This window comes from Ascaphus truei, chromosome 10 (genome assembly GCF_040206685.1).
Source record: "Ascaphus truei isolate aAscTru1 chromosome 10, aAscTru1.hap1, whole genome shotgun sequence".
In the NCBI taxonomy this organism is placed as follows: Eukaryota; Metazoa; Chordata; class Amphibia; order Anura; family Ascaphidae; genus Ascaphus; species Ascaphus truei.
In genome coordinates, this window is record NC_134492.1 from 26,165,962 (window position 1) to 26,238,050 (window position 72,089).

The 72,089-nt window shown below is 41.9% G+C and overlaps 1 protein-coding gene across 2 annotated transcripts; it reads left to right on the plus strand.

Annotated features, from left to right (window-relative positions):
- Positions 1 to 9,790: 9,790 nt before the first annotated feature.
- SLC5A9 (solute carrier family 5 member 9) lies at positions 9,791 to 58,937 on the plus strand. Of its 2 annotated transcripts, XM_075616278.1 has the most exons (16): positions 9,791 to 9,928; positions 24,787 to 24,923; positions 26,298 to 26,369; positions 31,345 to 31,449; positions 34,088 to 34,252; positions 35,164 to 35,269; positions 38,584 to 38,664; positions 41,674 to 41,879; positions 42,920 to 43,055; positions 45,507 to 45,614; positions 47,102 to 47,252; positions 47,910 to 48,078; positions 48,623 to 48,838; positions 55,746 to 55,872; positions 56,962 to 57,033; positions 57,760 to 58,937. In XM_075616278.1, the coding sequence occupies exons 2-16, from the start codon at positions 24,813 to 24,815 to the stop codon at positions 57,966 to 57,968; spliced, it is 2,034 nt and encodes a 677-aa protein (XP_075472393.1). In that variant the 5' UTR covers positions 9,791 to 9,928; positions 24,787 to 24,812; the 3' UTR covers positions 57,969 to 58,937. The 2 variants fall into 2 exon arrangements, with proteins under 2 accessions (XP_075472393.1, XP_075472392.1); XM_075616277.1 differs by lacking the exon at positions 9,791 to 9,928 and having other exon boundaries at positions 24,754 to 24,923.
- The last annotated feature ends 13,152 nt before the right edge of the window (positions 58,938 to 72,089 follow it).

The window sequence follows — 72,089 nt, forward strand, 5'->3', positions numbered from 1 at the left end:
TTTTACAGTCTCTATAACCCTCAGGCCTTTGTGGTCATCCTTCCATTGACACACCTCTATGTTGAGACTCCTGATCTCCTACCGTGGGACTTCTAGCTCTATGTTGAGAGTGTAAAGCTCTTTCTGAGAGACTTCAATATCAGTACTGAGACTGAAAAACTCTTTTTGAGAGACTTCCAGATCTGTACCGAGACTCAGAATCTCTCTCTCTGAGAGACTCCCAGTTCTGCACTGAGACTGTGAAATTCCCTTTTAGAGATTTCTAGTTCTATGCCGAGACCACTGACCTCCAGCTCTACGCAGAGAGTTTGAACCTCGTTCAAGAGATCTCCAGGTCTGTACCGAGGCGGTGAAACACTTTCTGGAAGACTTCTAGCTCTGCATTGAGACTGCAAATCTCTTTTTGAGAGGTTGCAAGCGCTATGCTGAGATTGAGGGCCTTCTTTTGAGCCTCCTCATAGTTTTGCTTCAAGTCGGCAATGACTCCCTCAGAGCGGCTCTTTTTCTCGTTCATGGTTGTAATAATAGCATTCGCGTTTCCAGCTCAGTCGTCAGGTCCTCCAACTCACTACGCAATCAATGCTCTGTGTTCATCACGGTCCCACATTCAAAGGCGAGTGTGAGCAGACCACTTTGTAGCTCAGCTTTATCTTCCATCTCCTTTTCCAATCATTGACGGAGCATATCACAGTCATGCTTGTCAGTTAGCAGTACATCCTCAGTGCTGGTCAAGGGATCGTGTATGGGTATGGGGGAGATGGGTGCTCCAACGCAGGGGAACTTGTCATTCAATAAATCTTGAGGGACTCCATATGAAACTATATAACGGAGTGGGTATACTTCCAAATGACCTGTGAGTCAACACTATAAACCAAGATCACTAATTATAGAGGGAACATAATAACGCATAAATCACCTCACAGTAGCCTCATAGGGATAATCAAGGTAATGGTACTCATCCATGGTTGGTCATAATAAATAATACAGATAATCTTACCCACTCCTGTAGTCTCTGGGGGTTCAAGATGGTGTGCCAGCCGCACAGGTAGAAATCCAAAGCAGAAGAACAGAAGAAATACAGCGCATTGCCAGAGAGTCAGGTGGGGAAAAATATAAAATCCTATTTATTCAGCACAAAGCCAGTAAAAACATCACCCCAGGAGGGGAACAAAATCCTCCTACGCGTTTCGGACAGCGAAATCAAAGAGACAACATCATCATTATTAAAAGGCTGGAAGGGACAATGGACTTTAGATCCATAGCTGCATTCAATCTGAACCAATTCAGTGTATATCTGTGTCACCCCAAAGGCAGACGCCTGATGGGGTTCCCCAAGAGCTGCTCCCCTCTGCACAGAACCAGCCTGCTAAGGGTTACCTTCTGCTTTTGCTTGCACTAACACACAAAAAAGCGTCACACTACACACCAATTATGCTGCCACCACCAGGACTAATTTGAAGGATACCCCTCAGGCGTCCACTGGCTCCTTTATGCTAACAAAATATGTAATTAAAACAAAATTCAGTTTAGCAAAACGTGTCCAAAATAGCAGTCAATCTCATCAAAAAGTTTCTAGGTTCAACTAGAGCTCAACGACAGGAATGACAAATGCTAGATTTAATATAACGGGGAGTGTACTGTACAGGAACACTAATCTGCACCTAGCCCGGTACACTGGGGTGTCATACTTAAGGTTCTGGAGAACACACTGTGTACTACTTCTGTTGGAGGGTCTTTCACATAACCCTTAGACATCATACTCTGAGGCATCAGGTATATACTTTTCGGCTATAAACCTGTGTCCGCTTTTTTACCCCACCAGGGTGGTATCTACTCGTTCTAACAGGTGGCCATGACAACAGAGTAGCTGCAGGTATGCTGTGCGTATCAAAATAGATCTATCAGTGGGTTTACTTTTTTTACCCATTACCTTCATACTTGGGTCAATCACACAGCCTTATTTTGACAGGTTCTAATGTACTGATTTTGAATATTTGTAACTCAAATCATGTTTTTGCTTGTCTCATCTAACTCTGCTGAATGAAAAAAAGGATGGTGTGTTTTAGCGCTAAAAAATATAAATAAAAATAAAAGTGTGTACAATTGCAATACAAATAATCACAGTGCGAATAATAACAACAACGTGGTAGAGAATAATTAAAGTGAACAATGTGAACAGGCTGCCAGGAAAAACTAACCCAAACACAGTTAGTGAAAACAAGGAAAACAATACAGACCGGCGCCTTAAAGTCCAAATGGGAGATATAAAGTTCAATTGATGATTGGAATGATCAATGGATGTAGATCTGGTCAAGTGGACAGCTGGTTCCTCGGTATCAGAGGTGTTAGGACATGCAGGGGAGACAAGAAGATATGATCATAGTGCAACACTGTATAAAAATGACATGCAACACATACACTTAAACAAACAGACACACACAACACTGAACAACACTAAACAATAGGCTGACTAATATAACGATAGTTTAATGATCACAATAAAATAGCAGATGACTGGTGACGAGCAGGTCAGGGATCCAGTGTGTAAAAACTGGAATCCTACTTACAGCAGGTCCCTAGGGCAGACAGCCAGCATAACCCTAGCTGGATCCAGAATATTCCCAAGGGTCAGCTCACCCGCCTCAAGCGAAACTGTTCAAACCCAGAGGAGTTTGCGCTTTAGGCGAGTGAGCTTAAGGATAAATTCCGTGATAGAAGTTACCCAGAACATCTACTTGAGGCAGCTTCCCTTCAGGTGGAGACAATTGAGAGAGACACATTGTTAGAATATAAAGATAAAAATAATAAAAATGCATTGAACCAAAATAATGGAGTCTCTTTCATAACACAATATAACGAGATGGCGCCAAAAATTCGTCAAATTTTTAACAAACATTGGCCCATGCTCTTGTGCGATACTACTCTATCTAAATGTCTCCCGGAGAAACCAAAAATAATCTTTACCAAAGCACCAAACATCAAGATGCGTCTAGCACCTAGTTGTCCATTAGACAATTCTAATTCCAAAATTAATAGCAATAGAAAGGGTTTTTTTAAATGCACCAAATGTATGGCTTGTTCATTCAGTAGTACCACTGACACCTTCCAATCTAATGTTACAGATAAAATTTATAACATCAAAACATCAATTAACTGTGATTCCTCATTTGTAATCTATCTATTGCAGTGCCCGTGTGGACTGCAATATGTGGGTAGAACTGGAAGATGTTATAAAAGAAGAGTGTATGAACATATTTATAACATAAAAAGAGGTCTCAATACACACAGTGTGTCACATCATTTTAATATCCATCATAATAGGAATCCAATGGGTCTAAAATGTCAAGCCATAGAAATTGTGCAAAATAATTGGAGAGGTGGCAATCTATTGAAGCAGATCAGTAGGCGTGAAGCCTACTGGATCTACGAATTAAAGACACTATCACCTAACGGTCTCAACATTGATTTCGATCTAGGCGTCTTTTTAAAGTGATTTTAAGATGATTATTTTAAAATCATTTTTAATATAAACATTTTTATATAAGATGTTTAAATTTTAAGTTATATTTAATAAATTGTAATATATATGTATAATATTTTTTTTTATATTTTTATATAATATAATTCTATTTTTAATATACTCTTATAATAATGGGTTCTCCAGCAATATTAGCTGCTGCAATCTTAAAAGCCAATAGCGTGCAAATGAGTTCACATCACTATGAAAATATGCATTATAAATGTCACTAAGTGTATATAATATTGGCTAGATTCTGATTAATAAGCTGTAATAGACATGATCAGTAATAATTTTAAGTGTTTTTATGGTGTATATGTTTGTTATTTTTTACATGTTGTCTAGTTGTATGTTTAGGCTGACTTATACACAGGACATGATTGACAGGCAGTATATCCAATCACAGCTTGTCTGAATGAATTGTGAGGGACGCTTCTTTTAACCAATGAGGAGCGCTCTGTCTGTATTTAAAGTCATCATGGACTGTGCTCATTTATCCCCTGAAGAAGTGCGCATGCGCACGAAACGCGTTGGGCCATTGAGAAATCATTTATTAGCAGCACTGGTAGAGGAGCAGACCATTCTATCAGTCCCTGGAGCCGCAGTGTTCAGGAGTTACCGGCAAGTGGTACCTGGTGTCCCGTCCCGCCCGCAGTGTTCAGGAGCTGGTATCGGCAAGTGTTACCTGGTGTCCCGTCCCGCCCGCTGTGACGTACTTCCGGGCGCAAACGAAGGACGCCACGAGGAGGAGAAGGAAACGGCGCCATCTTTGGCAGCCAGCCAAGGCAGCCCCTGAGGCACTTGCACGTGGCACGCGACCACCAACATCGTTGTCGGACACTCAGACTATCCTTACCTGCGCAAATCCTAGGGACCTGCTGTAAGTAGGATTCCAGTTTTTACACACTGGATCCCTGACCTGCTCGTCACCAGTCATCTGCTATTTTATTGTGATCATTAAACTATCGTTATATTAGTCAGCCTATTGTTTAGTGTTGTTCAGTGTTGTGTGTGTCTGTTTGTTTAAGTGTATGTGTTGCATGTCATTTTTATACAGTGTTGCACTATGATCATATCTTCTTGTCTCCCCTGCATGTCCTAACACCTCTGATACCGAGGAACCAGCTGTCCACTTGACCAGATCTACATCCATTGATCATTCCAATCATCAATTGAACTTTATATCTCCCATTTGGACTTTAAGGCGCCGGTCTGTATTGTTTTCCTAACTCTGCTGAATGCTTTTCCTGGGTATGGGTTGACATGGCAACAGAGTCAACACGTGATGCTGAACTCTGGTGCAGACGCCGACGCGTGGTTGCTCTGGAAACAAGGAGTTTCTCGCTGCGTAGCAGAGAGTACTGGGCACCTCCCATTGGGGCTACGTCGATGTTAGACGCCGTGATAGCCCAGCCCTCTAATGAATACGTACCTGCTAAGAAGACTCCGCCCACTTATGACGCGAGGCAGTGATCTTCCCTACAAAAAGTAATACCAGCTGATGTGTGATACAGGCGGCACCAGATACAGAATGTCAACGTGGACCCAGTGACCCGTATTGTTTCTAAGGAACATTTATATATGTAGAACTGCTTTCCTACAGTCTCTTGTAGCTTTGACTGCCCTTAGTACTGGGACTCTGCCTCGCAGAGTGGAATTTGGCAGACTCAATTGTCTATTCAAACATTGCTATTTACTTAATAGCAACCCTGGGATTGGTATATGATTTCAAAGAAAAAACTCATTTTAATTTCCTGAACTAACCCCTCATTAAAAACATTATTCAGATTATTCAACGAGGTAGTGTTTCTCAACCTGCATGGGAAGGTAACCCTGGTGTGTCACCGCCGTCAGGGAAAAATCTCTGCCCACTGCTCAGCTGATCCGCCTCTCCTCTCTCAGCCCGGTAGGGAGGGGTAATGGCTTTGTGTTCGGAAGGGGTGTGTGTGTATCTATGTGTATGCGTGTGCGCAGAAAGTTTGGTGGTCTGTATGTGTGAGGTGAGAAAAAAAGGTGAGTGGGGTATGAGTGTATGGAGTATTAGGGAAGTGGGACTTTTGTGTTTTGTCACTGAAATTGTATTTTGATTTTTATGTTTTTGACTAAATTAAAAACTTTTGAGTATAATTTTTTTTATTTTATTTTTCTGCAGAATAGTCCATAGTATCAGTTGGAATACATGATACAATTGACTTATGATAACTAAAGTAAGTAATATTTTGGATTGTAAAGTATCTAAATGCCGTTGAAAGACTGCTTCAATGGTCGAAGCTGATCTTGTTGTTGGAATGGCTGGATTGGTGTTGAGTTAAATTGAATGTTTCTTGCATGAATTTAATGGTACTGTGGCAGGTTTACTTATAAATGTACTGGTACCGTGGCAGGTTTGCTTATAAAAGTACTGGTACTGTGGCAGGTTTGGATATAAAAGTACTGGTACTGAGGCAGGTTTGGATATAAAAGTACTGGTACTGTGGCAGGTTTGGATATAAAAGTACTGGTACTGTGGCAGGTTTGGATATAAAAGTACTGGTACTGTGGCAGGTTTGGATATAAAAGTACTGGTACTGTGGCAGGTTTGGATATAAAAGTACTCGTCCTGTGGCAGGTTTGGATATAAAAGTACTGGTACTGTGGCAGGTTTAGATAAAAAAAAGTACTGGTACTGTGGCAGGTTTAGATAAAAAAAAGTACTGGTACTGTGGCAGGTTTAGATAAAAAAAGTACTGGTACTGTGGCGGGTTTGCTTATAAAAGTACTGGTACTGTGGCGGGTTTGCTAATAAAAGTACTGGTACTGTGGCGAGTTTGGTTATAAAATTACTGGTACTGTGGCAGGTTTCTTGCCTGATCACATTTTTGTCTGCGTGAACGACTGAGTGCTGTGTGAATTTGGAGCTAGCGGGGGCGCGCGTGCATGCTTGTGAACGCACCTGATCGCTTTTTCGTGTCCATCAAGGACTTTTAGTGCTGTGCTAATTTTGAGCCAGCGAGGGCGCGCGTGATCATGCACGCGCCTGATTGTGACGCATTTTTGTCTCCGTGAAGGAGTTTTAATCCTATGAGAATTTATTCAGTTGCCAGCAAAGAAGTTTCACAACAAAAGGGTGTTTAAAAAGGGGGTGAGTGTGGTGGGTTTGTCCGTGTGAGAAGGGTGAGTGTGATGTGTGTGAGTGATAAGGGGTGAGGTCTGATAACCAGGGGTGTCAGAGATTTTACAAATTCTCCAGGGGTGCCTGTGCTCAAAAAATAATTGATAATCACAAGTGATGTTTTTCCAGTTTGATGTATTAAAGATTCCCTGACATTTTGTAGATCAGATTTTGTGCCCTACATCAGAAGAGTTTTAGTTGCATGTGAAAGGATTTTAATTAACCACACCCCACCCAGAGGTACACAAGGAGCAGCCAATTTACATTTTCTTTCAACATTGTCCCTCACTCCTTCTAGATTGTTAGTTCACAGGAGGATCCTAATTTCCTTCTGTATCTGTTTGCACTTGTTTTTATGTACACCTCCTTGCCCGGCTTAAAAATCAGCGGTTGCACAGGTGTATGTGGAAGTGCAGGTGTTGTGCACTGGACTCTATTTACCTGGATCTCAGGGGCTGGATATTTAAGCTTGGAGGTAGATATTCAAGTTGATAAAGGGCGCCAGAGACTTTTATTATACAAACAAATAGACATTCTTTATTCTCTCAAACAGAACAGGTTTTCAGGTATCTGTTTCCCTGGACTCTATACAATTTGTCCAGGGAGGCCCACGTGGCTTCTAGTCCTCTTTGAAGGTACCTCCAGAGTGGTGGAGACATATCTGACTTATCAGCTACAAGGAGAGTACACCTTATTGATAGCCCCATAACCTGCCATCCTATGCATTATTTCCCATCCGACTCTATGTATTGAGTAGCCTGCGGTGCTTTCTGGACGTACAGTATAAGCACAGCCAATGTGACTCTGCACACACTGTTCCCTTATAACTGAATGTGGATCAGTCTGTCCTTTACTATAGTGGGCCTAATTCACTAAGGGGCAATTCCCTGGCATAGTAAAATAATAAAAGAGGACTACACTCATATTAAACACGTTACACACTGAACATTGAGACCCCTACCTCTTCCTCCAAGATGTTCATCAGGCTCCTCCTGGGGTCTAAGGCCTTAAACCCCCACCCCCCATATTTATAGTCAATGGTGACATCACACGCTCACCATGGTTACATGGGAGGTGTACAGGACCCTTTAACCTGTGCCCACTCTGGAAGACAGAGTAGGCACCACCTAGAAGGTGGGCGGAGCCAGACTAGCAGTTGCACTATTTGCAACATTTACTTAAAGGTCATTGCTTAGTGCAACAACCTACTCAAATTGCCTCTTATATAACGACAAGAATAGTAATCCCGTCAGGGAGGGTTACATGTACAGTAGGGCCCGCTTTACAGCGCTCCGCTTTGCGGCGTTCCGCTCATACAGCGTTTCCCAATGTATACCCATATTCATTAGGTTCGGCACTTGTTCCATTTTCCGGTGATTTTCAGCATGATGTGCACAGCATCTGAGTATACGGCTGCCACTAAGCAACAGTTTTAGCGCGTGCGCGACTCCTTGTCAGATGCCATTTGTCAGCGAAACAGTCGGTTTAGAGCTCTGTATCTCTGTTTTGAAAGGTACAATACAGTACAGTAGGGCCCCGCTTTACAGCGGCGGCCTGGAACGGAACCCACCATATGAGCGGGGCCCTACTGTATGTCATTCAGTTCGTCATTGATGTCACTGTGCCCCCATTGTACCACACTGCGGAATATGTTGGCGCTTTACAAATAAACAATAAAAATAATAATAATAAAATAGCAGTGTGTTTTATGGTAGTTTGGAAATTCTCTAACTCAACAGTTAAGTGCAATTTATTTTTAATATGGGGCAGGTAACAGGTTGCCTGTTTAAACAGTAGTTTGTATGCTTCTTGCAGGCAAGTTTTAATTAGTCTTCAAAGTAGAACAAACTTCTCAAAGAGTTTAGAGTGGGTGACTGGCATTTTGTTTGTTTTAAATTTAGTTTGTAAACACGGTGAGATGAGACCTGGGACACTTGATTGACAAAGGCCCCAAAGAAAAAGAAAAACAATCATGCTTATTTCCCCCCAAAAAAACTAAAGTAAAAACTTAGCATGGTTACATCTGTCCCACAAAACAACAATTCCGTGTGTCAGGAATTGCACTTTTTTTCAGTAAAAACACAAACAAGTGGCCAAGAGAGGACACTAAAAGTCCCTCATTCCATGGTATGATTTATTTCATAAAGTACCAGTTTAATAACTAGTACCAATAGTATGAGAGTATATACACAGACCAACTGGGAAATGTCCAAACAATCTAAACTATAGCATGACAAACAAATACATCAATTTTAATACATAATAAAATCTGACAAAATGCATAAAATTACAACTAAATTACAAAAACTAAAAAGATCCCCTAGTGGGCGAGACTGGAACAGTAAGGTGAATATAGGGGTTAATATGAACCTATACTGATACCCCCATAGAGTATGTATATGGAGATAAGGTCCAAAATATATTAACACGGCTATATAGCCTCACCATCTGGTGTACATTGAATTTTCTATATACCCTATTCACTGTACCAACTATGATAACAGCATTAACTATTTAAGCTGTGACATAGTAATGTCTTCCTCTGGTATGCTTAGTCTCTAATAGTGTGGGATTTCCCCTTGTTTTGTAGCTGCTACTTTGCATGATGGTATGGTGAGGCTATATAGCTGTGTTAATATATTTTGGACCTTATCTCCATATACATACTCTATGGGGGTATCAGTATAGGTTCATATTAACCCCTATATACACCTTACTGTTCCAGTCTCGCCCATAGGGGATCTTTTTAGTTTTTGTAATTTAGTTGTAATTTTATGTATTTCGGCAGATCTTATTATATATTAAAATTGATGTATTTGTTTGTCATGCTATAGTTTAGATTGTGTGGACATTTCCCAGTTGGTCTGTGTATATACTCTCATACTATTGGTACTAGTTATTAAACTGGTACTTTATGAAATACATCATACCATGGAATGAGTGCAATTTGTAGGGACTTTTAGTGACCTCTCTTGGCCACTTGTTTGTGTTTATGCATATTATTTTCCCTTTGCACCGTCTGAATTAACCTCTTCTGTATGGTGAGCAAGGTGTTTGTGTGTTTTTCACCTTTTCTCAGTAAACTGTTATTTACCTGCAGAACCTGTATTATTGCCCAAGGGACTGAATCTGTCAAGAATAATTATCTGGAAATATTCAATAGGGAGGAGCTAGTTGAAAGTGGCCTTTACGGGCATTGTATTACCTCTTACAACCAGTCATCCTGGTTACACTAGAAGAAGCAGCTACAGGATTGGAAGGTAGGTTACCCTCAGTAATTCTACTACTGCAAATACAAGGAGATTATATTGCAGACAGTGTTACCTTTTACTGGCCCATTGTGATAGCCATTAATACGTGTGATGAGTACTCTCAGAGCCGTCTTATGTATTTTTGGGGTCCTGGGCTAAGTGTAAATTGGTGACCCCAACCACATAGGTGACATTTAAATACAAATGCAATATGTTTTTGTTGAACTACATTCAAAGCTTGTATTGAAATTCTGCACATTTTACTACAAAAAATGTATTTATCTACTTTTTGATTTACAAAGTCACAAATAACACCATCAAATTCAGTTTTATGCAATATTTCTGATTTGATTGCCATCAAGGGAAGAGCGTTCAATCTCGGTTGGAGATCGTTCTTAATACGTTTCAACTGAGAGAAAGTTATTTTGCCTTTGCAGTTTGTGACCATCATTGATAGGGAATATAATGCAATGTCCTTACACAAGATCCCTCTAGAAATTGCACTCAAAAGTGTAGCAGAAAATATATACTATTACTTAGTAAGTCATGGAATCTCAATATTCCTGATGGGTTATGCTTCAAAGGGAATGACAGATATAGAGAGTAACTTATTATAACACGAAAAATAATAAAAAAAAATATTAGTATTGTAATTAACCACAATGCAAGTGAACATATATACAGCGATCAAATTATATTAAAATCCCCAGGTAAGGCGACTCAGAATAGCCTAAACATTGGGTAACCATCAGTTTGATAAATAAATCCCAATCTAGGTACAGTATATGTATGTCGTTTCAGTTAGTACAACATACAGTGCACAATATGAAGGCAAGATGTATTGTGCCGAGTGTGACTGGATAATATGCACAACCTATATAGCTTTGGATATAGAGGATAAAATCTATTAGTAGACCTGTTACTGTTTATAGAAGAAGCAGTGCAATGTCTGTACAAACAGGACTAATCTGTGATAGGCAAAGTGACTAATTAATCTGAAACGGGGCAAAATTGCAACAGGGGGAAAATTAGTATAGAACCACTAATGATACTGTCCCTTGAGGGATGTTCGTATATAACGTCCACCTCTTACACGCAGAGTCAGAAAGGGGAGATAAATACTATGCAGAATTCACAGTTGGAACTGACAAGCTCCCTAGAACATACAAACTTGAGTATGCTTAGTAACTCATGCTTAGCCACATGTATGTATTATGTATCAATCACAATGTGAGCTGCAATCCATCGATATATCCTTGTACAGATTTGAAACAAATTAACCTCCAAATGGAAACACTGTCAGGTATCCCATAAAAACAAATAAATACGCAGTAATGGTAACACTTGTGTCCGTGTGGTTTGATAACAAATCACTGCCATACAACTGTGTCTTGTGGGATCTGGCAGTCTGCTTCCTGATGCAAGCCGCCCCCTACCCCCACCGTCGTGGCGTCACGTTAAAACCCTACGCACGTTTCATGAGCTACACACACACTTCTTCATGGGCGGAGGAGTCGAAGTACGTAGCCGCACCGTCATGTGAAGTACTCTTTCTTGTGGGGGTGTCAGTATCCCTTGTACCAATCCCAAACAAGGTTGGGAGGGTGCGCGTTCACGCTGCGTTGTTGGCTATTTAATCATCGATTTAAGGTAGTTAACCCAGAACAGTTTGAGATATCTCATAACCAGAGAAGTAAATTGCTAAGTATGAAAATTCTACTTGATAGACCACATTAGTTTTCATTTCTCACACTATTGGTCAGCATGCTCTATGCATTTTAAGTTTTATGGTTTTAAGTATCATATGGAGGAGATATAACGTGTATCCATCCATTAATTTAAACCTACTTAAAGTTGTTATAATGGATGCAATGATCCAATTCTTTCCTACAGAGGGGGTCGTGTGATTAGAGCTCTCATTAGTATGGGTAACATTAACCCTATTATATTCGTCCCTTGATGCATGAATATTCCATATTAGTGATACTACTTCCCATGTTTAATAGTGAACAAATGAGTGAATAAGTGATATTATAATTTTATGATTTGAACTAGTGTAGGTATATCCATATGCAGATATGCATATACACAAATACCTCTATATAACCACACCGATGCATATATTCAGTGTTCGACAAATCACAAAAAAATCTACTCGCCCCCTACTACCACACGTGTGCTGCTTGGGCCAATAGGAGCTCGCCACAATGTTAAATCCACTCGCCCGGGGCGTGCAAATGTATAGGTTTGTAGAACACTGCATATATTTATATATACATATATGGGACAAATGTTAAGCCCCTATAAATGTAGGGTTATATTAAGTGTATAAACATCTACTTAGTGATGTAGGAGTGACCTACCTTTTCTTGGACCGCCTAAAATAGTCAAAACTGTCTGTTACCCCTTATAAGTTTTTCAACTGTATACTGGGATCCTCATTTAAAAAAAATCAATTAAGTGCTAAAGTTACAAGAACAAGCTATCCTAAAGATTGTATGTGAATACTAATACATAAAATGTATTAAATCCTTCGTAAGGGTGAATTACATGGGAAATCTCAGATTTAAAGTTGCTTCGGTTTAGTCTAATTCTGGACTATATATGTAGATATATTCATCATGATGTCTCAAATGGGTAAGCTAACACAATAAACTACAACTGGTAATTGCATGACCTTCTGGATTTATAAAAATGATTAGTATATAAATCCTTCATTCATGCCCTCTGGTGCCATTGTCCCTAAAGTGTAGATCCAGCGACACTCTTTCTGAAGGAGTCACCTGTCCCGGTCTCCTTTGCGTACCCCCCACGGGATATGTTTTATGCCAATGCATTTTAGTACATTACTTTCCCCCAGGTGCATTTGTATCACATGCCTCGCAACCGGGGTGTCCAACTGATTCCGAACTGATCCAATATGTTCAAGAATTCTTATGCTCTGTGGGTTTTTCCCACGTATTGTTTCCCACATGAGCATATTATTAGATAGATCACCCCGGTTGTGAGGCAATTAATGAATTCCCTGATTTGGAAAGTTTTAGATTGGGTTGAGTTGGGGAATTCTTTGGTCGCATGATGGCACTAAATGCTGTGCACCTTCCACATGGCTACTTCCCAGTTTGTTTTGGTCCTAACCATGTTTTTAATGATGTTGCTTGGAAGTAGCTATGTACGAGCCTGTCTTTCAAATTTCATGCGCATCTGCATGTCATGCTAGGAGTAGGTTTCAGGATCTCTTTTAGGTCAGTATCTTCCATTAGTATATGCCTGTGTCTGGTCATAATGTCTCTAATACTCCCCCATTAACTGCTGTATGTACCAATATATGTCATTGTTTCATTCTTTAGATCTTTCACTTTCCTCTTGTTAGTCAGGAGTTTGGGCGACGATACGCTCTTTCAATGACCTTTTTTATTTTTTTGAACACATTTTTTGACAAATCCTTGAAACCACCTATTCCATAAAAAAAATTTGCAGAAACGTTATCTGTGAATAACATTATATATATATATATTATTTTTTTTTTTTAAAAGCTGTGCTATATAAAATAAAAAGCAATATACTGCTGTAATTATAGATGGGCAATTTTTTTCTTTGAATTTGGCGTGGATCGGACAGTTTCAAAGTCAAATCCATTGTTTTTTTGTTTTTTTTCTATCACTGAAAATCTGGCTGTTGGATTAGTAATCTGAACCGGAAAACTGAATCTGAATTTAAAAAAAGCTGAATTTTAATAGGGCCCCCGTGTTTGGGGGGTGGGGGGGAGTCTTGGGGACTGGAGTTGAGAACTCCTGCATTAACCCATTCACTGACACAGGGGCCAGCATTGCTGGAAGCAAAGGAGAGGTGCAATCCCTTTCTGCGTCGTCACCCTGCATCACATGATGGGGAGTGGAGTAACCCGAGTGATCCCACACACCTAACCCATTAAGGTGGTTAACCCCTTATACTAACTAGTAGTCCTCGAAGGCGGGGCTACACGAAAATTGTGTGAGATTGGTTTCCAATGAGACTCGTTTAAAAAAATCAGCGACCCTTCCACGTGTGATGTCTTCCCAATGGTCTGTAAATCTGTGTTACCCCCTTCATGGTCCTTGTTACACCTCTCCCTATTCTCCCGCTGGCCAAGCTTTGTTACATTCCCACCCAGGTTATATAATAATACCTCATGTCTTGAATAATTTAGAGTACCACACCCCCCATCATGTCTTCCACCCGGGGCGATTCAACTGCACATATTTGCAATTCTTAGCAAGCCGAGTCTGTCTCTGGACACAGCAGCGGTCATGTGGTTAAGTCTTAAACTAGGTTCTCATACTTCAGATGTCAGTCCCTTAACTGCTTGGCTGCTAGAGCAGTGTATTGAGTCCTGTGGCAAGATGTTAACCCATTCAGATTCCAAGACATTCTACTACAGATAAGCATCTGTCGTCTAAATTTAGCGTAGGATGAACTTGATGGACATGCAGTATGTCTTTTTTTCAACCTCATCTACTATGTAACTTTTATTCAGTGAGGCAAAGCTCTGTGGGCCCCATTTTAGATATAAATAATTATGCTAAAATAATCTAATTAAAATAAAAATGTACTTTATCAAGAAAATGGAATTGCAAGTTAAAAAATGGTAGAACTACTTTGAGTCTGTAAATAAAGTAATGGCACACTTTACCTATTAGTATCATCTCACTTCAACTAATTGTCCAATCTGTCATTCTCAACTGTAAAAAGAATGCGTAACTACCTGAAATTAGTAGCCATCCATCAACTGAGACAAATTTGAGGACAAATACAGTATACCCAGCATTGTTTGGGAACACAGAAATCAGTTATAGTTAGACATGTACACTTGACCCCGTGTTGGGTTTCTAAATATCTTTTGTGTGTTAGTAAAACAAGATTGGTTTTGGATTATACTCTAGAAATATGCAAATTTATTGGAAAAAAAGTCAAAAGTTGTGTATTCTGGATCTGTTTTTTTCTGGGGGGGGGGGGCGGAAGATAGGAGTGGGAGAACATGGGAGATAGGAGTGGGAGGAGTGATGAAGGAGTGAGGGCTCAGCACTGAGCCCATAAAGCAGTATTTTTCAACCAGGGTTCCCTGGGCATCCCTAAACGGTTCCCAGCAATTTTCTGGTAATTTGAAAATTGTATCTAATACAGAAGAATTTACAATGCATCTGAACTCAGACGCGCTATTAGAGAGGGTTGGGGTTCATTACAATGCACCTGATCTCAGACGAGCTATTAGAGAGGTTGGGGTTCCTTACAATGCATCTGATCTCAGAAGCGCTATTAGAGTGGGTTGGGGTTCCTCACAATGCATCTGATCTCAGACGCGCTATTGGAGAGGGTTGGGGTTCCTTATAATGCATCTGATCTCAGACACGTTATTAGAGATGGTTGGGGTTCCTCAGACTTTCACTTGGGGTTCCTTAACCAAAAAAATGTTGGTGAAAAAAACTATAATAAAGCCCAACAAATAATGTGATATAATCAAGCTGCAGCCTAAACACCCACGGTTTTCCCCAAAACCGCAAATTAAGATAACCTAAACAAAACAGTGTTCGTGGCGCAAAGTGATAAGACAGTTAATATGTGCAAATGATCCCAGTGTTAATAAGCACTGAAAAACACATAATACTGTAACTCCAATAGAGGATTCTCCAGGTCAGCAGACTCTTTGTAGATCCTCATATGAAGAAAAGAACACAAATGCAGAGAGTATAGTACATTATCATTTACTTAAGATGACAGACAACACAGAGGGGAATGGTAACACACTCACACGTTCCCCGCTGGTAAGTAAACAAGAAGTGACTTTGGACGCACTTCAACCCTTCTCCTTAGATGACAGCTCCCAATGCGACCGCTCCACTTCTCGGTCAGGAACAAACCGCGATTGCCGCTGCCAGCGTCTCTCACCCGCAGTGGTGGCACTCCGCCGCGTCACGGTCGTCTAAGCAGTCTCCTTCCAATCAGGGCTTCTCAGGAGATTTGGTACGGTGGCCTCAAAGCACCAAAAAAGCCCAACCGGTTTCATCCCACTGGACTTCATCTGGGGTCATGGGGTGACCCACTGCGGTGAGAGAAGCTGGCGGAGGCAATCGCGGTTTGTTCCTGACTGAGAAGTGGAGCGGTCGCATTGGGAGCTGTCATCTAAGGAGAAGGGTTGAAGTGCGTCCAAAGTCACTTCTTGTTTACTTACCACCGGGGAACGTGTGAGTGTGTTACCATTCCCCTCTGTGTTGTCTGTCATCTTAAGTAAATGATAATGTACTATACTCTCTGCATTTGTGTTCTTTTCTTCATATGAGGATCTACAAAGAGTCTGCTGACCTGGAGAATCCTCTACTTGGAGTTACAGTATTATGTGTTTTTCAGTGCTAATCAACACTGGGATCATTTGCACATATTAACTGTTTTATCACTTTGCGCCACGAACACTGTTTTGTTTAGGTTATCAAAAAAATGTTGGAAACCACTGCCATAGAGAGACACCAGAAGCCAGTGCATGGCCAGCCCGTACTAAGTGTACCAAGTGCACAAAGTATATTTTGGGAAGGCAGAGAGATCTGAAGGGCAAAAAAGGATTTCCCTGAGCAGGAAGAGAGCAGGCTATTGCTAGGGGGCTGGACAGCTTCCTCCATCTTGATTTGTGCATTACCCAGCAGCATCCAATCAGGAGGAGGTGTCAGGAGTCCTGGGGGAGAGGCCATGGAGAGGAGGAAACAGCATGGATCGATCAGAGGTTTGTGTGTCTTGAGTGCGTCGCACCTTTCACCATTGTGTCCAGTATTTTTGATGAAGCCACCAGGTAACCATTCCTAAGAATGATACCTGGGGGGGAGGGGGGAAGAAGGAGTAGAACTACTCCGCTGTGATGGAAGCTGCTCAGCCATGTGCGGGAAGGGGAAACAGGCAGGGCAGGGGAGGAATTATTTGCATGCAGTGATGGCCACGCCCCCTCAGCATGCTGGGAAAAACCTGCAGTAGAGGAAACAAGTGCCGGTACTGAGTACTGAACAGTACAATCACAAAAGAAATCTAGCAATTTTGTGATTGTACTGTCCAGTACTCAGTACCGGCATAATACAGAATTACTAGGATGTACTGATGTCCCTTGGCAGATTTCTCCAAGGGACCAACTATATCCACAGCAAGCCGCTGAAACACAACCTCAATATGGGCATAGGAATTAACGGGGCCCACAAGTGTGGTCGTGAGGCTGTCAACTGACACTCGGGATAGGAAGCACAGAACCTTTTTACTGCATTATGTATCCCTGCTAAGGCACTGTACAGTAGAGCCGGTGAGCAGGGAGGCGCGGAGACCGGAGGTGCGGAGACCGGAGGCGCGGTCCTGACAGTATTACAGGAATATTACTAGTATCCCAAAAAATTATGTTAGGTTTCCAGATGTATGAAGTGAATAGATCAACTCTTATAAAGGAACATCCATTCTCCATATAGCTGCACAATAATTCGGTACAGATATAACAGGTAGTCACTAGGGTTCAATGCCCTTGAGTGACTTCATGTGTCCTATGTATTTGAGTGGATGTCAAAGCAAGGATGTTTTGTAGAATCCACATTACCAGGTTGGCTTAAATTAATCATCTGCTTAAGAAAGCTCCATTGATAAGGTATTCTGTTATTAGGTTAGGTAAAGTGCAGTAAATCAATGCCCTATATAAGGGTAATTGATCTCTATGTAAACAGGATATGGTGGTAGGTACCTATATCTATGCATAGCTATATAGTTGGATCAGCCATAGTAAACAGCATATAGGGTAATATATATTGATGGACTTAATAGCGTAAGATAGCGTACAAGATAAGTATCCCTGCAATATAAGTCCCCTGTAAGTTTATAAAATAATCATTCTAAAGTTTGTAACATGTTGCAACATTGAAAACATCAAGTGTAGTAACTGTGTTGCTAAGTATACTGGATGCATAGCACAAGCCGGTGTTTTAAAACACCTCCACTGCTCAGCATGCCTGCAGGCTATTTGGTGCTGAGTCTTCCGATAAACAGGGATCCACTGGCGGGTAAGTATCGCCTCAATCTGGCTTCTCCAAGAAGCCCTGCTTCTGCATATAGATATGCCGGCCTACTCTTGAGTTTCGCGTGATCACACGCTTTCTCAAGGCTCAGGGGGGGGGGGGGGGGGAGGAGTTCCCAGATGTTCAGGTAGGAACTTTAAAGCCACGTCAATTAGCGTTGTGTGACCATTAACCCCATGAGTGCCTGAAAGTTCTAACTGTTGTTAATATCCCCTAGAGGTTTCTCTTATTAATCATAGGGCTGAGTAAGTATTTTGTAGAACAGTGTTTCCCAACTCCAGTCCTCAGGGAACCCCAACAGGTCAGGTCTTAAGGATATCCCTGCTCCAGCACAGGTGGGTCAATCAGCGGCTCAGTCATTTTCATTGAGCCACCTGTGCTGGAGCAGGGATATCCTTAAGACCTGACCTGTTGGGGTTCCCTGAGCACTGGAGTTGGGAAACACTGTTGTAGAAGAATCAGGTACTTATTCTCCCTCATTTTGTGTGAGTTGTATTCATTATATGTATTTAGAGACATATTAATACGTTCCAATAAATTGGCTCACCATATTTTGAGGAGCCAGGATGGGAGAATAGTCTTCGTAATCCCCATACTTCCATTATGGGGATATACGTGGGTTGGTTTGTTAAGTATTTAATTATGTTTAATAACTTTATGTTGAAAAGTCACATATGTCCACTTAGTGTTTATGACCTAAAAGGTCATCATGGTTTATTTATAAAAAAAAAGTTGTTTTTGCGGTAGGATTAATATTAAAATCTAAAAAGTTAAAAAAAACCTCAATCATCTATTGGTAACAGGTATAGTGTATACCTGGTTACCCAGATAAAAACAAAGCCTCCAGTTGAGACGTACTGGGAGGTCTGGAGCTAAAATATGTAGACTATGTGAGAGTATAATGCCTAACAGCCAGTTTTTAGATGAAGGGAGTAAAAACAAAACCCATGTTTGACCCTTTAGGTGAGAGTGTGCTGAGCATATATATCCACCGGGATTCTTTTTTGAGTAGCTCTTTGTCCCAGTCTCCTCTATGGGCACCTGGGGAGAACTGTTCTATGCCTTTGAAGCCATTGAAGGCATACAAAAGAGCAAAATCCAACCCCTGCTTTCAACTGCTTAAAGACAAAAAAACAGATGCGAATACAAAATTGATAAGGTTTATTGGCACGTATAATAAGCAATGGGCCTTGGCACAAGGGGTACTCCAGAGGCATTGGCATATCCTCCAGGCAGACGAGGATTTAAAAGAAGTAATACAGCAACATCCTTCAATTACTAGTAGAAGATCCAGAAATCTCAGTGATCTCCTAGTACATAGCCATCTAAGCCAACATCAGGGATCATACAGTTGCCAACGCTGTAAGGCATGCCAATATGTAAATGTAACAAAACAATTCCAACGTTTTGATATCCGAAAGTTTATCAATTGGTTATCTACAGGGGTGATATATATGGCCGTATGCTCGTGCGGTTAAAAAAATATGTAGGGAAGACCAGAAGACCCTTTAAAAACGTATTCTAGACCATATAGGGTCGGTGAGAAACCACTTAGAAACACCAATTGCAAAACATGTGAATCAGAGCCATAATGGGGACAGTAACAACCTAAGCTTCAATGGCGTGAGCAGGGGGTCTCCTGAGCTGAACAAAGTTGATTTCTGCCCCGGGGACCCCCTGCTTCCCGAGGTGCAGGCCATGGTATGTGGTGCCGGTATCCCCACAATGTTAAAGGCCTCTGGCTTTTTACAACAGACACTATTGGTTGCGAGAGAAATCAAGGTAATATACAGAATTGCCTAACAGACAGCAAGAAAAAACTTATTAGTTGTATTCCAACAGTATTACCCATTAATGGGGTTTTTAAACACCAAAAACTCAAAACTGTAGCGTTATTAAAGTATAAGAATCAATAGTGATCTATTGTGGGTTGTATTATCATTATATCTGCTGTGTTCCAATAACACGGAATAACAAACAGGGGTGACAGTATGCTTATTAACCCTTAAAAGTACTCATGAAATAGGGGTTAATTTGACGATGCACTAGGTTCTTTCATTTGAACAAGTCGTCAACAGCCTATACTGGTGAATTGCGCAATATAGCATTGTGTTTTATTAGATAAAATCATGAATTGTGTTAATGTTTTGAATACATGCTACATGATTCGATATTATTTTAACAATAACCCCAACCAATTGGGAAGTGGTATGCACCATCGTAAGCTATTAAAGCAATTCAGAATTATAATATAGACTAGGGGTTAAGTAGAAATCATTGGATACATCATTGTCTATACAAGTTATACTCTGAGTTGGGTGCATCAAACTAGCATCAACATTTTTGCCTAATATAGGAGCTCCTACCACAAGCCCATATATTTAAACATGATATAGCCTATTACATACTAGGCATTGTTTATACTCAGAGCCTACTAAGGAGCATCGATATTCTATTATTAAGTGCCCTCTATATGTATGTAGATACTGTAAGCACTTAATAGTGCTGAGAATGATCGATTCTCTACGTCACTATATACAGACTTATATAGACAGAGAATTATCTGACTCTGTCTAGGTATAGACACCATACACCATACACATACATTAGGGTGAGATCATATTACTTTATATCGTGGATCTGGTAAACTCCTATTACCTATTATTATTATTAGTGTCGTTTTATGTGTCACTTTATTTTATTATTCCCAATAAAGGTTACATTTTAATTCATTCATATATACATTGAGAAGAGTGCTAGATAAGGGGGGGGGGGAGCTTTTTCTGTCCTTGTTTCGTTAAGACCAGTGATCTTTTGTAATAAATCAATCCACTCTGACCTATGTATAAATGTATAAATACCACGTCACACTAAGAAACTTAGGGCCTCATGCAGAGAGCAGCGCTATTTAAAATTGGAGAGGGGATTAAAAGTAGCTTTAATGGAGAGTTTTTTTCTCCATATGCAGAAAGGTCCGAAAACTGCATTTAGAATCCTGTCTGCATATGGATAATTTCAACCAGCGATATGAGCGCTGTTGAAACTTGTGGAAAAAAAATCGCGTTTTTTTTTTTCTCCCCCCACCGGCCGCCGAGCTCCAGCTTCTTGCCAAATTTTTTTGGAGAAGCAAAATGTTGAAAATCGCGCCTTTTTTTGGCGCGAACAGCCACTAGATGGCGATCGCGCCTCTCTGAATACGGCAGTTTTCAACACTGGAGAGATTTAGGTTCTCTCCAGCCGCGCGGCGAAATTTGCAAATAAAAAAAAAAAATGGCGCTTTTTTTTAAAACTCACCAGTACCTGCCTTTCTACAGGAATTTTTTTCTCCAAAAAATGCCGCTATTCCCCTTACCGCTGCTCTCTGCATAGGCCCCTTAATCTGCCATTTGGCCCAAAAAACCTAGCTGGTGCCAAGAAAACAGTATATCAATATATCTATAGCACAAGAGAATCCCAATAAATGTCCAGACTATAAGGAAGGCACTGCAGCTCCCATAGAAGACAAGTAAGAAGCAGCATCCAAAGTATAGCCCATTCAGGTAAGCAGTGTCGCAGACAGATTTCCCGGGGGCCCAGGACTAGAATAACGACTGGCCCTCCCTCCCCCACCCCCGTGTTGGCGGTCTTGCAAGCCTCCCATTTCACATCTCGCGAGCCCCCTCTATTTCCCTCCCTCTTCCCATGTTTTTTTCTTCCCATGACGTCACCGCTGTCAAGCATGAGCGCTAGATTTCCCCCTGTATTTCATTGTGGAGTGAGTATAGCTGATTTGGTGATAGTGTGTTGTGTCTGCTGGCTCCGGCTGGAATAAACACCAGTTTATTTGATCTGTGTCCTGTCTGATCCTTGATCTTATGAATGAATCCTGGTCTCCCGTGACACTGACTTGTTGGTAGCTCTTGAGGACTGGAGTTGGCTACCCTTACACAATGTATCTGTTTTTTGCATTACACATAACAGTTGTGTTTGCATAAATAGGGAATATAAGGTTTCATGAATGGCAGGTGTATTACATATGACATTTGCAGTGCATTACATATGTTTGACAAATTACAAATGCACTTAAATAGTAACTCTAAATGACGGATTTTTTTTTCCATTTAATATAAACAAATAGGAATGATCCATATTCATAGATTTATTCATTTAAAGCCAAGAATAGGGCTATGACAACATTTATGATGGGTAATCTCACCCCTTTTATAAAGCATTTATAATATGGCACAGATGTTACTACTGTAGACAGTATTATAGTACTGTAATAGAGTTTAATTACAAGATGCATTACCTTATTAAGGAGAGAACTAACTTGTGGATATGAAAAGGCTTCAGCAACATATTTGTCACATCAGTTTGCCAGTAAACAGGCTGCACATGCATCTTAAAATCCTAGCAGCTACTGCTGTATCTCTCACTGCATACAGGTATATGCTGGGGCAGCCTGCAGCACACACCCCTGTATCTCAGTAATTAGTGAGCTAACATGCACCTGAGGCAGTCCACCTTTCAAACAACTTCACTAAGAGAGACAATGTTTCAAGCATTTGTGATTTTACATTCATTCAACATAACAGATGTACACCGAGCGATCAAGAGCACGTTATTTTGAAGGTAAGAATATGAAAAAATGTCATTTGTTGTTGTTGCCAAAAGTGCATTATATTTGTCATGTAGATAATTAAGCATCTACATGACAAGGTTATAGAGGTTATAAGTTGCAAGCATTTCCCAATGTAGAATTAGGAACAATTTGGGACTTGGGAGTTAGTCCAGAATAGATTTCGCTTGTAAAATGTCCATCAGTCTCTATTAATCCAGTATAATAGTACTCCGCATTCTGGTTTTAGCACATAAAAAGAAACGTTTATTTTGAAGATATTGTAAATACTCACATAAAAAAATCGTACAAAATGGCGGTGACATCAAATAAGCTATAGTATGAAGGAAAGCATCCTTGCAAATCAGACAATAGCCAACTGCAGGGGTGTGAGGCCGTTAAAAAGGCCCCACGCGTCCCCGAAGGCATTTAAAATAAATGAATGGGATCGCGCGAGGCCTCTGTAACTTTACTTACAGCGACGCGTCTCCATGGTAACCTGGCATCAAATGACGCCGCGGGGTAACATAATTTCATGCCGGAGCCGTGGAGGGGTGAAAGGGGGACGCATGGAGGAACCTTTGTGCACCCCTGGCCTATTGTATGCTTGGCATTTTGATTCAATCCTAATATCAATGAACTGGAATTCTTACGCCGCTACAAGTGCTCTAAAGCTGCGATTATAGTGCGTACGACAGCAACAAAATACAGATGCTCTATCGGGCCGGCCATAGTGTGTGCTACTACTGTATGAGCGATCGCGCTGCAGAATCTTAAGCCGACAAAATTTTTTGATTTTTCGCGTCACGTGAGTGATTCAGTCAATGAGGGCAAACCGGCATCGTCACGGCCACGACTCCCCATCACAGGGATCGCTCGAGCGCCATGCGCTCTGTCGCGCGTGCCTCTACTACTGCACCGACACACTTTATTCGAGCAAATACCCGGTATGTACCTGGCAGATACCTGGAATGCGCCGCTCCTCACCTCTGACAAGCCCCGTTGCGTTTGCCTTCCCAGCCTGGGTTCATGCCTGGCTGACGGGCGGCTGATCTGTTAAATGATAATGATTAGGATTTAATAGGCTGCAATGCTTCGCGTGTCTACCAGATGGCATAAATTCATGAATTGTAATGCAGTATATATATATATACTGTGCAGTATTGCAGCCAGCGGGAATAAAATGCTTCAATCCCTGCTTGGAAAATACCTCAATGCACTCGGGCAGAAAACAGTCACAAACCTCAATACACCCGGGTATACCCGAATTCGTGGGACTAGCCGAGCTCGAATAAAGTGTGTCGCCAGTGTATAAACTACTATGCTTACGGCAGGGGTGCTCAGCTCCAGTCTCCCAGCCTCCCGCAACAGGGCAGGTTTTCAGAATAGCCCAACTTCAGCACATGTAGCTCAATCTGAGGCTCATTTGAGGACTGTGCCACTTGTGCTGAAGCTGGGATATCCTGAAAACCTGACCTGTTGGGTGGGCTTGAGGACTGGAGTTGAGAACCCCTGCTCTAAACACACTCGCACTCCTAGCTAGCCCAGCCCCTGGAAAGACGATCTTTAATCTCCCTTAGCAGTAAATTAGGCAAGATATCCAAAGTTCTCCTTCCAAAAGGAATGTATGCTGTGTGTAATCAATAAAGATTGTAAATCAGAACCGTTCCTGGCATTAAATGTTTTTTGCTGCTACCGACCTAAACCTGCCCAACTCGTATCCCCAAATTCTAACATTTCCAACACTGTAAAGAATGCAATCTACATTTTCAGTTCAGTTTGCCTTGTTTTCGGTTTAGGATTAGTACACGGATCCAAGCCTTGGGCTAAAATTAGTTTGGATTTGGGGATTTTTAGGGGGGCTGGATTTTTTGTGTTCTCTCTATAGACTAAAACCAATTGTTTTGGTAAAACAAAAACTCAACATTTTTTACACCCAAAAGTGAAGTGGGGGGTTAAGTCCACATCTCTAATTTACGCTCCTTTTTTGATCTATTAGACTTCTTTCAGTTGAACAACCAGTATCCATCACGGAGGCATTAGGATGTTTCACTATTAACCAACACCTGATAATTTGCTGATACACAAAACCTGTGAAATAATCAATGATTGCTGGATATTTTTCTGCTCTGTGATAACCCTTGTTAGTTATTAACAGCGAGTTAGGATGTAACAGGGCAGACATGTCTCTTCTGTAACAGGTGCATCTGTCACTCCGGTGGAAGCTATGAATGCTACAGAAGCCCCACAAGACCTTCCCCAAAATGTTAAATTTGGGGTGCCTGATATCATTGTGGTGGTTGTTTATTTTGTCTTCGTTCTTGGAGTTGGGATATGGGTAAGTCTTTCATTTAATTCAGTTTGTCCTAAATCTGTAACTAGAAAGTTATGTTTTCGTTCACAGATAAAGACCATATCAGGTCATTTTGATAAAATGGTCTCTCGCTTTCATTTACTTGAGGAATGTTGGGAGAAAGGGTGAACCCCTTGGGTAATGATCAGAGAGTGATGGATAGTTAAACCTTTTTGATGCATTGATGTTGAAAGGAGTTAAAATATGGGCAACTCTAATATCTGGATTGGCAAAATATGTGCAGAAGTTCGCAAAAAATGTAAAAAGTTTACAGGCTACATGACCAACCCATTATATTCTGCCAGTTGTGCAAAACTCTGGAGATAATTGGTGAAAATGTAGCAATTTTTTTTAAAGACATTTGCATGTGTCTCTCCCACCTGAAGCATTGCTCTAATAACAGGTGCAAATTGGGCATTTTGGACTCTGTGTTAATGACTGTTTCCTCAAATGTAGTTTGGTTCATCAGTTTTATTCTGAGAAGCGGTTACAGGAGGAGATAGGGGAGGAGACAGTCAGCGCACAGTCAGCGCAATGTTATAATGTATGGCTATAATTGATGCAGTTTCACGTTTCTTTGTCAGTTACATGTGCCAGAGTTGGGTGAAGGGTAGCCAATTCCAATCCTCAAGGGTAACCAACCTGTCCGGTTTTCAGGATATCCCTGCTTCAGCACAGGCTGCTCAGTCTTCAACTGTGCTGAAGCAGGAATATCCTGAAAACTTCACCGGTTGTTGGACCTTGAGGACTTGAATTGGCCACCTCCTGAGTTAGGTGGTGTTAGTAAGAAGGCAAGAAACGAGGTTCAAACACCTGGGCTACATCAAAATGTTTGCTCTTTGTTTTCGAGCAAATTGCTCCATGTTGACAAATATCCCCAAGGATTCAGATTAAACAGACGGAAGCTGGGAGACCTAAAGCACACACGCGGGAGGGCAAAACCCTCAGGCAGTGATGAGGAGGAGAAAAGGAATGTGAGGTACAGGATACGGCGGGGAAGTCAAATGGCAGAGGATGGTTATGTAAATCAAGATAAGTCAGACCTGATCTCAAAAAAACAATTCAATACACCACTGTCTAAACACCTTTTTTAAAATAGAAAATCAAACTGGCAGCCTTGTAATCACCGCGTCCTAATTTGTGATCGCGTGAAACCGGTGTAAAGATTGGCAATATTTTTAAATCACATGAGCCATGATCTTGCTTTGGTAATCCATTGCACTGCACCATTAAGATCTTACCATTTCCTAAAGAAATGACTACATATATAGTTGACTACGCAATAGGGCGTTCCTGTGTTCTACAGGGTGAACATTGAGGAGAAGCGGTATGATAACAGTAACATTGTATCTGTTCCAGTCTTCTATCCGTGCCAGTCGTGGGACAGTGGGAGGATACTTCCTGGCCGGCAGATCCATGACATGGTGGCCTGTAAGTATCTTTGTGTATTTAACATGCAGTGATCATTACTGTAGCATGTTCGATGAAAAGGAGACCTCGTGTTTCAAGCCACGGGGAATTGAGCTTTGCAGATGTTACCCACGTTAATGACCACATCTTCAATGTAGAAAACCAGAAACACGAGATGAGCTATATGAAATCAGGACGTCTTGCTTGCGTTCAGAAAGAAATTAAAAACCTTCCTTTATAAACAAGACTTGCAAACTGACCCTAATACTCTGGCAGCCAGCTTTCCTGCTCCCATTCGTGTTTCCCACCCTTTGTTGGTCTTCCTCGTCGTTCCCCTATATGTTTTTCTTTTGGTAGGTCCCGGTGGTAGGTCTGGGATGGACATCCTCCCTAAGTTCCTATGAGCGCTATAGTACTGAGTTTCTTGGTGAGTAGCACGTTAGACATACATTCTAAATAAATATGAGCTAGGAAGGGTTTTATATTGTGACATAATGCTAAGAAACATTGGGATGATACTGCTTCTGTTCTGAAAGAATATTGCTGCAATTTTAAGGTTCAATCAGAAGCGGTCACTCCCATGTAGTGGATTCAAACATTTATTTTTTTTAAACGACATATAAGTGTTATTTATTGGTTTCCTGAGAGATTCAATCACACACAAAATTGCCCGTGGGAAGTTATTATTTTGCATTTCTCTGGGAAATCGTATGAAATATTTGGTACATAACTAGTAACAAGCCCACATTTGGGGATGCAATGAAACACTGTGGGATTGAATGCTGAAAATATCCTCACCATATAATATTCTTAAATCCATTCAGCACAGAAGAAGTTAAACAAGCTTGTCAGATGCCAATATATAATATATTAACAGTTGTAGCAATTATTACATGATAATGGGGTCAAACTCCGCAAGAGAGTTTTCAGAACACAGTAAATTATAACCTCTATACTGGAACAGTCAGATTGCATTAATTAACCAATGGACTTTCACCTTCACAATGGAGTCTAATTTATCTGACAATATTGTAGCCAGGTCCCCCTCTGGGCTCCCCTCGGCTTTCCCCTTACCTCCGCTGCAGCTAGGAAGAGCGCAGCTAGGCAGGGTGGTTGCCCTGGGCAACTGTGTCGCCTGGAGATTCACTGCACACCCGACAGCGGGGGCTGCCATGCTGAATTGGCCACGCATGCGCAGAAGCATATGCGCAGAGGATATTCCGAGTTGCGGTGGCCATCTTGCTCCACTACGCGCATGCGCAGGAGCTAGTACAGTGGTGGCCATTACACCCAAAGCTCCGCAGGGGAACGACAAGCCCCAGCAGCCCCTGGGGCGAAGACCACATGGTGCGCAACAGCCAATAGAGCTGCCAGGATATCGGCACCCTAGAAGGATACATTTGGCGCGCTTTAGGGACCACGCCAGTCGGAGCCACGACACAGAGAAAATTCCTCCTAGGGGGGAAGGATGCTTATGTCTTTGGGTTGGACACTTGGTGTGTGCTGCCATGGAGTATTACTCACTCAATATTTACGATCAGATTGTGAAATAATGTTCTATTTTCCTGAGCATTTCCATGGTCGTGAGTACAAATGAGCAATGCCCAAACAGTTTTAGCTGGGCTGGGTAACAAATAAATCATACAATCAATGAATAATGCATACATCTTTTAAAATCCTTAAAATGCAAAACCCCTTGCAGTACTTTACGCCCAAAGCATGCGTCTGCGGTGGCCTGGGCGTCAAAATGATACAACTTAATGAACGTGTTTATGGAAGTCCCTAATGCTATTCTGCTAAGTTCTAGAGGATAAGCTTGAGCCTTTGTAGCCCATGAAGTAGCCATAGATCTGGTGGAATGTGCTTTTAGTTCTTTTGGAGGTTGCCTGCCTTGCACCATGTAAGACTTTTTGATGGCTGTCGTGATCCATCGACTGAGGGTAGCCTTTGAAGCTTGTCCTTTTCTTTTCCCTGCAGGAAGAATGAACAGACTGTCCGATTTTCTGAATGGTTCTATTCTGTCCAGAAATATCTTTAGACATCTGGCAACATCCAATGAATGTAAAAGTTGCTCTTCAACATTTGCTGGTTTCGAACAAAATGAAGGAAGGATAATTTCTTGTTTTTTAAATGAAAAAATTATACTGAAGTACTGGTTTGAGTACTACTTTATCCTGATGGAATACCAAGAATGGTTTCTTTTATGATGGAGCTTATAGTTCACTTATTCTACGAGCTGAAGTTACTTCTACCAACAAAATCATTTTCCATGTTAAGTTTGTGAGACCTGCTTGAGAGGTTCAAACCATGCTTTTGGGAGTTCCTGTAGAACCAGAGGCAAATCCCACAGAGGGAGTTGCACTTTAACAAGGTTTTATTCATCGAATTGCCTAGAAAACCTGATCTTAAGTCCAGTGTAACCAACTGTTTGCCCAGTAACGCTAGTAAAGCTGACACTTTCAAGGAACGGATGCTAAGACCTAGGACTAGGTCAAGTCTCTTCTGCAAGAATTCCAATATCGATTAAATTGATGGCTTTAAGTAGTCGATATGTTCAATACTGCACCACTGATAAAAACGCTGCCATATTCTATGGTAGGTTTTGGAGATGGAGGCCTTTCTTGCCTACATAAAGGTTTTTACAACTTTTTTGATACACAGGAAGGGTATAACAGTCTCCACTCAATCTCCATGCTGTTAAAAGAGGCTCTGTGGATTGGGATGATAAATTGGTCCCGGTGATAGGAGATCCGGGTAATTATCATGGTTGGTCTTTTATTGTGCTTACGACCATGGGGAACCATGCCCTGCGTGGTCAATACATAATGATCGCCACTATCGCTGCCGTTTCTTTCGTTCTCTTCCTGTGCACAACTGGTATTAGGGGTACTGGAGAGAAGATGTATGCTTGTTGGAACTTCCAGTTTGCCAAGTCTTATATTTTCTTCCTGTTTTCACCATGTCAGTGAATTTTTTTTACCCAAGTTGATAGTCAAATTCTTTTGATGTGGATCTCTTCTTACTTTGTCTCTGAGACAAAGGAAATTTGGATTGGAATACCTGCATGTGCCATCTGGGCCACTTGACTTCTCTTATAGTCGGATAGGATGCCGATTATCTTAACGCAGTGTAGCGCTTCTATGTGATCGCTGTTTCTGATGGATTGGATGTCTTATGAAACTGTCTTTTTGTCGCAGGGAAACACAACAGCCCCTTTAGCAGTGCAGAATTGAATGAGATGACATTTGGTTTCGTTTATCATCCATCCATGTGCTTTTAGAAAATCCATCACCCTTGCAAGATGTGAAAACCTCTGTCCTGTGCCTTTATGAATATATCATCCAGATAATAAAAAAATTGTATTGCCTCTTTTCTTAACTCTGCAACTAAGGTCAATAGCACCTTTGTGAAAATGATTGGTGAGGTTATGAGTCAGAAAGTACCTGGATGACCATCATCCAAACGTCATGGTGGTGTTCATGCCCCCCAACACCACCTCACTGATACAGCCGATGGACCAGGGTGTTATCGCTTCCTTCAAGGCCTACTATCTTAGGCGAACATTTGCCCAGGCCATCAGAGCAACCGATGTGGAAGGTGGTCCAACCCTAAAAGAATTTTGGAAGGGTTACAACATTCTTCATGCAGTGAGAAACATCGGAGAGGCATGGAATGAGGTGAAACAATCCAATCTAAACGGAGTTTGGCGTAATTTGTGCCCGGATTTTGTGTCTGATGTCCAAGGCCTTACAGAGACTGTTGCAGAAGTTACAGAAACTGTTGTGCAAATGGCCAGAGATCTCAACTTGGAGGTGGAAACCGAGGATATTGAGGAGTTGCTCGCCTCACATTCTAACGAGTTGAGCAATGAAGACCTCATGCAATTAGAGGAGCAAAAAATTGCTGAAGAGGAGGCCCACCAATATGCTGATGTGGCACAGCCACAGCCACGTAAATCTTTGTCTAGCAAAATGTTGGCTGCGGCATTCAAGCACATTGATAGCGCACTGGCCATATTTGAGGACAATGACCCTAACATTGAACGGAGTTCAACAGTCAGTCGTGGGGTGTCTAACCAAATCAGCTGCTATAGAGAGATCTACACGCAGAAAAGGAAAGGATCTGTCCAGACTTCAATGAAGAGGTTCTTCAAGAGGCCGAAACCTTCAACCGCACCTACATCACCTCCAAAAAGTCTGTTGTCTATTGAAGATTCCCCCCCCCCATCATCTTCCTCCAATAATTGATGTGTTTTTTTTTTTGCTCGTGTACATTTCTGTACATAATACAGCATAGTTTTATTTTTATAGTTTTATTTTACAGTTCTGTAATCAATAAATATAATGTTTACATCATAATCTATGTGTGTGCTGCATATCTTATTGCTTGAGTAACATTTTCTGTGTATTTTAGCATTAAAAATGCCTTCAGTAACGGAACGTTTAATTTAAACTGTGTTCCTATGGGAAAACGGGTTTCGCTTTACGACGCTTCGCTATCCGACGCCATTTTGAGTAACGCATTGCGTCGGATAACCGAGGACCGCCTGTAGTTGTTAGCAAGTGCTAACTAACCATTTAACAACAAACGCGCTGTTAATAGAGACAGTAGTTGTAAAGTAACATTGTAACTGAGAAAGGGAGACCAATGTCCTCCCCATTTGTTACACAGTTATATCATAATGAGCCCTATTTATTACTGGTCACTGACCAAACAAACAGAAAAAGTTATCTTTATTACAATTCCTCAAGTCCCATATATTAATATTGAATATCTCCCAAGCACCAAAGTTCCTTACTCTGGGTAACTTTGCATGTATAATAAAAGCAACATATACTCGGCCACATATATTAAACATCTTCTCTGATCTACTGGTTTGCTGCTCTTTCAAATCTGATTGTATGGTTCTTGCAGTTTGTGGGGAGTACTCCTTTAACATGATGGAGTATGTAATAATGTAACTGGGCACCTTGTTTTCCCTTTCTCCATATTGCAGATTGGAGCATCTCTAATGTCAAGCAACGTTGGCAGTGGTTTGTTTGTTGGGATGGCTGGTTCAGGAGCAGCAGGAGGCCTGGCCGTAGGAGGTTTTGAATGGAATGTAAGTACATGTTGACCATGATTATCCTGTATCACCTATCCTGGTTTCATATTTCCCTTCCTACTAGATTAGAAGTTTCCTCCGTGTTGAGTGTGTCCCGAGCAATCAGGATGACTTGGACATGTTAGAATGTTAGTATCATCTTATCCTACCTAATGGCTAAAGATAATTGTTGCATAGTTATAGTAGACTGGGACTATTCAATAATGAGTTACAGCCATTTGACAAAGAACGAGAAATTCCTGCTTTCACAATATGAAATACACATCTGCAGATCTCCGAATAATTTGAGAAGCAAGTAATAAAACCTAATTCCTTTTTAATACAGGATGGTTCCAAGTAAACATAACCTGAAGTTTTACAGTTCTACTTCTGATTGGCAGAATATGGCCTATTAGAGTAGGAATCAGGAAAGAAGAGCAATGTGATTTTAACTTAATTAATTAATTCATTTTTTTTACCTCCTACTAAACAGGTCCATCTATTTAATCCGGTGCAGCCTTTTGGTCCGTTTAATTCAATGGCTATTTTAGGAAATACAGACGAGCCAACGAGTATTCTAACATTTGCCTTAAACTAGCCAGGTACATGCTGGGTACATGCTGGGTACATGCTGGGTACATGCTGGGTACATGCTGGGTACATTTCAGTGACATTTCTGCAGAGGCTAATGGCCCATCAGATTAACACAGCAGGGGTTCCTGGCAGTCACATTCAGTTTGAATGTGACTGCCAGGGACCCCCGCTGTTAATCCGATGGGCCATTAGTCTGTCTGCAGAAATGTGTGAAATGTTGCAGCATGTACCCAGCATGTACCCAGCATGTACCCAGCAAGTACCTGGGTCTTTTTGGAGATTGCCCCAGGTTTGTTTTAGAATAATCGTCGGCACTACAGTAGGTTTGTTTCTCTATCCACCTAACACGTGATCTAATCCAGTTAGGGTTTGAACAGATGTAACAGATGTTATTGCCTCGCTGCAGCACAATAATGTATGTATTTATGTCTTTATTTATATAGCACTATTAATGTACATAGCGCTTCACAGCAGTAATACACGGGGTAATCATATAAATAACAAATAATATATATAACGCATAATGGGAAGAAGTGCTTTAGACATAAAAGTAACATTTAGGAAAATGTGTCCCTGCTCCGAAGAGCTTACAATCTAATTGGTAGGTAGGGAGGGCGTATCTTTGTAATATTGCGGAGGAAAAAGCTACATGTTGTATTTACGTTTTGAATGTGAGAGAGGAGTCGAGTGTGACCCCTAGGCTGCGTGCTTGCGCTACTGGGGTGTATGACAGAACTTCCAACAGTAATGTGGAAGGAGGTAGTGGGGCCAGGTTTGGGATGAAATATGAGGAGCTCTGTTTTTGACATGTTTAAGTCGTCGAAGGGCCATCCAGGATGATATCGCAGAGAGACATTCAGAAACTTTGGTCTGTACAGCAGGTGAAAGGTCAGGGGTTGAAAAGTAAATTTGTGTGTCATCAGCATAGAGGTGATATTTGAACCCAAGAGATGTGATTAGGTCACCTAGAGAGAGTGTGTACAGAGAAGAGGAAAGGTCCCCGGACAGAGCCCTGGGGTACACCCACAGAGAGATTGATTTGAGGAGGAGGAGGTGTTGGCAGAAGAGACACTGAAAGTACGATGGGAGAGGTAAGAGGAGATTCAGAATAGACCTTTGTTATGAATACCAAGAGTATGGACAAGGAGAAGGAGAAGAGGGTGGTCCACCGTATCAAATGCTGCAGAGAGATCAGGTAATATGAGCAGAGTGTAATGACCTCTGTCTTTGGCAGCACAGAGGTCATTAGTTATTTTAGTGAGGACTGTTTCAGTGGAGTGAGTTGTGCGGAAGCCAGATTCTAGAGGGTCTAGGAGAGAATAGGTGTTGAGAAAATGGAGCAAGAGAGAGAATACAAGACGGTCAAGGAGTTTAGAGGCAAAAGGCAGGAGGGAGACAGGCCGATAGTTAGACAGGTAGGGTCAAGCTTGCTGTTTTTTTAGTAATGGTAAGACTGTTGCATGTTTGAAGGAGGAGGGAAAGGTACCAGAGTAGAGGGATGAGTTAAAAATGTGTGTGAGCATAGGGATTATAGTAGGAGCAAGAGGTTTTAGGAGATAGGAGGGAATGGGTCCAGGGCAAGTGGTAGATGGAGAAGAGGAGATAAACAGTGACACATCCTCCTCTGTGACATTGGAAAAAGAGTCAAGGAAGGCAGGAGGAGAGTTAGGAAGAGGTGTAGGATGGGAGGAGAAACAGAGGTGATGTCCTGATGTATGGATTACACCTTTTCCTTGAAATAGTCAGCAAAGTCCTGAGGTGAGATGGAGGAGGAAGAGGTGGACGCTGAGGGTGGTCTGAGTAATCATGGGTTGCCGCGATTTTTATTGTGTGATTGGCCGCGGCTCTTGTCATACAAATAGAATCGCAAGTTACAGCATCACACGTTGTGCCAGATAAAGGGGGAAATATCGCGCTCTATGTGGAAGTTGATATGAATGCCCCTGCTGCAGTGTTCTAATAGAAGCTGACCCTTTTTGGATCTCTGGAATCCCTCGTTGCATAGGCAGGTTTCACTATCCCCGTTGACCTCTAATGCCTGCTCCTTTTGTTATTGTGAAAGGCTACGTGGGTGCTGGTTGCGCTCGGGTGGATATTTGTGCCAGTTTATATTGCCTCCGGAGTTGTCACCATGCCGGAGTACCTGAAGAAACGCTTTGGTGGACACAGGATTCGGATCTATATGTCTGTGCTGTCCCTAATCCTCTACATATTCACCAAGATATCGGTACGTGTCCCATGAGCACAAGTTCACAATCACATGCAGACATACCTGCGTACACATGCATGAACACACAATTACATGTATACACGCATTCATACATGTGTACACTTTAGAGATGGACAAAACTGTGTGTGAAATCAGAACCTTACATTCCAAAACCAAATACAAAAACAGAACCAAAGCCCTTAAGATTTGGAGAACCAAAGGCAAAAATGATTTGGAACCACACATACTGTACATGCATATACACACTCACACATATACACACACGCACGTATATACACACACACATATACACACGCATATACATACGCGCGCACACACACATATTATGTACACTTACACACATACTTACGCACACTTACTCACACACTTACACCCACATACTTACACACCCACATAGTGTGTATATATATATATATATATATATATATATATATATATATATATATATATATACAAATACAACTGTATGCTCATCTGCATGTCTTAGGCAGGTCTGCAACCCCGCCTTTCCCCGTTATCACCCAGCATACAGCACTTCCACTGCTGCAGCAAGGGATTCTGGGAAATGACATGCAAATGTTTGCAAATACAACTGTATGCTCATCTGCATGTCTTAGGCAGGTCTGCAACCCCGCCTATATATATAAACTAACTGTGTGTGTGTGTGTGTGTGTGTGTACATGCACACACTTGTATACACAATCGCATGTGTGTACACACACCCAATCGCATACATGCACACACTCGTATACACACAATCACACGTGCGTTACACCCAATCGCACACATGTAGGAAAGGGGTAAAGAAAACCTTTTCTGCAGTGCCCAGCTATCAGCAGGTTTGGAAGGGTTGTGACTGAGCCTTTGCTTTCTCCCAGTACTGAACCTTCGTGTCTGTTCTCTTGCAGACGGATATTTTCTCTGGAGCGCTGTTTATCCAGGTCTCTCTGGGTTGGAACATTTACTTGTCTACGGTTATATTACTCATCGTGACGGCAATTTACACTGTTGCTGGTAAGTATCAAGTCAATCTCTTTGAGTTATGGAAAAGGATGGGTAAGGTGAGGATCGAACTGGGAGATAAAGGGTGAAGTCCCATGGAGCATCCAAACAAAGAAGCAATAACTGGTCACTGTGACAACGTCTGATACATCTGCAGGTATGTTCTGATGTGTGTAGTAAGAAACTCTGCTCCGTCCTGGAAGATAGTGTACAAAATTATAACTTCTGATTTTCTCATAAATTATCTTTTTGTCTTGATACATAAACATCACTGCGTTTCTATTTCAAATCGTAAAAATGTGCCTTTCACACAGAAAGAGCGGCTCAGTGAGTAAAGACACTGATTGGCGCTGAGTTTGAAGCAGGGGAACCTGGTTCAATTCCCAGTGTCAGCTCCTTGTGACCTTGGGCAAGTCACTTTATCTCCCTGTGCCTCAGGCACCAAAATCATATATTTTAAGCTCTACGGGGCAGGGACTGTGTCTGCAAAATGTCTCTAAAGCGCTATGCTAGCAGCCCTATACAAGAACAAACTACAGCTGAACCCCGTTATAGCACAGTGCTTGGGGCCCAAAAAATGTGATCGTGTTATTTGCGGATCGCGTTACGTGTGCAGACAGCAAGCTCCTTGCCACCTGGCACATAACAAGCCCTGGTCAACAGTAGAGGATAGAAAACGGCATGGTAGGGGCATGGTAGGAGATGTGCTGCATATTATTGGGAGCCATGCTCACATCGCGTTACAAGCGGATTCGCGTTGTAACGGATCATGCTATAATGGGGGTTGAGCTGTATTATTATTATTTCATTTCTACATTCACAAACGGCGGCTTTAACTGCCAGAATGTCCTCCCAAGGGTTATTGCGTCAGTCTGATGTTTTTTTGAGATGGCACAAACACAACATACCAAAGCTAATAAAACTAGGCACCTACCAGCGCTCATAAATGCTGCGTGTCACATGTCTTGGCATTGTGAAGCAATAAACACAGAATAAGCATGTTTACTTTATGCCTGAAATAGTATAGGGAATGTGAAACAAACACAACAGTTGCTTAGTTAAATGGAACACTTGTTTGGTTCTATTAAAGCTGCAGTTCAAGCAATATCCTACATGTGTGGGTTTTTTTTGTAAATAAATTGGTTCTGTACTATGAGAAAATACTAGTAGCATTTAAAAAAGAAAAAATATATATTTTAAGACATTTTTAATGTATTATAATGTAACACGCATTTTTGTTCCTATAGCAACCATTTACAAAGTTACATCCCTTTCATCTTCTGAAACAAGCCCTGCCCCCTCTCTAGCAGTACTCCAATTGTATCTAGTGACTGCCTGGTCACATGATCTTCCTCGTAGAACTTTGCATCTTGGGTACTCTTCTGCTGTGATTCAGTGCTTTAGTGAACATTCGAGCCGAATCTTCGCCGAACGGTCACAGGAGAACGGATCGATTATGCAATTTAGCTAATCACTTGTCAGTGTGCAGATTGTATTGATGCACATATTGAATGGGGGAAAAAAACACATTTAAAAAATAAATAAAACAGCAGCTAGAACTGCAGTTTTAAACAATCTACATGTTTCTGTTGACAAGTTTTATGCTCACAATGAATAAAGTAATATAAATAATATTACAGTGACTACTATAACTCTTACTTAAAAGTGAGGCTGCCTAGGCAGAAATGACCAACACAGATCAAACAAACCTAACAATGAAAACAAACAGCCGGCGCCTAAAATAAATTATCCCAGTGAATAAACTCTGACCAAATGAAGAGTCCAATCACGGTGTTCAAACAGTCCTGAGAAGGATCTTGACTGAAGTCTCACAGCACAGACAAAAAATAGATAAAAGACAAAAAAGACAAAGAGAAAAATCATAGTGTATCCCTAATAAATAAACTATAAAAACTTAAACAAATACAAAGAATAACCAAATAGCTATCACAATTTAATAAAACAATGTAAATTAATATATAAAAAGACAAACAGTTGCCTAATAAGGCTTGGGACACAGGCTGAATAAGTCCATCCAGGAGGGGTAAAATTAGAATCCTTCTTACAGCAAGACTGAAGTTTCAAGCCCATAGAACAAATCTCTGTCCTCCCAAGGTGTATGAACCTCTTAGGGGAACGCCACACGAGTCCTCCGGAGCTCTGTGCTGCTCTGACAAACACTGCCGCTGCGCTCGCAGACCCACTGGTCACGCGGTGAGCGGCTGACGTCACTAGCCAGCGCAACAGCGCCAAAAGGTCCTGGAAGCCAGTAAAGTACCTGGCACTCAAAATGAGAAAATCCCTGGCTGATCACAGCTCTATGGGGCAATGAGCTATATGTAGATGTGCCACCTACTCATTGTCGCTGATTTTACTGGCTCGTCTAATGGAAGACCCCCCAACCCCTACACCCTCCCCTCTGTCAGGGTACTTCATTTGCAGATAATCACCACATCCCTCATCCTTGCCACGTACCATTAAAACTGTTTCATGCATTTCATATTCTATAACTCGGAGATGCTACTAACAGGAAATGGAAGACCAACAGTAAAGAATAATTTGTTTAGAGAACATGTTGCCCTCTAGAGACGCCTGCCGTTAATTAATAAAAAATAATAACTTTATTTCATAGCGCTTTTCTCCCAATGGGACAAGAGTATAGCGTGCGGTAAGCAGCAAAAAGGATTTCTACTGACACAGTCCCTGTCCAGATGAGCGTACAGTTTATGTTTTTGGTGCCTGAGGCACACGGAACTGACACCAGGATTTGAATTAGGATTCCAATTCACACTAAGTGTAGTTGTTTACATTCCGTGTCTTTACTCACTGAGCCGCTCCTACGTTAAACTGTCATGAGTTGTAAGCCCGCCTGTTGGTGAACAGGTTCCCTCAGGCTCAAGTGGACGTCAGCTGGGAGACGGGATGCCATCTACATGCGCAATCTCACACTGAAATGATTATTTTTTCATTGATTATTGGAAATGTTAAAGCAAGGGCTATTATTGGGTTCTTATATCTAAAAATGAGTCGTTTTAATTATTGGGGTTGTTTGACAAATTTTCCAATATTTGCCAACCCTTTCCACATTAGCTAAAATTGCGAACTTGCGCAAAGGTTTAAGACGTCTCTAATAAATAAATTGCCTTTATATTCAGCAGTGTAACAGAATGAAAGATCAAACACAGAGGGTGAGGCATAAAAATAATTTCCCAACCTGGTTTGGCAGCAATACGCAGCACGGAAATCCCTTCTGATCCCCGTATACCTGGTAGTGGTGGTGTTCTGTGTGTAACATGATTACAGTGTGTGGTTCCTTTTCCCTGCAGGTGGGCTGACGGCAGTGATTTACACGGATACCTTGCAGACCATCATCATAGTGGTTGGGGCTTTTATACTTATGTTTATTTGTAAGTATCTCATGATTTTGCTGTCCCCGAGCAAACCTTTTCAAACTATTAATTATCCCCCTATCCAAATACCCTATATCTTCCAAACAAATTGAGGGCAACCGTAAATTCCACTTTCCTCTCCATAGTAATGTACGTTACAGCAGCTGTTACACAGTTCAATTAGCAATCCCCACCATAATCCTATGGGGTTGATCCTCAGAAATCCGTTAATGACTTAATGAGACGTTAACGGTTTGTTAAGTGCTGACGGGGATCTTTAAAGCTCACTAACGATGCGTTACGTGCTTTTTTCAGCTGTAACGAGCCCTTGCGTTACTATAACGGATGTTGGTGCTAATGATCTGCAAAAGATGCGTTCCCTCTACCAGTGCCTATCCACAGAGCTCCGTTACTTTAAATCCCTGCGGTATCTGTAACACTAGTTAGGTCAGAGCTAAAGGTGGCGTTACTCCCATCCAGGCCCTGGAATAGGTCTTTTACAGGGTCTGGGTAAGTGTAAGATAACAGATGGCTATGATTTAACGATCGTATTGCTATTTACGTGATTTTTTTTCCCTCCTGTCTTTTTTTTTTTTTTTTACTTAAATGCCTATTCGGGGTCTGCATGGAAGTAACGCCACCTCTGACTTAACGCCAGGTTATTTGAAGCTAACGCAAGGCAGTGCCAACTTCACTTGGTGTTAAGCCTATGCTAATGAGCTAACTAATGGCCGCTGGCTTTGCATAGATCTAGCTTTGTGGATTCCCGTTAAACTCGGGGAAGCTAACAGATGTTTCCAGCTCAGATTTAATGGACCTCTGAGGATCTACCCCTAAGAGAGCAACGTTTGTTCTAATTTAGTGTTATATATATATATATATATACTAGGTGGCGAGTAGATTTTTTTGTTCGGGGAGTAGATTTTTTGGTGATTTGTCGACCACTGTATATATATATATATATATATATATATATATATATATATATATATATATATATATATATATATATATATACATACAGTGGTCGACAAATCACCAAAAAATCTACTCGTCGAACAAAAAAATCTACTCGCCACCTAGTACCACACGTGTGCTGCTTGGGCCAATAGGAGCTCGCCACGATGTTAAATCCACTCGCCCGGGGCATGCAAATGTATAGGTTTGTCGAACACTAATATATATATGTGTGTGTGTGTGTGTGTGTGTGTGTGTGTGTGTGTGTGTGTGTGTATGTATATATATATACACATACACATACACATACACATACACATACACACACACACACAATTTATAAGTTGATGTCTACGATTATCCATGGTGATCATTTAGTTCCATCTCTATATCCCTGTCTAATGAGAGCAGGAACAACAGTTTTAAAAGGACACCAAAGAAAATGAAATCTATGTTTGTGTTGCATAGGGATTCATGCTTAAAATATTACTCACCCCACCCCCTCATTCAATATCATAATAAGCAAGCGCAGAAAGGCACAGTCAATGATGCATCAACTTTCATTCACTTTAATGAAATTAATGCATTGTTGACTGCTTGTTACCAGATGTCACGTACGGCACACCTGTGAGCACGTGACCTGCATATGGGACAAGGGTTAATACACAGCTCTCTAGCTGGCCCACTTTTCACCTTCGCAAAGGTCCTTCAAATTAGTAGTATCTCCTGTCGCACCGTCCCAATATATACTGTACCATCTGTCACGGACACTTCTGAGCACTTGAGTTAGATATATAACCAGGGTTAATACACATGGCTACTCTAGCCAACTCACCCTTCTCCTGCACAAGGTACTTTCAATGAGTTAATATTTACCCATTACATGATTGCAATCAAATCTATCAGCTGCCACCACCAAAGGTGAAAAATATGCAGAGTCTCTGGTCTCTGTTTATTAAAGAAAAACTATGCACTTAACACGCAAAAATCTGTTGGCGCAAAATGTGTCCGAAAATGTACTTTACTCTCTACAAAGCGTGCAAACACTTCAATCAGTGCCCAAAGCATTATTTATTAAATGTTTAATTTAATATATATATAACAATGCAGTGCTTAGGTTATAGATCAAGGTTGTTACAAGAACATACAGTTACAATAAATGTAGAATAGTTTCTTAACATAAAAAGGAGAAAGAAGAATAAATAGAAATTCCTATACTTTACCACTTGTCGTAGGTTTTTCCTAGAGAGGTCACTGGTGTAGGAAAGATGAGGACTCGCATGTCTGATCCCAAGACACACCTCTTGTTGAATTCTAACACTTAATTAAAAAGCAGGGCCTTATTTGCTAACTTCCCATCATTGAGAACACCATAAGCCCACCCTTGTCATCCATCATCAAACTCCTCTAAAAAGACGTTTAAAAATCTGACTACTTACTGTACTGTATATGAAAGACCTCATATCTTTATTTCTATAATACTTAAACAGATACGAGTCATATCAATAGATTCATGTGAGTTTACTGATTGTAATAAGACTAATTTTGTGTGCTCCTAAATTGTAGTGCCCACCTTCTAAGCCACAAGTGCATCGTCTTCTTGCAACAATTACAAATATCTAAACATTATATTTCAGAAGAGGCGTCAGTTCCAGGATTACATATTTCATATCTTTTGAATGGTAGGGTTAGTTACGCCCCTTGGCACTCTGTAGAACCCTTCCAGGAATGCTTTAAGAGTACCTTTTTTAAAGTGTCTGCTGTTTACTTGAGTGTCAGACGAGTCATAATTTAATCCCATCTCTGGCAAAAAAAGCCCTTATCTCTAGATTCTATCAGTCCAATACAACACAGGCCTCGTCAAGGATTTTACAGGGCATCAAAACATTTCTTTGTATTTTTTTTTAAAGTCAAACTGTAGTCACATGAACCCCCTAAAGTACCAGATTGATTGAAATGCTTCATATTCCCCGCCATTTTTATTACACCATATTTCTTACTATTCTGTATGGGTTACACTACGTCTAATGCACTTCAGTAACTGTTAATTTTGGGTTCCTTTGTTTGCAGCCTTTGACAAGATTGGGTGGTACCCAGGATTAGAGCAGAAGTATATGGAAGCCATCCCCAAAATAATTGTTCCGAACACAACATGCCACCTCCCTCGCACCGATTCCTTCCACATGCTCAGAGACCCCATCACTGGGGACCTGCCGTGGCCGGGGCTCATATTTGGTCTGACGGTGTTGGCCACATGGGTTTGGTGTGCAGACCAGGTGAATGGATCTACTCTCACTGCTCCTACCATCAGTAACAGTGGGACCCATCCAGTATACTGCAAACACCTGTTCCCCTTACCCTACAAGATTTTAGGTCCATTCATTTGAAAAGAAATTCAATCTTTCACAGCAAGGCAAAAATGTCTTCGTATCATACCGAACAGGAGCATGTGTGTGAGATTTTAGAAGGGAATATTGCTATGTAGTCTTTATTACTATACCTGGAATCCTGTGGTCTCAGAAAATACATATTTGATCAACCAAAATTAAGTGTTAAAACCTGATATTTATCTATTCTGCTTTAAAGTCCAGAAAAAAAATAAAACAATACAATAAAACACAGTTTTCTTTTGTATCTGCTTTAGTATTAATGTTGGCAAAAACTAACGTAAGTACTAATATTACAACATTGAACAATAGTTCTGTACAGAGGGAAGGTACAAGTTCTGGGGATCAGGGAAGGGATCAGTTCTGGGCTATTCCAACACTGATACTCCCATGTATATATACGCTAGAATATCTCTACTACTGGTATATACTCGTCCACACTTGATCTTTGGATTTAGCCCCATGCTTCAGGGTATCTCACCCCGTCTATAATAGATGGTGAGAAACATTATTTTAATGGCTAAATTGCTGCCGGCTGTTAATGTTATATGTGCCCAAATCATGCAATATTGGAAAGGCTCTCAATGCTCTAAAGATAATTAGATACATTGACTTACCTCAAGACTAGAAAGACTGGGCATTTGGATTGAAACCATGTTCTTTAAGGTCAAAGACCAGTGATAATCCCTCTAGTACATTTATTATCACTGGAGAGTCCGTTTTGAGTAATAGGAATCCCAACACAAATGTATTTATTTAATCTTATAAAAAAAATAAGAGTTGAATGATTATACATAAAATAAATGGCCCAGACATAAAAGTAAACATACCCTAAAGAGTTAACCATTAGGTGTGGTAGCTGTGTGCGTGTGTATTTTTAAATGGCACTAAATTATTTCTTTATACATTTGACATTTATGTTTTTTCAGGTCATTGTCCAGAGATCTCTTGCAGCCAAGAACCTTTCCCATGCCAAAGGTGGCTCCATTGTTGGGGGTTATTTGAAAATATTGCCCATGTTTTTTGTTGTAATGCCCGGGATGATCAGCAGGGCTCTGTTCCCAGGTGAGGTCCCTTTGGTTGCACTCTTACTTCTGCCCCTTGTACAGTGTAATAAATTGTCATCATGTGCACATAGATAAAGTGAAATTTGGTAGATATTCTTATTAATTTGCCAAGGTTTGGAGGTCCTCTTTTCCTCAATGTTAAATACATGGTTAGGCAAAGACAGGACTATGTTGAGTGTCAGAAGAGTGCTTATTATTATCATCATTTATTTGTGAAAAGCAAGCATATTCCGCAGCGCAGTACAATGGAGGTATATTGCATAAACAGAATGTCCAAATAAGGACAAACAAGCACAAACGGATACAAAAGGTAATGAGGGCCCTGGTCCTGGAAGTTTGCAATCTAGAGGGATTAAGGGGCAATGTTGGAATAAGAGGTAAAGTGGTTGCTTATTGTGAGAAATGTGCGACAGAGTGGCGTATGGTCCAGCCACACAGCTGATCTATTAAGGTTTGGGGGTGAGGGATGGTAGGGGGTGTTCACATGAAGTTTGGTTCAGCCACACAGCTGGTCCCAATAAGGTTGGAGGGAGAAGAGGGTGGATGTTAGGGGTATGACAGAGAGGCTTCCATAAAAGGTTACTTTTTAGAGAGTTTTTAAATGTCTGAAAGCTGGGGGAAAGTCTGATGGTGCATGGTAGGGAAGTCCAGAGAGAGGGGTGCAGCACGGGAGAAGTCTTGTAGGCGGGAGTGGGAGGCGGTTATAAGGCAAGATGAAAGACAGATGTCATGGGCAGAACATGGGGGCATTTAGGGATATATTTAAGAATGAGGGCTGAGATCTAAGAGGTGGGGCAGTGTTGAAATATTTGTAAGTCAGAACTAGGGTTTTAAATTTGATTCTAGAGGATCTGGGAAGCCAGTTGAAGGATTTGCATACTGTAGGATGCAGCAGAAGTGGAGCAGTGAGTGAGGCAGATGAGTCTGGCAGCAGCATTTTGGTTGGATTTGGACAGGTGCACAAGGGGAATGCCAGTTAGGAGAAGGTTGCAGTAGTCAAGGTGGGACAAGAGTGAGTGAAATAGAATTTTTGAAGCGTCATGAGTGAGAAAAGAGTGTATTCACACAATATTTTGGAAGTGGAGACAACCGAACTTAATGAGGCAGTAAATACTGTATGAGGAATAAAGGCGAGGGCAGTGTTAAAGATAACCCCTAGACAGTGGGTTTGAGGTGTTGATGAGATTGTGGTATTATTGACAATGAGTGAGAGTTTGGGTATAGGGGTGGCAGTGGAATGTGGAAAATACTAGTAGTTTTGGACATGTTAAGCTTCAGGTAATGGTAGGACATCCAGGAGTAGATTGCGGAAAGACAGTTGATGACATGGAACAAGAGAGAGGGGAAGAAGTCAAGGGAGGAGAGGTTAATGTGGGTATCATCAGCATAGAGATGGTACTGAATGACAAAAGATTGTATTGGTTCATCAAGAGAACAGGTTTAGAGTGAGAATAGCAGATGACCACAGACAGAACCTTGTGGAACCTCAACAGAGAGAGGGAAATGCTGAAAGAGCGGTTAGATGGGTAGGATGGGAACCAGGAGGGGGCTGCATCATGGAGGCTAATAAAGTGGAGAATGTGCAGAAGAAGGGGGCAATCAAGTGTTGAAGGCAGCAGAGCGATCCAGGAGAATTAGTAAGGAGAAGTGACCCTTAGACCGAGTGTGAGTGCGTGTGAGTAGGCCATTAGCCACTTTTGAAGAGTTCCAGAGAAGTAGCAAAAGGTTTAGATGGTGGTTTCTATTAAAGCAGCAGGAGAGTGTAGACTGAGAGATACAGCATGTAAAAGCCTAATGAGGGCAACAACTGTGATCAATTAGCAACAGGGTTAGAGAACTAGGGCCTTGGATGGCTGCTCTTCCACCATATGATAAATTCACATTTTAGCCTTTGAACTCTTTATAGTGCAGTCAGTGGTGTTGCTCTTGAGCCTCTTGGCTGGTTACACACTCTAGGTTTAGAAATAAAGATAATTAAAAAAAAAATGGCAAACATTTAAACCACAACATCCCATTGCAAGGATGATAATCTCCTGTGTGTTTCTGAGTTATTGCTTCAGTTATCCATCAATGGTACTTGCTGATTTTTTTTAGCATGATTATAAAGGCTGGGGTCCATATTTACTAAGCTGTCTTCTGCCATAAGGCACCTCCAGCGCTTGAAGACATCCTGTGGCTTTTGCGTGAATGGGCCGTAATCTGTCTTCCAGCGCTGGAAGATGTCCTAAATAGAAGACTGCTTAATAAGTATGGGCCTGTGTGTATATATTAGTTTAGACTGGAAGAAATTCTGGAGCAAATAATATAACCTTTTTGCGGCGATAAACATTTAAATTGTGCACCTTTACTGGTAAAATAGGATGGTGTCTAAATAAAGTAGAATGGAGTATTCTGATTGGTCCATGCTTTAAGTCTGCTGTATAATGAAAATGAACCATATTGTCCGCAGATGAAGTGGGCTGTGTTGATCCTAAAGAGTGTCTCAAATACTGTGGCATTGAAGTAAGCTGCACCAACATCGCATACCCTAAGCTGGTAATTACACTCATGCCAGTCGGTAAGATCTCACTTCATTTTTTCTTCTGCGGCAATCGGGACTGAACAATAGTAGATGTAGTTGTTTGATTTACATTTTATTCATAGAAACAAATACATTTGGGGAGATGTATCAACGTTGATACATAGACACGAAGAAAATGACGCAATTTGCGTTCCAAATACATCACCCCCATTGTGATTTTGCTATGTGCTCTCGGAACCCAGTTTGTTACTCAGGCTGCAAAAGAAATGGCATGAAGTTTGCAGCTGTGATTGATATTCAATGTGGAGGGTTTCAGGGAGCTGACTTTTAGCACTGAGCACTGCAGCCTCTGAAGTGAATCTATGATATTGTGATGTATCCATGTAAAGAAGGGCATTTGCATCAAATGGAAGAGATTCCTATGTTTGATGCAATTTTAATGCCAGAAACCTTTACACCACACCAGACATGGCAGATCTGTTTTTTTGCACAAATACAGTGTGAAAAGAACGTGCAGACACGCAGATTTGTACATATCATTGTAACCTGTGCATCATGTAACGCCTCTCGCGGACATAGTGCTCGCAACCACGCGCGCGGCACGAACAAATTTAAATAAGTCTTCCTGTCCGGCCATGATGCGCGCGATGTGACGTGCGTGGCAGGATTTGGAGTAAAAACATTTGATTTTTCACGCGACGGCCGCGTCACGTGAGCCGTTTGAGCCAATGAGGGCAAACCAGCCGGGTGACGTCACGCTTGTGAACAGAACCCACAAATCGCTCAGGCGACAGGCGCGTGCGCCTACTTGCGCATTTTTACGAGCACTATGGCCGCAGGCTAACGCCTCCTATTCCCACTTCCAGTCTTCCACACACACTTAATCACAAGCTGAAGTACAAGGTGCACAGACCTTGATACACTGACACAAGATAGAAAATGATACAATTTGCATAATTTTTGCTGCAGATTTTCCTTTATACAACACCCACTCTTGAGTTTGAGCAATAGAGGGAAAAAACGACCATACACAAAACAATATATTTATTCTTACATACTTCAACATTTCCATGTGAGGCCACCAACAATACTTCCAAACACTTAATCCTTTTAATACCACCATGTAAACTTCAAACATTTTCACCCCCCAATGTAGCCACTGTAAACATTTCCTGCTTTGTAATTACACAAAACAGCATGCACAATAGCAGATGGTGGCTGCTTCATGAGGCGAAGATTTATGTTTATTGTGATATGACATTAGTATAACTCCATTGAAATGATGCTGCAGTGTGTGCTTTATTCATTATTTTCCCTTTTTTTCTTACTGTGTTGAACTATTTCCTTTATAGATGCCTTCATTATGTCTTATTTATTTGCACAGTGGCATAAAGTTTGGGCAATGCTTGTGTTCCTCCGGTATACATTTAATTGCATACAACACTATTAAAATATTATTGTGTACATAATCTTTGGCATCTGCACAGGTGACAAGTAACATGCTCTGTTGTGTCCCACCATAGGTCTGAAGGGATTGATGATAGCTGTAATTATGGCAGCGCTCATGAGTTCTCTCACATCCATCTTCAATAGCGCCAGCACCATCTTCACACTTGATGTGTGGTTGCGAATACGCAGGAATGCCAAGGAACAAGAGCTGATGATTGTGGGAAGGTTGAGTATTTTGCTTCATTGGCTTAGTGTTTGGTAGATGAACTTCATATTGATTGCAACGTTGACTGATGCTCCGCGTGATGGTCTTACTACTATCTCTGATATGAAGTATAAATTACTGAGTACACAACATCTTGCACTAGATTGCTACAGACTAGATCTATTTTCTGACTCGTCTCTTTATGTTCTTAAGCTATAAATATACACCATGAAATGACAATGAAGGTTTCATCTCCTTTGTTTAAAGGGATTTTGCGCTCCTTTTTTTTAACAAGAACATGCTATTATTATTATTATTATTAATGTTAATAGAAGCTTAAAATGGAAAGAAGGGGGACAATGAAAAGGCTAAGGGCCTTAATCATTAAGCTGTGATATTGCTGATCACATTGCAATTACGGGGTGGAATATATGGACTTGAATTACAATACTGCAGGTCAATGTATAAAGCTCAAAGTTTTGAGGGGAACGAATGGAGGTTGCTCTAGTTGTGTAGGTTGTGATGCTGCTCACGGTGAGCATGGGATGGGCCTGTTTTGTCCTCTCATCACGTAATGGCTGTCACAGTAGAAGAAGGCAATAATTCAATTCCTCGTGGAACTGGTGGGTCACTCTGCTTTCCAGTCTTAACACTCTCATGAATGTCTTCTCTTCCAGAGTTTTCATACTCCTGCTCGTTGTTATAAGCATCCTTTGGATCCCCATCATTCAAGCAGCTAACAGTGGTCTGCTGTTTGATTACATGCAGTCTGTGACCAGCTACCTGTCTCCCCCTGTCACCGCCATCTTTCTCTTGGCCATTTTTGTCAAAAGAGTAAATGAATCAGTAAGTACTGTAGTAGTAGTAGTAGTAGTAGTAGTAGTAGTAGTAGTAGTAGTAGTAGTAGTAGTAGTAGTAGTTGTAAGCAAGTACTTTAGAACTTCGGAGTTTGAGTTTTTAAACTTTCATTTCTAGGACTGTGTATAAATAATTGAATCTCTAGTCCTGTAATACATAACAGCCTACACACAAACCAAGCTGAGCCTCAACCAAAATAAGTTTTAATGGGTCTACTGCAGGGGTGGCCAACTAAAGTTTTCAAGGGCCACAAACAGGCCAGGTATTAGGAATATCCCTGCTTCAGCATAAGTTGAAGACAGCCACCTGTGCTGAAGCAGGGATATCCCTAATACCTGACCCGTTGGTGGCCCTTGAGGACTGGAGTGTGCCACTCTTGGTCTATGGTCTTTTAGAGGCACAGGTGTAATAACTTCTGATTCCCTGTTAATGAGTGAGATCTCACAGGTTTGTTTATTTCTTATTCCCTCTATAATTTAGAGGGTTCACTTACCCTCGTTGTGCCCTCTCTGACTCTGTGTCTTCCCTGCAGGGTGCATTCTGGGGCCTGGTCATCGGGCTGGTAGTGGGTTTTATTCGTATGGTTATGGATTTTGTTTATCGCGCCCCGTCCTGTGGAGAGGAGGACACCCGGCCCTCTGTACTGAAGGATGTCCACTATCTGTACTTTGCACTGATTCTTTTTGCACTGACGGTCATCATCTGCCTTGTGATCAGTCTGTTCACCCCAGCCATTCCTGAAAAAGATGTAAGTACTTGTTTCGTTCCTTGAAACCAACCTTATAACAGCTAATTGTATTTATTTGTCTGGAGAAGTAAATGGACAAAGTGGGGCAAATCTCCCACATTTATTTGTGGGAATGGCTTGAAGATAGGGCAAATTTGTTTTAAAGTGGCAATCCAAGACGTTTTTAGAATATTTTGTTTAATATATGATTGAAGCAGGGGGTCTCCCATTCATTTCAGCTCCTGGGACCCCCTGCTTCTGGAGATACTTACCTCCATAGTTGGTGCTGGTAGCCAGTCCAGGGTACACATTATAGCTGATTTTCAAACCTACCGGGCCCTGTAGACCAATAGGAAGCCGTGATGTCATCCTGTTCGGCTTCCTATTGGCCCATGTGACCGAGGGCTTTAAACTGCAGAGAGATACCGCCACCCCCTTCGGATGTAACAATCTCTGGAAACAGGGTTAACCAGAGCTGAAATTGATGGGATTCAGCACCGGAGGCCCCAAGCTCCAATCCTGTATTAAAAATGGCTTGGATTGCTCTTTTAACACTATTAATTTTATTAGATTATAAAGCATCTATATGTAAATATTATTTGTCATATCAGTTTGACCGTAATAGTAGCAATAATATATAAAAATGTTTTGTATAGTGCCATATTCGACAACGCAGTACTATGCAGGAGGGAGGACAATAACATTGAATAACAAATAAGTATATGTGTGAAGACAAACCTGAGACAATAAGAAGGATGTCCCTGCCCCAAGTATCTTATAATCTAGAAGGAGTGAAGACACAAGGAATAGTGTGTGAGCTTCTTTGCAAGGGTTTGGCCATCAAAATCAGGACTCTGAGTATGCAGATCTAGGATGAAAAAAGTGTGTTTTTAAGGAACTTTTAAGTATATGTATGGTAAGGGAGAGTCTGATTGGGTGTGGTAGTGAATTCCAAAGTTGGGGTGCAGCACAGGAAAAGCCTCGGCAAGAGTGATAGGGAGGTGGGAGGGAGAGGAAGTAATAAGGTGGAGAGATCTAGATAAAAGATAAAGGAGCAGTGTTATGTATATCTTTATAGATGAGCACAAGAGCCTTCAATCTGACTCTGCAGGGTATGGGTAGCCAGTGCAGTGACTTGCATAATGGTGCAGTAGAGGAGGAGCGGTTAGCAAGGTAAATGAGCCTGGTAGCAGCATAGTAGAATGGACTGGAGAGGAGACACAGCAGAGTGGAGACTAACTAGAAGCAGGTTACAGTAATCCAGTCAGGATGTAATGAGTGTGTTAATTAGATTTTTGGTGGATTGCTTCGTGAGTATTTTAACAATATTGCGGAGGTGGAAACGACATGATTTTAAGAGGTACTGAATGAAGGCGCTAAGAATCGCACCTGGGCATCTAGCTTGGGGTATCGGGATTATGGTGGAGTGATCTATTTCAAATGAGAAATCCGGTATAGGTGTAGAGTTAGAAGGGAACTGATAAATAGGGATTTTGACATGTTACATTTAAGATCGTGATTGGACATCCATGGGGATGTAGCAGAAAGATGGTTACTGATGTGAGACTGGAGAGAAGTGGTGTAAATTTGTCCTCTACTTCAGCATAAGTAGGAACCGTCCCCTTCAACTCAGAAGACCCTCTCGAGAGGCCTTTACCACTCCTAAGGTGCTGTACTGGAAAAGAATACGAGCGCTCGGAGGAGAAAGTAATTGAGTCAGACAACACGAGTGTTCATTGTCAAAAACCTCTCCTAGTTTATTCTTGGTTACATCAGGGGTTATATAGCTAAGCAAGCGAACAAGTATACGTGCAGAAAACTTACTTCCCATATTGTGACTTTTAGATAAGGAGTTAATGTCAGAACAGTCTGTCTTTGAATGAAGTCATAAATTCTGACTCGAGACTTGACTGAGATAGCACAATGTGAAATTGTGAAATTGCGTATGTGTCCAGACTTCCTGCTTTTACAGGAACTGCCATCTGAACACATACTTGGCATTCATCCAACATAGATGGGGCATATATGGGGCAAAGGTGAACAACAGAAAAACAACTTAACTTTATAAATTGATATGGAGTACCCCCTATAAAATACACATTATCAAGTGGAGACGTAGATTTGGAAATCATCAGAATAGAAGTGGTAGTAAAAAACGAATAACTGTATACATATATTTGTGTGTGGGTATATATAACGTTCCACAAAATCGCGTGCGAAAAAGCATTTTCTCGTGACTCCTGGGAAGGTGGCAGCCTCAGTAACTCCATGTTTGTGTAACTAGGAAAAGCTGTGGCCTGTATCTCCCGGCAATCCCGGGCTATGGGGAACATTAGAGAGGATACCTATGTATGTATTTATGTTCATCTTTATTTACTGTATATAGCGCCATTCATGTACATAGCCCTTCACGGCAGTAATACACATGATAATCATATAAATAACAAATAATACATAATGGGAAGAAGTCCTTTCAGACATAAAAGTGGCATTTAGGAAAAGGAGTCCCTGCCCCGAAGAGCTTGCAATCTAATTGGTAAGTAGGAGGAACGTACAGAGACTTTGTGCATATATTCGATTCTTCCCAGTAACAAGAAGCATACGTATGTTGTAGGTAAGTTAGGCTACATACCTATTGTGTGGCTTAATTTCACTGTAGTATAAAAGTAGGGAGAATCTCCATCTTCAAAATACTTCTACATATATGAATAAGGACACCAGTTTTACAAAAATATCACAATTGCATTGCTGTTACAAGAAATATATCAATTCATAATATACAACGTTCAACTTGACCTAATGTATATAATGAAAAAAAGACTTCTATAGGCTGACACACCCGCCCAAAGAAACTCCATCTTTCAGGCAAAATACCATTACCATGTGTAAGTAATAAGTAAGTGCAATATAAGTATTTTGTGTGTGGTGAACTACCCACAGTTTCAGTGCGCTTAATAAATGGTATTATACTATTTAATTTCACCGTAGATAACATGTGCCTAAAGAAGGACACAATTGGACACATTGTGAAGCCAAGAAAAGCTTGGTTTTGTTCGTTTAATTTCACTAGTCTAATAGAAACTCCAAAGGAACGGCAAATAAGGCAAGTGAGCAGGATGAAGGTGTTTTAGCATTACCGCTACACACAGACCCGCGACATGCAGAGGTCACCGAAACCTTTTATTCCAACCGCCCCTTTTATCCCCAAACAAATGAAAGTCCTCGACAAGAGCAGGGTTTGCATTTGAGAGAGGAGGAAGAACGGAGCACAGTTCATTAAAGTGATGGGAATTATACCGTGAAGAATACATGACCCGCAGTGGGCACAATATTCCTCGTACGATGAGCAAAGAGAATCTTGGTATATAAACGCAGATCTTTGATGTATTAAAGTGCAGTCCTGCCCAGGACAAAAGTAAACTAAAAACAGTGGGTGTTTAATAGGTTAAATCGAGCGGATTTAGCACATTTAAAGCACCTATATAGGTTTTGTGTATTGTGTTTTTTTTTATTACAGGATTGAAGCAAGGGGTCTCTGGAGCTGAACCCCATTAACTTCAGCTATGGGGACCCCTGATTCTGGACATACTTACCTCCATGGGGGGTATAGAAGGGAAAGGGTTAAGAGAGTAACCCAAAAGAATCCTATTTGCACTCACGTGCAAATAGGATTCTTTTGGGTTACTCTCTTAACCCTTTCCCTTCAATACGTGTTTATTATTCCCGTATGCACCCTACATCGCTATAGTGTTCACACATTTGGAGAGCGGCAATATATTCTGTTTTGTACATGTATCTCCATGGGGGGTGCCTGTATCTCTGTGGAGTTTAAATGTCCTGGTCACGTGGGCCCCATAGGAAGCCGCACTGGGCGACGTCACTGCTTCCTTAACCCTCGCAGCGCAGGACATTTAAACGCCGCCATTTCATTAGTCACACACTTGCTGCCTGCATAGATACCGGCACCGCTATGGAGGTAAGTGTCTCGGGAAAGCAGGGAGGCCCGGTGCTGAAATGAATGGGGTTCTGGTCCGGAGACCCCCTGCTTCAAACCTGTAATAAAATAATGGACACGTGTAAGTAGTATTCCAGTATTTGTAATCTTTTAACATTTCCATGGTAAACACAATCTTAGGAGGGTTTATGCAATCCTGATCAGTCTTTTGCTGATACGGCTGTCTGTCTCCCCTTAGCCTTGCCAACCTCAAGTAAATGATTAGCTTTGCTCTGTTCTTTGTTTGCAAAATAATTCCGGTGTTTTTATTACTCAAGCGGTTAAATAAACAATAAGTAGCTATGTTTTTAAAGTTGGTGACATTTTTTTTTTTGGCCCGCTAAACTATCCCCTTCAGTTCTTTGGTGGCTGAGATGTTTGAAGCAATGTGTGGCAGATCCCCCTGGAAGTAAAGGGGTTACATCAGTCGCCAGCCTGCAGAAAGTCATGTTTTTGGTCTCCACTGTATGGATTCATCTCACAGCGGCTCCTTCTGGCTGTTCCTGTCTCTCAAACTTCAGAAGGGGGAGATACACAAGGGGGAGATACACAAGGGGGAGATACACAAGGGGGAGATACACAAGGGGGAGATACACAAGGGGGAGATACACATGGGGGAGATACACATGGGGGAGATACACATGGGGGAGATCCGAAACACACAAAGGTGCAAAGCGGGCTACAATGAACTGCTATTCAAGTCGATGATGGTTAACACAGGATCGTGGGGCAATAACCTGTTTTGCACCGTAATGAATCGCAGCTAAAGTGTTTAAACAGCAGGTGACACGTTGGGCTGTTATATAGTGCCGTGCGCGTGCTACGCCGCGCGCGCAGATTTTTAGTTGGCTGCCGCGCGTGCATGGCAGGGAGCGGGGATCCGACAGACTGCGGCGAAGATGAGGAAATTCATCTTTCCGCGCCGCTACCGGCGCTGTGTGTGTGTGTGTGTGTGTGTGTGTGTGTGTGTTTGTGTGTCTACACAAATGTAATAAATATATTATTTCTACCAATTTTTTTTTTTTAATAAATAATAAATTACACATACACATACACACACACACACACACACACACACACACACACACACACTGTATACTCAACACTGTATAATCACACAGTATACATACACAAAGCATGCGGCACGTGCACGCGCGTTCGCATAGGCACGCATGGCCGCATGCTGTATAGAGCGGCCCTCAAGTTACTATTCAGGCTGGGGTTTACCTACAGCATCAGCCTCCTGCATTACACAGCTCGCATAGAACCCTCCCTGCCCGGCTTCTAGGGAGGTTACATCAGTGTCCCTTATATGAGTGCATTACCTTATCAGGAGGCAGGACTCGTGCGGCTGGGCAAAGATGGAAATGATGGGCGCCAAGAGCTTGTGTAGTTCAAACAACACTTTATGTGCACCTCTATAACTAGTGCTTTTCTCATTCATGACATGGTTTCCTTCCAGTTGTTTGTAATCTTATTTGTTCCATCCCCGGGTGCACTCACTTAACTCCCTGGAGAGGTGCGGACTCTTGGAGGTGGTTGGATTAACTGGCCTGTCCCCGTTCTGCATAACGTCCATTATGCTCTCACTATGAGCCTCTTCTCCGGCCCTGACCGACTCAATGGGTAGTGGATATATATCCCAATCCGCTGTTTGAACTGCCACTTCTAGATGTCTAGTACTGAGGACTGTTTGGACCTGCCCGTAGAACTGGTCCTGTTGCACCCTGAAATCCTCCTGCATGGAGACCTATGTAGCATTAATGCCTTCTCTCCTGTAAACCCCTTGGTTCACCTTGGCCATATCTCGGGGCTTTACCTGAAGGGGCACTGTCCCTAACTAGAACATCATAAACAGGGCTAGTCTTTCTTGCATACTCATGGACATTCCTGTAAACTATCTACACTGAGGCTCCTCCACCTCATTCCTCCAGAAACCCCCCTCTGGAGGGGAACCTCCTCTTTCTGATACCTGTATATAGCTTTTGCAAAATCCCTGTCTCCAGGCAGCAGTCCTTTAAAGAATGGTTCTATGCAGAGATGGAATTAGAAGGGGGCCAACAGGGAAGCTAGCCTGGGTGTGCGTAAGTGAGCGGTGGAGGAGAGAGCGCAATTGTAGCGTCAGAGAAGGGCATGCATGTGGAGCAGGGCGCAGGAGGAAGCATGATGGAAGTACCAGCAGCAGGGGGTGGGGGGGAGTGAGAGAGACTTGGGTAGGGGAGATGGGGAGTGAAAGGCTTGGGGGGGGGGGATGAGAGAGACTTGGTTAGAGACTGGTGGGAGGAGGGAGAAGGGGATGTGAGAGAGACTGATGGGGAGGGGACGTGAGAGATTGGGAGGGAGAGAATGGAGGGGGAGGAGAAAATTGGGTGGGGGAGAGGGGGATTTGAGAGACTGGTGGGGGGGGAGTAAAAGAGACTGGTGGGGAAGGGGGACATGAGAGACCTGGTGGGGGAGAGAGGAAGAGAGAGATGCGACTGCTTGTCTGTGGGGCGGGGGGAGGGGGTAAAACCTACAAAATGTTCACAAATACAGTTACAAATTACAGGATTGTTTTGTGTTGGTTCTAATTATTATTTTTTTTTTTTAATTAAACGTTCCCCAGGCACCTAAATACCTGGTTCCTCCTCTGGTTTTATGAATGTAAAGAGAGGGAACCACCCCAACTCTGCAAAGGTTAGGGCAGCAAAATCTATAACAAAAAGCAGCATTTGAAATTCTAATTAGGAAAAAGCACAGGATGCCAATTTCTATGGCATGAGCACCCGTATAGGTACAGTAGTACTGAGTACCATTTTTTTGTTTTCTGCTGGAAAGAGAAAGGGATTTCCCCCCAATCAGAAGATGTCATGTGCAGTCACAAGGAGCCATGGAAGGCTGGGGGGCGCTTTGAGCTGTGTTTTACTAACGTTCACTTTCGCCCCATTTGTTTAGCTTGCTCGTTTGACGTGGTGGACAAGACACAGCCCCATTCAAAATAGTGAACTATATAATACTTGGGATCAGTTACCAGATGTTCCTGAAATAGCTACAATAATCCCGACAATTGAGAAAGAACCAGGTAACACACAAGTCTCCGAGTGTCTTTTATATCTTCACCCTGTCTGCAACATTTCCTGTTCACAAAGCGAATGTGTCTTTTCCAGAGGAAAAGCCGTAGAAGGAAAAGCCATGCAAAAATAAATGGTGAATACCTTGAGCAGCCACCCAGCAGATGTGGTTCCTGCAACTTAACTCTAAGTGCAAAGGGAAACATTAGTACAAGGAATGAAAATCAAAGAATAGTCATGTCTGTTGTATATATCGTTTGTATGAAAGTGATGCCCTTTAATCAGGTTTGCCTACAAGTGAGAGGAACATGAGGGGGGAGAAAGAGATAATGATGGGAAGAGGGGAGCGAAAGGGAACAGGGAATTCCTGCAGGAAGCATATTTCCCAGCTTGGCGCGTGTGTGCGTGTGTGTGTGTCATACATTTTAAGTTATGGTGGGTGAAAAAGGCGATAGAAAACCTCCACTGTTGGCATATAGCCAATAAAGAATATCACTTGTGAGCACATTCACATGTCTCAGACAGGTCTGCACCCTGCCTCTCAACCATCACCTAGCATACAGTGCTCCCACTGCAGCAAGGGTAAACCTACCCAGCCTAGAAATATTTCAAAGCAAGTTTATGCCAACCTCACACTGATGATACCCATCAAGGTTGAAACATGTCTGTGAGTGGTTTCAACTTGCTTTGCTAGTCCCATGCTGTGTTTAAAAGCTGTGTGAACGGCGATACATCAGCTTAAATGGGCTCCATGTGAATGGATATTCCAGGCAAAAGGTGACACATTGTGTGCTCATTTGCATGTCATCTCCCAGAATCCCTTGCTGCAGTGGGAGCACTGTATGCGAGGTGATAATGGTTGAAAGGCAGGGTTGCAGACCTGTCTGAGACATGTGAATGTGCTCACAAGTGATATTCTTTATTGGCTATATATATATATATATATTTATTTATTTATTTATTTATATTTATTATTCTAGTCTTCCTCTGTGTTCTCATAAGTACAGATCAAGGCTTTGCCTCACATGATCTGTAGATTCTAAAAAGCTTGCACCTTGCTGGGGGTCTGAGTTACTCTAATCTGTTTCTGGATTATACAGAAGCAACCGTGCCTGCTGTAGAAGTTCTTCAACGTGGTTATCTCCTGGAAGGCCAGAACATCAAAAGTCAAGGTGCGTATGTTGATGAATATTGAGATATTGGTCGAAACTTCATCAGGATCAGAATGTTGAGATATTGGTCGAAACTTCATCAGGATCAGATTTCTTTTCCCACCGTACTCTATGGTGTCTAGAACCTGAGGATCTTCCTGTTTAGAGACAAATTGAAATTACTTAAAATGAGCAACTTCTTGCCAATTGGCTCCTCATACATGTAGGTTATTGTATGGTCCTGGCGCAGGGCTGGCCTTACCTTTAGTGGGGCACCTGCTCCGGCGGCGTCATGACATCATGGCTGAACATGCTGTTGCATTGTCATGGCAATGTGTCGCCATGACAATGCAACGCTGAAGAAGGAAAGACGCTCCGCATAGGGTAAGACCCACCCACCCCCCTTACCTCTTATTACTCACACACACTCTCCAATCCCCGTCCCTACCTTTTTGGTGAGCATCGGCACGGTCGTGTGCCGGTTCAGGGACTCCCCAACTCCCTCCTCCAGCTCTCCCCTCTCCTGTTGGGTAGAATTTGAATCCCAACGCTGACAGGAGGAGGGAGCGCGGGGCCTCCCCGAAGGCACGGGGCCAAAGGAAGCCGCCTGGCGCCAAGGCCGGTTCGGGGTCTTCAGCAGATAAGAGGCCTATCCCAATGCTACAATAAGGTCCTGCACAGCTATGCCGTAGCCACAAGCCAATGTAAAGACACATTCTAGCTATATCTCTTTGCTTGTTGTCTCAGCTCCTGCACATTCGTTGTGGAAAAAGGTATATTTTTGGTTTTGTGGCATATCCAGTCATCCTGAAGTCCAAATATCCAAAGAGGAGCAACAGACACTGCAGAGAAAGCTGACGAACATTGAAGAAAAACCTTTCTGGAGAAGAGTGTGTGACATAAACGCCGTCGTCCTCATCGCCATCAATGTCTTCCTCTGGGGATACTTCGGATAAAAGGATTGTGTGCAAACAAATAGATAATATGTTCATCCTCACATTTTTATTCTATTTATATGAATATTTGTATTCATTCATCTTTACATTTGTAGATCCACAAACTTGAATTTAAAATACACATTTTGTAGCTGTTACCTTTTCACGCTTTTTTGTTGTTGCTGTGATTATTTCATGTACAGTATACAGTATGCTGCCCCACTCCAGAAATATGTATTGTATCACTGCTGAAATGTCTGCTGTTTCCAGAATTAACATGAAGGGTCGTAAACGAGTTATTTCATTATTTCTAAAGAGCTGGAAAAAAAATCTGAGAATTCTGCACATTTCCAGGAGTTTTTGTATTTTCTGTGTTTCCTCTCCCCAAAAATGAGACCACGTTTTAATTCTAGAAAGGGTATTTTATCCGAAACTACCATGGATTCGTGTCAAACATTCACTGTTTTGCCATTAAGTTGAGAGAGAGAGAGAGCCAGATTCAAGTGATCTCATTGGGTAAACATACATATGAAAGAACTTTTGGGATCTATTTGTTAGTCTCCCAGCTATGAACTTGCAGCAAATCCGGTGCAAAAAAACAGCACCAGGCGCATTGACATAAAAATCCCATTGCTTTTTATTGGTTTCTATTAACTTGCCACCGCTCACATTAATAAAGTATTTGGAAGGTGTTGGTACACTTGCATTAAAGTTTGTTATTGCATCTGTGCCTAAAAGGTTAGCGTGAAAGTAATATCACACGTTTAAATAAGTTCCGGTAGGTGAAACGAAACGAATAGAAATGCGATCAGCTGCTTGCTTCAACATCTGGAGCAATTGGAGAAAATTGCTGTACTGCGCTCAGTCACAGATCTTGGCAGTATGATCCATGTATTCCTTGATAAAGTGTATTTTGATACACGAAACGCGTAGGGGGTGTCTACCTCCGTTTTTTTATATGGACCAATAAAGGATTATATTTTAATTCCATTTTTTGGTGACCCACTCCTTTGGCTGTGCGCCAGTTCTCTTTCTTCTTCATCTGATCCATAATTCTCCAAGGTCTTCATTCAATGGGGCATATGGGTCAAGGAAAAAATAACTGCACCATATTTAAAAAAGAAAAAAATCATATTGATTTCAATGGAACTTTTCCCCCCTGATACTGTATGTATGGTGTCATTTTTTGGCCCTAGAATTGATCCACTTTTTCCTTGATACATAGGCCACCTTTTTTTGGGAAGCAGATTCCAGAAAAGAACCGTTTGCTGATAATCGCAGTGAAATCGGGCCCTTCAGAACATGTTGAATTAAGCGCTAACTGGGGTGGCCAACTCCAGTCCTCAAGGGCCACCAACTGGCCAGGTACTGGATATATTCCTGCTTCAGCACAGGGGGTTCAATCATTCTGACTGAGCCACTGATTGAGCCACTTGTGCTGACACAGGGATACCCCTAATACCTGGCCTGTTGGTGGCCATTGAGGACTGGAGTTGGTCATCCCTGCCCTGTAAAATAGTCTACAAATGTGGGATGTTACAAAGTGGAAATGTGATAAGGCACATACAGTAATAGGCATTAGGCAATCTAGCAGAAATCTTGTTAAACTTGGGAATCTTGATACTGCAAAGTACTTGCCAAGTTCTAATGCACTTTTGGGGATATTCAGCATAGTGAATGGCTGTTAACAATCGATTAATGGCTATTGCTCTTTAATGACTACAATTCTCTGATTTATGTTTTCTTTAGATCACAATGTTAGTTTCAGTGAGATGATCGTGCCTTGCTAGTTACTTGAAGTATACTTTATTGGTAGCTGGGGTTAAACCCACTGTAGGTAACTGCAATACACTGAAAGTCCACTAGATGTCCCTGCTGTCTGCTAATTGAATCATACTGAGCACTGCAGTGTCGCAGTTGACAAACATTCAGATGTGTTCCCGAGCTTGATGAATTGGGGGGTAAGTGAGCCAAGTGATTCACTTCTTATATCAGGTGTAATTATTGTATACATTTTTATTTGCGCAGGAGCAAAACGTGCCCCGTTGGTGCTGCGCCCCCTCCAGCACTCAGAGTGCCATGGTCCGCCTGACACAGTGCGGTCCCGTGATCACGGCGGCCATTATTTAGGAAACGGAGACCTCTGCTGATCCCTATAGGGCATATTGTGTCCTGTGCTCCATGGGAACGCAGCACGCCATCGAACCTGGAAAAAAGAGAACTCTCTGGGCATGAGTGTGTCACGTGTCACCTGTTATTTATCAAATGTTTTACCAGGCAGTAATACATTGAGAGTTGCCTCTCCTTTTCAAGTTAGTCCTGGGCACAGAGTTATAATGACAAAACATGGTTACATTAAATAAACAGGTTATATATGCAATTTACAGACATTCCATGGACAGTTAGAGATCATATATGTTATAGGCGTATGTAAAAGTTACAGGCAAGAATAAAATGTGACACGGCTGAAGTCTTAAAAGAACTTAAACTGCAGGCGGCTTTCAGGGTCTCTGGTAGGTTGTTCCAGTCTTGAGATGCACGGTAACTGGAGGAGGAGCAACCGGATTCCTTGTTGAACCTTGGGACCGTCAACAGTCTTTTGCAGTCAGATCTCAGGTGATAAGTGCTATGTGCGGTAGGTAGAACGTATTTGAGGGTGAGACAGGAAAAATGTACTTTGCGTCTGGAGTCGAGAGAGACAATCTAGTTCTTAGAGGATTTCGCAGTGATATGTGTTGTAGTTATAAGACAAAGTGGCAGATTGAGTTGTAGAGGGTGTCTAGTTTGCTAAGGTGAGTTTGGGGTGCTGTACCATAGTCTATAATTGGCTTTAGCATCTGCTGTACGATGCACTTTATGACCAGTGGGCTTAGGGAGGATTTGTTCCTATAAAGTACACCTAGTTTGGCATAGGTTTTTCCCAGATATTTAAAATTGAGTTACTACATCTTGGGGTACTCAAAGTTTTATATCCCATTTTTTTTTTTTAAATCCAAGACTAAGAATGTATTAAACGTTCGCATGAGGTTGCAAGCCATGCAACATTTGCCCAATTGTGTTGAAATAAATAAAACATTACACAATAAAACAAAAATTAAATTTCAATACATTAAAATAAATAGTAGTCAATAAACCCATTGATTGTCACTGTGTTTATATATGTCCTCAACTGGGCACAGATCAACACATTGGCAATTAATTGGCAACATTATTTTTTTTTTAAATTAAATTGAATAAATGTGTTTCTTACCCTTGCCGGAATGAAGACTCATCCTCCTCATCCAACTGTGTCACCAACAACTCTTGACCCACGAAGCAACGATCCGCATCTTGAAGAACAACATGATGCGCAGAAGTCCATGATCCTCAGTTGCTTGAAGAGGAGTTGATGAGTAGATTTTCTTCTTACTCTTCTTCAACAGGTCCAGGAGATGTTGACTCGCCATCTTCTTCCGGTCAAATGAGACGTGACAAGCCTTATATAAGATCTGTGACGTCACATTTGACTTACAAATGGTACACCCACCAATCAGATTGGTGGATGTACTAAGTGTCCAGGCTTCAAGATTGGCAGAGAATGACTTCTCTACCAAACTTGATGGAATCACATCGTACATCCACCAAAACGATTGGTGGGTGTAGCATGTGATGCCTTCCCTTTTTTGGGTGATGTGACGTGACCTTAAAGGGAGGAAAGCATATAGGGCCTGATTGGATGGCTTAACTCCCTTTAAGGTAACATCACATCACTCCAAAAAAGGAAAGGTACATCCATCAATCAGATTGTGATTCCATCAAGTTTGGTAGAGAATTCATTCTTGATGCCTGGACACATGATTGGTGGATGTAATATTTGTCAGTCAAATGTGACATTTGTCATGTCTCTTTTGACAGGAAGAAGACAGCGAGTCAACATCTCCTGGGCCTGTTCAAGAAGAGAGAAGAAAAGAGAGATCTACTCAACGGGGACTCCTCATCCAGCAACTGAGGATCATGGACCTCTACACATCATGCTGTTCTTGAAGCTGAGGATCATTGCTTCGTGTGTCGAGTTGTTTGGTGCCGCAGTTGGGTGACCTTATTTCTCTTGGGGCACCCCTACATCAGGACAGGGTCACAGAAAAGAAAGGACACAGAAACTGTCACAGGAGACAGACAGTCAGAGGGGGCAGGAAGTCAAGAGGGGAAAGGGGAGTTGGAGAGGCCAGGGGAGTTTTGGGAGTCAGAGCGGACAGGGTGTCACGGGAGTCGGAGGGGGCACGTGTGTCAGAGGGGGCAGGTGGTTGCAGGAGTCAGAGGGGCAGGAGAGTCACAGAAAACCCACACACAGCCTTACCTCTCTGCTGCCCGTGCTGCTTCCTCCTCTTCTGCTTGGCCACACCCCACAAGCTCCTGACACCGCCTCCAGATTGGTTGCTGCTGGGTAGTGCAGCCAATCTGGATACAGGGAACTGCCCTGCTCTCTCCCTGCTCTGGGAGATCGGAGAAATCTTGTGGCACCCTTTAAACCTCTTTCGGAACCCCAGGATGCCGCGGAACCCTGGTTCGGAAACACTGCGCTAAGGTAATGTCGCCATGTTTTCATTTACATAATATTGAAGAAGGGGGTCTCCGGTCCTGAACTGCATTAATATCAGGTCTGGGGACCCCCTGTTTCCTGAGGTACATGCCCCAGTATGGGGTGCCATTATCTTTTGCAAGTTTAATTCTCCTGCGTCACGTGACCGGGACATTTAAACTTGCAGGAGATGCCGGCACCCCATACGGAGGCCTGTACCTTGGGAAGCAGGTGGTCCCCGGTTCAGCTCCGGAGACCACCTGCTTCAATAATATGTAACTTAAAATAAAAACCAGGCGATCGCCTGTAAGAGCTGTGCAGGGAGATGCAGCTCTCTCTGTGTCGCTCTTATAGACTTGATGGAAATCGCGTGATAAGATCTCTGAACAAGCAGACGCAAAGTCGATCTGTATGGCATTTTTGTACCTGACGGTATCTACCAAGCGCAAATCTCACTGAATAAACGTTTTTACACGGATTTCATACCATGGGGTAACAACACGCCAAACAGATCGATATGACAGTGATCTTATCGATGTTGAACCAAAAAACTGTCTTGCGCTCAGGTATGCAATCTAAGTACCCGTAGGTGTCAAATGTGAGCCAATTGAGAGTGGAGTGTGAAGGGCAAATGCAGAACACTAAACGGAATCGGGGCTGGGAGGGAAAGCCCTTACCTCTATATGCTCTCCGATCTGGGTCCTGCTCTCTTCGGTCCTTCGCTTCTCCTGTGTGCGTCCGTGAAATGAATGTAGACTGGAGTGAAGGAGAATCAATCCCCCGACTGAGGTGTAGCCTGGGTTTTCTATGTGTGTGTTGTTGAAATAAAGCCAGTTCTCTTACACACCGGAAGTTGCTTGGATTTTTGCCGCTCGCAGTCGCGCCGGATTCTCCTTCACTCCAATCTTATCGAAGTTACCTGAATAGGCCCCTAAAGGTGTTACGTCATATTAAAAATATATTTTTTATTAAGATTTTTATTCATCTTGTTTTACCACCAGGAGCATTAGGTAAAGAGACCTCCTAACTTATTATGTTGGGAAACGGACAAAAAATGCAAATATTTTTAAATAATGGACTTATATGTACTATGCAAAATACCCACTAACTTTGCAATCGCATAATTAGAGCAAAGCATGCTGGGTATGGACATGTAATTGCACAAAGTGAGAGATTCTGTCTTGAGGTGTGCTTGGGTTCTGAACTGATTGCATTGCTGACTCCCATGGCAATAAATCAACTAGTAGCATTTTAAGAAGAATCTCGGAGCCTCAGATCAATCTACATAACACACTCATGACCTTCATGTGTAAGATACCCTTGGAATATTACACTAAACTAGATAGATGCAATATTGCTTGGCTGGTAAGAATGTTCCCTCTCTGAGTCCATATTCTGCGCATACACATGCATTTTAAATCGGCCATGAGGCCCATGATTATGCATAGAAAGGTGAGAGACGTCGTGAAGAAATGTGTTAAGGTTAAGTGAAAGGCCATTGTATGATGAAGATGCAACACAGCATATTCCATCCGTAAGCATCCATGTCGAACCTTAACTCTTTTGTTCTGGTTTGAAACATTAGGAAGAAGGGTTTCTTTAGGCAGATGGAGTTCAAACCAGATTCAACCCCATGGAATAATTGATGCATAAGGTGCAGGAAAATGTACTAATTTCAATAGATGTTTTGATTATAACTTAATATGAACAGCAACTCTAAATATATCATCCTTTTATAACTACTCTCCGTATCTCTTACTGATCCAATTGGAGTAAAATCGCTGTAAAGTACTTTAATATATTAGTGTTAAAAAGAGGATATTGTAAGGCCTTTTAATAATCTTTTAAATGAGTGATACATTTGTTTATATTTATTTATAAAATGTTTTTATGCACTTTCTGACTAGTGAGTTTAGGGAGGATTTGTTCCTATTAAGTACACCTAGTTTGGCATCTAAAACCTATGCCAGAGTATCAATATGCAACCCAAATGTTAAATGGGAGTCAAGTCATATGCACAGATATTTAAAATTAGTGACAGATCCAAGATTGGTATTAGAGTTGGTTCTGATCTGTAGCTCTGTTGTTGGTAGCAATATAAATTTAGCCTTAGTCCCAAAATACCATAGTTAGTTGTATCTGTGTTTAAAAACTGTTTGTTATTGGAAATCCAGCATTCAAGTCTTAAAAAATTGAAAACTTAGAATGAAGTACGTGTCCAAGATCGGAGAGTTTAGGGCAGTGTGCATATAAGATTGTGTCATCTTCATACATATGCATTGAAGCTGCCTTACAAGCTCTAGATAGATCATTAATGAAGACTGAAAAGAGTAGGGGCCCCACAGGTGACATCCAAGGTGTTGGAATTAGATCCACAGAAAAACACATACTGTATTGGGATCTACCTGATCGGTAGACATGAAACCAGTTTATTCCCCTATTCCAGAGCACTGAAGCTGGCTTAACAACATAACATGATTTAACAGTATTAAACGCTTTTGCAAAATCTAGTAATATTGCACCAGTCAGTTTTCCCTGGTCCATTCCACACTGAATCTCATTGCAAAATTTTAAGAGAGTAGTTACTGTGGAGTGGTTTGAGCAAAAGTCAGATTGAAGTTGGCAAAGGAAATTTGTCCTGGTATAGTAATCGCTTAATTTGGAGTGGACACATTTTTCCATAACTTTGGATAGTAGTGAGAGAAGAGAGATTGGTCTGTAGTTGGAGACACTGTTTATATCCCCACTTTTGAAGACTCGGACAACTCTGGCGGTTTTCCGGGTCTGTGGGATATGGCCTGAAGACAAAATAGAATTGACTAGGGAGGCAAGCGGTATGGCAAAGGCAATGGCTAGGGCTCCGAGTCATAGAAACTTTGATTGCACTGACTCAGTTCTACATTGCCTGTTTAGTTTTAATGTTCGGAGTGTCTGTGTAATCCCCTCTTTAGATACTGGGACAAATTGAAAATCGTGAGCACTGTTGGGAGAGGGTGGGACTACAGTATAATGGTTCTCACTTGTTGAGCTTCATGATTGTAGTTAGGGTTGCACCTTGATAGTAGCACACCCCTACAAAGTATTCATTGAATACGTTTGCAATGTCATTGTGGTTTGTAGTAACAGAGTAGTATCATCTTTTTTTTTTTTATATTAGATGGTTGTTGATGGCTGGAATATATTATTGATGACCTGGCAGAAGTTTGCTGGATTTCATGTATTTTGGTAAAGATTGTCAGCGTAATATTGGGCTTTTGTTTGTCTTGTTTGTGTGCATGTATTTCGCACACATCTGTAGTTATTAAGATGCTTGGTAGTTCCGGTTACTTTGTATCTTTTCCACAAGGCTTCCCTAAAATGGTAAAGCGCAATGAGATTGCTTTTAATCCATAGAAGGTGGGCCCCCAGTACTCTTATTCTGCGTAATGGGGCATGGGTATCGCAGAGTTTTAAAAACTCTGTTTGGAAATAAACAGGCACAGAATCAGGGCCAGGTATCAAGTTGATTCTGTACCAGGGGCAATTCGTAAGATCAACCAGAAATTGTTGTGGGTTCAAGTTTTTTAATGTTCTAGCGATAGAACTTTAGGACTTGACTTGGGTGGTTTGATTTTCCTTACACAGCACACTATTGCACGGTCACTGAAAATGTCAGGTAGGATACCAAAGAATTGGATTCTATTTGGATAGAATCCAATCTAGCAAGGAATGGTTGTCAGATTTTAGGTTTGTCCGTGTGGGTTGAGAAAGGAGTTAGGTTAAATTTAGTGACTGGAATAGTGTCCAAATTTTGTTGTTTTTAGGGTCAAGTCGATGTTGAGGTTGAAATCACCAGGAACTAACAGCTCACTATTCACATTCACAGTATAACGATGTATGGAACCCTCTACGGTAACATGGAAAACCCACAAAAGACAGGAGACCGAAATATATAAAAACTGATATTATTTTTTGTTTAACATTAAATTCTAAGACTGGGAAAACAAAATGGAGTCTGCAAAATATGCAGAGCGTTACCAAAAGCTATGGTAGCTAGGGGCCAGATAAAAAAGCAGGTGGGCAAAAAGTGCAACCAGAATGACTAGACAAACTAAAGTCAGCTGCAAGATTTGCAGTGCTACTTGCAAAAGCAATAGGATCAGGGGAACATATTATAAACAGGGGGCAGTAAGTGCCAAGGGGATGTAAGACAAAGACCAGAAGTTACCTGTGCATTTGCAGAACTAGAAGCCAGATGAAGGTGAAACGGGGAAAGCTGCAGCGCTAACGAACAAAGGAAAACCTGACTTCTGATCCGAAAAAATGAAAGTTGGACAAGCAAAGAAACTAACAGACTGGGTGGGACTTTATACCCAAACTACGATGGCAGCTGGCATCATGGACAGTTCTAACCAGCCCAGAGTCTGAACCTCTGTGCAGGCCATACTGTTCTGCAATGAGTACTGCGGGAGGGAACCATGACAGAGGAAATGATGCTAAGAAAGTGAGTGATATCAGTCAGGGATTGTAGGCGGGGGCGAGAGATGCCAGCAATAAGAATAGGCTTAGAGAAGGGGAGGCAAGTTTTACCAACTAGTATTTCAAAAGAGGATGGCTTGGAGGGGACAATTTAGTCTCGTCAATTTGACGTTTTTAATATAAAATAACACCTCTCTTCCACTCTTTGATCCATCTTTCCTAAAAATGGCGTATCCTTGGATGGAGATATTCATCAAGGGTTTTAGGTGTTTGTCATATTTCGGTGAGAATTATGGTTTTAGGCTTATGCAAAAGGCACCGTGCCCTTAGTTCATCCAGTTTGAGCAGCATATTTATATGGGTGACTGAGTGCCCTTTTTGGAATTTGAAAGGGGCATTATAGGGGTATGGGACAGAATTGAAAAGGGAGGGTGTGGGTTGAGTTCAATATCCCCTGCTAAAGAGAGTAACAGTATAAATACTGTAGAAATCAGAGTAAGGTAGGAGAAAAGAATAAGCACACAAAATATAGTGGTATCAAAAGATTACCAAATGTATTGATGCATCAGAGCTTTAAGCTTGTCCAACTTTCATTTTTTCGGGTCAGAAGTCAGGTTTTCCTTTGTTTGTTAGCGCTGCATCTTTCTCCGTGTCCTCTGGGCTGGTTAGTGATACCACTATATTTTGTGTGCTTCTTCTTTTCTCCTACCTTGCCAGTACTTTGGATCCAGCTTTGGGACGCCAGGATCAACGGAAGGTGAGCACCAAAAGCAAACACCTTGATAATTTTTCCTTAAACTGTGGTGTGCCATTTATAATCTTTTTTGTATTGTAGAAATCAGAGTAATTGTTTGCAGGCTGCAAAGTTGCGATGTCTGCCATAAGAGTGCTATCACCAACACTGAAAAATAAGATAAAAATGCTTCTCAATGTAAATTCAATGGTAACATTCCCTTGTGACTGCAATATGACTGTAACAGACACATTGTAAATGACTCAAAATGCGTCAACGTTAAAAAATAAATAAATAAAAAAGCCAGTCCCGAGGCTTGATAAATAGATATTAAATTCTCTCCAAATTGTGCTTTATTTTTCATGCTAAAATGTCCAGAAATGACATATCGGCATCATGACAAACAGCCATCGCTCGCTCACTTACTGTGATAAATTGAGTTCTCCTGTTAGCAGAACATTGCTTTGCATTGCAAGTTTGCAAAATTGGAACTGATGTACTTGAACACTAGCAGCAAAAATTATTAATGATACCACTGAATGTTTTCTTGTAAGCTTCCAGTGCCAGTATTGTGTCCATCAGAAAATGCATAATGTTTAGCTCCTGGACAAGCCTGTCAGAATCACTGACTATCAAGAAAAGCTGCACTGTAAAACAAGAGGGATGCTTATGAATGCGGACTGGTTGGTTATTCATTTATTAACCTCATTGCTGACAGGCGGTCCTGCAACATAATGCAAAGGGGTTAAATACTGTGCCATTAATAAAATGGAATAAATAAAAAGATATAACATTCATATACTGTAACTCAAATGCCTGTAAAACTACAATTGGGAAATTTGGCATTATTGGGAAAAAAATGGCAAAACAATTCAACTACACATTTGGAATGTGGTATTATGGGAAAAATGGGATTGCAGCAATATTTTAGGGGAAATACTGCTGTATTTATTATGAACTATTTATTCATAAATGTGTTGTGAGATGCAGATCATTTGCATGCATGAAAAATACATTAACTGCGGTAAATAGCACAAGCGATACAAATAAGCAATCACTGATTGAAAAAAAAGTCCCTAATCGGAAATAGAGATATAATTGTGAAGAGAGGAGGGATAGGGGGGAAGGAATAGCTCACTTTTTTACCATTGCGTTTTTTCAATAACCATATGGCAAAAAGTGATTTAACTTCTTTGATGCCTGAGGCTACCAATGTATTGCAAAGGAATGGCTTCAGGCACCAAAGGGTTAACTTGGCAAACAACATAATCACCCTACAAATAACACACACAAAAATACAATATCCATATGTGCAAATATTAAGCCTTTAGAAGCCCAAGTGGCTAAGATAGTCATGGGTTGATAGGCTGGCCACTTGGACATCTAAGGGATTAATATATTCAATATGCTCTACAATGATAATATTATGTGTAGCATCTGTTATGTAAGTCCTTTGTAGCTACAGGCCGTGGCAGGCTATCCTAGGGCTTTGACCCCCCTCATGCTGACTCTCTGAGTGACAGAAGATGTGGTGCCACAAGGGTCTGTGTATAACCAATCATGGCGCAGACCTTATGCCCTCCCCTTCTGGTGCATCAGAGAGGAAGTGCTAAATTATAGCAGTTCAGCTCCCACCCTCCTTGGGTGGGGAAGTAAGAAGTTGAGCTCCCAGCTGGGAGTGAGACATGCAGTCAGTCCCTCATGGGCTGACTGAGCAAGAGAGATTATAGGCCTCAAGTCTACCAAAGAGCCATGGCACCATCCAGAGGTCTGGGTATCCAGATCAATCCTCATGCATTCGCTGTACTGCTGGCAGTGGCTGCTACCAATAAATAATCCCTTTTTTATATACCCCTGCCTGAGCTCTGTCTACTGGTTAGGGGTATGGATGACAAACAGCAGTAACAAGGTAGTACATCTTCCAGAGAGGGGGAGAAACTGTGTTACATATGTATGGTTATCACCTATTCTAGGTTGGTTAGTCTTATTGTGACGGGAGCTTTGTGACAGGCTATTAATAATACAACACCAAAGATATAACTGGGTTGAACTGGACGAGACTTAGATATGATAAAATATAATTTATTCCTTGAAAAAGGAGAACACACGAGATATATAAATAACAGGCAAAATATGGACACTTACTTAAAGGTTAGGACAAGAAAGCCATCAGGATACAGGATGGGCCATTTCTTCCATAATTCAGTTGACATCACAGCAATACATGCAGATCATGAATGAAGACACATGAAGACACATGAAGACAATTGAGTAAGAGGTGACTCTTACATATATACCATTTTAACCCTTCTCTTACACTCAAGGCGCCGAGCTGTCTAGCAAAAATCTCGTTGAAGCTCTTTGAAGCAGATTTTGACTTCCATTGTTAGTGTGAAGTATCACACTTAAAAAACACTCAGTTCCTTGGTTTCTGGCCCCAGTATAAACAATTAGGGCAGTTACCTTTTTGATCACTGGTCTATGCTAATTCTTGCAGGATGCTCTCCCTGCCCTATTAGCATAGTAGATGGGGGTCTGCATTTTCAGAGCAGAACCAAAATTCCATATACACTGTAAATAACTTCATAACTTCAGTTCAGTAGTACTTACTGGCACGTGAGACATATTAATACATTCCGTCACGCATGACGCTCCCAATGAGACTAAATATTACCGTGTAATACTAAAATTAAGAGAGATATTAATATCTGTCTGTTAGGACCGGCTAAACATCAGGTGTCTGTAACCGTTAGCTGCGGATCAGTCCCACGAATACACATATGTAGCTTTTAGCACGTTCAGCCGAGGACATCTCATAATATTCTTATATTTAATAAGGTCACTCATTCTGTAGCCCCACTCCTAAATCAGAGGCGTTTGGCCAGTCTACCACATGGGGGGTCTGGCAGGATACTATGGTTTGTAAGTGTGAGTTATAACGCTCACAAACCACTCCAGCTTCCTGCAAACAGGTAGAGTGGCTGAGCCTTTGATCAGGGGGCTGCTTCCTAAACATTTGGTTGCTCTCCTGACCATTTGTATTTAGTAGGCAGGCATCTTTGAGGGTAACTTAAACATAGGGCTAGAATCACTATTCAACTATTAACCCTTTAAGCCCCAGTGTGTGTGTGGTGCAGACACTGGCCCAGAAACAATACATTTTTACAGGGGAATAAACAGTTGGATGGCTGAAGCAAGGCAAAACCACATTACTGGACCCCAGTCCAGTTAACCCCTTGCTTCCCAGGTGAGAGTAGATGGTGGCCAAATGGGGTGTAACCCCTTTAATCCCGGGCCAAATCCTCTCTATCGTCACACCTCCCCTGCTCAATGGGTGCCTGGTGCCCCAGCTGCCTCCCCTGGCACTGGGACACCACTGGCACCCTTGAAGCACTCAATAAGTCCTGAGGGATTGGCCTGGCAAAATTGTCCTCCGGCATTGTCCAGTACATTGCCCTGGCCACAGTGGATAGTGAAGTCCAGATCCTGCAGAGCAGGGCTCCACCGTGGCCACCAGGCATTCACCTTTGCCTCCCTCTGCCCCCCACCCAGTGCCTGGTGAACCAAGTCCATGGTGAAGGGGCCCCTTTGCAGACCAGGCTGCACACTGCCCAGAGACTGGCATGTCTCTGCACCAGTAAGAGACCAGCTATCAAGCACAGACCATCGCTTTCCTGTCAACCAAGTCTGGGAAAGAGCTATGTCACTATCCTGTAGGGACCCTACCTGCCCTGGCCCTGTGCCCACCTGTAGCTGCTTTGCTATACCCTTGACTCTCCTCCCTGGCTGCCTATCTACCCACAGCCCCTCCTCTGGGAACCCAGGGGAATCTGTCAGGGGGGTCACTCCTGGCCAGTCAGAACAAGGGATCTCCTGCCTACCTAGCCCATCCCTAGTTTCTGCCAGCTGCCTGACACCCCACTGACCTATCTCCCCCTGCTCCCCAGTGTCTCCCTGCCTAGCCTCCCATAGGCCCAGCACCTCAGCCCCTGCTGATGACTCCTGCTGCTTACCTCCCTGCAGCCCACCTGCACTCCTCTCCCACCTGGGCAATCCTAACCCAGATCCTGGAACTACCTGAGTGCACCTACCTCCCTGACCTTGTCTCCCCCTTACCAGGGATGAGCTCAGGGGCATCTCTCCAGATGCAACCGCCTTAGCTCTTGGCTGGCAGGTATCCCTGGGGTGGCCCAAGCTTGCCACTGCCCAGGATACCCGCAGCCCATAGCTAGGCTGCAACAGGGGGTTGCTGATCCGAGAAACCCCCTGAGGCTCTGCCAGGGTAATGGGGGACTCTAGCTGCCATACCTGCTGCTTTCCCTCCCCGGCTACCACTAGCCCTTCTTCTCCCTCAGAGATCTGATGCTGGCTACCTACCTGCAGCCTCACCTCA

Excerpts from the sequence above, each read along its gene's own strand:
- SLC5A9 (XM_075616278.1), top strand. The coding sequence starts at position 24,813 with ATGAATGCTACAGAAGCCCCACAAGACCTTCCCCAAAATGTTAAATTT. Across the intron at positions 41,880-42,919 it reads GGGTTTGGTGTGCAGACCAG|GTCATTGTCCAGAGATCTCT; the intron begins GTGAATGGATCT and ends ATGTTTTTTCAG. Across the intron at positions 47,253-47,909 it reads GAGCTGATGATTGTGGGAAG|AGTTTTCATACTCCTGCTCG; the intron begins GTTGAGTATTTT and ends CTTCTCTTCCAG.